The sequence below is a fragment of the Capricornis sumatraensis genome, chromosome 4 (assembly GCF_032405125.1).
Source record: "Capricornis sumatraensis isolate serow.1 chromosome 4, serow.2, whole genome shotgun sequence".
NCBI classification, from domain to species: Eukaryota; Metazoa; Chordata; class Mammalia; order Artiodactyla; family Bovidae; genus Capricornis; species Capricornis sumatraensis.
The window spans coordinates 65,678,400-65,750,488 of NC_091072.1; the positions used below are offsets into that span (position 1 = coordinate 65,678,400).

Sequence of the window (72,089 nt, forward strand, 5' to 3'; positions counted from 1 at the left end):
AATTTATTGTGTATGTGTATAAACTTTTTGTATGTATCTACTATATATCTCTGTATAGTAAACATATGTACCCAATGATAATAATAAACACTTATTTATCACTTTCCATGTGACATGCACTGTTCAAGGCGCTTTACCTTTTCTAACTCATTTAATTCCCACCATTAGGTAGATACTATTATTTGTCCTCATTTTATTGATTAGAAGAAACTTTAAAAATTCTGCCCAGGACCACAGAACAGTGAAGCCGGAATTTTAACTCAGCAATTTTAGCTTCGGTATTAATATTCCTTACCACTGCACGATATTACCTCAATGGACAACAGAGGATGAGATGGTTGGCGTCACTGACTCGATGGACATGAGTCTGAATAAGCTCCAGGAGTTGATGATGGACCGGGAAGCCTGGCAGGCTGCAGTCCAGTGGGACTGCAAAGAGTCAGACATGACTGAGTGACTGAACTGAACTGAACATAGTCACTTATGACTTAAAACTCTTCAATTACGCCCAAATTGTCACTTCAACTTGACTACAGACTCTAATGTTGCGTGGAATTTTCTTCCTTTTTACCCTGTGTTTAAATACTTGTCACCTTTTATGTGTTTTCTTAACCATTATTTCTTCAGGGAATCCTCCTTTCAAATTCCTTCGTACCATGCAGCTCTCCATTACTATCTTTTATCACAGATGAAATGTTACATATTTTTATGATTATTCGGCTAACTTGTGTCTCACCCACTATAGTATACACCGTGGCCACTGTTACAGTCCCGGTGTACACACACTAGTTCCTGTGTACGTCTATTTATGGCACTCAATATATATTTTATGAAATAAAAAAGATAGGAAGGAAGGAAACATGGGATGGATAACATTTCTTAGAGTTGAAAAAGTCTAAAAGGAACATTTTACAACTTTTCTTTCAGATCAGAAATTCTTTTCATATCCTTTCTCCCATTTTTAAAATAGAAGTATAGTTGATTTTACAACATTGTATGAGTTTCAGGTGTACAGCATAGTGATTTGCACGTTATATTCCATTATAGATTATTTCAAGATAGTGGGTATAATTCCCTGTGCTGCATCTCTTGAATCATCTATCTATTTGAACAATTTCAAATAGGTAACACTACCTCAGGAAAAGCTGCTTCCATCCCTGGATGACTCTGATCAAACATTAGAAGGTTCTTCCTTGGCTAATGGTGAAATACAGCACCTTATAAATTTCACTCATATGTTCTACTTTTCATTTTGGAGCTTCCTGGAAAATGTGTTATCCTCTTTTTCACATGGCAGATTTTCAAATATTTAAAGTTATTATGTTTCTCTCGACAAATTCTTTTTCCCCAGCCTAATGAGATCTGATTTCCTGTATTTTTATGACATAATTTATATGACATAATTTTCTTTATGTGCTTTGAAGCTTTGTAAAATTATTCTTTCTTAATGTCTTACCTTCAGCCAGCATTAAAAACTGTTCAATGTATGTTCATTGTTCTTTCCTCCCACTCCTAAATAAATTTTGGTATGAAAATAGAGGGGCAATACTGCACCTTTTATTTTCTTCTTGGGAATTCACATAACAAAATAACATATTAAGTTTCTGAGAAACCTTGGATTAAAGTTACACATTGAACTTTCATTAATGTAGTGGTTCACAAATGTATATGATCCTTTTTCTAAGGAAATACATCATATTTATAGGTTTTTTCAGAATAATACCTGGAAAATTATATATAAATAAATGTATTAATCTATATGGGATGCTTATCGTTAATAACATGTATTTAACATAGTCGGAAATATAAGAAAACTATACTTTGTTACTTAATGAAATCTTGTTTTGTTTTTTGACACATGAGAAACAGGTATGTCTAGTGATCAGAATATAACTTTTTTCTTATGTTCATTGATTAAAAAAAGGAAAATAGGAAATTTATATTTTAATATATTCATGCTAGAAAAGTGGAAATAATTGTTATCATAAGACTTTTTATTAAAAATATATTCTTTATAAAACTTGTGAATAAGCCTCCTAAAATAAATATTTTACTTCTGTTTTGTTAGAAAGCATTCATTTATTTTATTTAAAAAAATCCAAAAAAACACTGGCAAATAAAAGAACTGAAGGATTTGCAATTAAGTGGATTTCAAGTGTTAAAACACTAAAATTCTCTCAGAAATGCATTAAAATAAATGTAGGACTTTAACTTCAAGAGTATGCTATACTATACCTAAGCACAGCAGGTATAAGAAATAATAACGAACTAAAAATTCCTATTGCTTCGTTATTTAGTATTAAATAGCTAAAATCTTCTTGCTATAAAGTATTTGATGCATTTCATAACAATTCTTGAGCTAAATATAAAAATGATACTTACAAAAGCTACTTAACAATATGAATCTATTTCTTTATAATTATGATAAAGAAATATCTCATTTTTTTTCTTTCTCTAGAAATTTCTACCTCTTGTTAGATTGTTGTGTTGTATCATGATTATAGTATCTGCATAAGCAATTTTGAACATTTGCAAACAAATACATCATTTCTATTGCATAACAATGTATTTGCATTAATTGGCATTAGTAAGCTGTGAGAGAGACAAAAAGGAACTATCTTTGAGTTGATAAACTATCATGACTCTGTGTCTTGTTTTATTAAAGAAAAGCAGGCAGTGCTATATACGGGGAAAAGCAATTTCGATTAGAAAAAATAAGTTGTACAAATAAAAATAGTGGCCAGGTAAGCAGTTAGAAAAGTGATTTTTATCTTATACCTATGAATGGTAACCAAATTTCATGTCAGAAATCTGTACTTATTAAATGAATTTAAGATTATTGAAGACACATTTAAATAATGACAGCCTGAAGGAGCCTGAAGCAGGTCATTAAATCCATAGGGATTGGTGGTTTGATTTCATTTCCATCCAGACGGAGGTAGCGAAGATGAGGTCCATAACTGAAGGAATCTTCCACAGGCAGTGTGGTAGGAGTTGAAGGACATATTACAGAAACGTTCACATCTATGGAGACAAAGATAGTATGAATGAATGAAGCAGAATGCAAGAGACTAAGGATGGGAAGACCAAGATGCTATTAAACAGTCCTATGGAGGGCATGGTGGCTTGATCTATGAAGGTGGCAGAGAGACATTCTTCTTGTCTAAGTTGGAAGTTATGCACAGAAAAAAATGTGCAATGTACATATACTAATGTCAGTCCATATTTTGCTATACTTAATACACAACAGTAGAAAGAACATATAGTTAAGAGCTGTGATGGAAACAAAGATATGTCACTTGTCTTCTTCCTTTGACAGGCGAGAAAAGGTGTGATTAGATTACTGTAGAGTGAGAAACGTAGTATTTGGGCATCAGAGGTAGAAACAGTGGTTCAGAGCTAGTACTAAATTAATGGGTAGGTATGGGGGCAGATGGATGAATAGATGGATGTGAAGGCAGAGAGTCAGTCTATTATTAGAGAAAATGCTTGAAAGCTACATTTAAAATGCAAACACAAACTAATCATACATGATGACGTTTTTTCTTTTAAAGTACAATTAAAATAACTTTGTATACATGATACTTGCCGAAAACAACCTTGAATCTCCATACTTAAGTGTATTTAACTGGGAAAAAACATTTGCCAAGAATTGAATTACAAAAATTCAAGCCAGGAAATATCCCGTCAGCCTTTTCACATCGTTAGGATGTGAGAAATCGCGCACCTGCCTTGGATCAGAGCCCTTGGCAGCAGCATCTTTACTGAGATTTAGGAGCATTTAGCAGAGAAAGGTGTGTTAAACCAGCAAAATTCTGATGGGTGTGCTTAATAACTGATCTCAAATGAATCCTTATACTCCCTTTATCCCATTTTGCAATTGTGTTGAGCAAGAGATCTTCCCTTAGAAGGTAAGACCCGCCTAACTTTGGCAATGACCTCCTTTTGTGTCCTGCGGTGCACACTGACTCATACTGTATTGAAGGGTTTTATGCTTACTGCAAAGGTGCTTCGCTCTGATTGTACACCATTTTGTAAATTTAACTTGCTAAAAGTAATGACTTGCATTTTATAGCAGATTTGTGTTCCTCAGGGTATTTTTCTTCACATATATTATCACCTTATCGTGATGCAACTTTTATTGGGCAACATTCCCTACCTGGGTATAGCTTAAATAGTGACTCAGGTGGGTAAGGTCTTGTGCACCAGGTATTTCATTAAGTAAGTAGCTGAGTCCCACCCTTTTCCAATTGTGCAGGGTCACTTGCCTACTGGGGAGATTATATCCTTTCTGATATGTTCTCTCTTGTCTTTATTACCCTTATTACCCATAATCCATGCATGTCTGAATAACTAGAATGTAAAAAACAAGTGTTCTAAATGTAATTATATTTTCATGAAATAATTTTAATGTTTCTGAGAGAGTACCAAGAAGCAACTTGTTTGAATAGGTAACATTATTGCCACATTTAAAGTCCCCTAAAGTATTCAGAAGAAATAAACCTTTCTATCATTTTGGATAAATGTTTGCTGTCCTATAAACTCTTCATATAAAAGTTATGTCTCTGGGAAACCAATTTATTAACAACTAGAGTAGATTATGTGGTAAGAAGAACTAAGTACTTTAGCAGTCACTATAACGCAGTGTGATATAATCATGAGCCAAGAACTCTTGCCAGGGAAATTCTTCTTTTCCATTTATTTTCTTGGAATATAGAAATGACTGTGCTTGATATCTACATTAAGAAACAAGTAAATCAATTTCTCTATGTAGACTTTGCAGCTGTGAAAATGATTTTTACCTCTTTTGCTAGAAATTTGTCTTAAATCTTATACTCTAGAGATTGAAGAAAATGTCCTATGATTATACTGCTGGACTGAGAAAGATCACCTAAGGGAAACCTTGGATTCAGGTCCTGTCTATTATACTTACCCTTTGTCCTTGGCAAAATACCCTCAACTAGTTGAGCCTCAGTTTTTCTATCTTCAGAAATTCGTAATAGCACACAAGATTCCTTTGAGGGCTCATTTGTGCTTCTCAAAGTGTGGACCAGCAATATCCGTACTACCTGAGAACTAAATCCTTATACCCCACCCAGACTTACTGGGTCAGAAACACAGAGACTGGAGCCCGGAAATCTTTTATAAGCCTTCCAGGTGATTCTGATGCATATTAAGATGGAATGTGGGAAAACAGAGACATGAGACAACTTCGATGAAAAAAACACTCAGAGTAGAAGAACAGAGTCCTTCTCTTCTTTGGGTAACCTTGTATAGCTATGTAATTACCTTGCATGGGTGCCCAACCATGTGTTGGATTTTACTACCTCACTCCTGAACACTCTCATGCTCATAGTCCCAGTTCAGGGGAATCCTCAATTCACAAACAGGGATCTATGAGGAATCCCTTTATAAATTGACTTCCTACCTCAAATGTCTATGGGACTTTTGTTGTCAGGTAAGGAATGCACCTGTAGAAGCATAGTACTTTCGTCAGGAAAAATTACATTTATTTAGGTTGATATTGGGCTTTCCGGGTGGGTCACATGGTAAAGAATCTGCCTGCAGTGCGGGAGATCAGGGATCAATCCCTGGGTCAGGAAGATCCCCTCGGGAAGGGCATGGCAACCCACTCCAGTATTCTTTCCTGGAGAGTACCATAGATGGGGAACTTGGTGGGCTACAGTCCATGGGGTCACAAAGAGTTGACATGACTGAGCAACTAACACACACACACACACACACACACACACACACACACATACACAGGTTGATATTGGCTGTCGTACTATTTGGTTCAGTACAACAGATTCAGCTATTAAGATATTTTCCTGTTGCATCTTTTGCTTTAACTACAAGATTAAACAATGTGTCTCATCACCAGGGCAAAAAGAAATCACTGCTGTGGCAGCAGCCTGCTCATTAGTTCCTGGATTTTATGCTGAAGTGTGCTGTTAGGAAAAAAATATATATATCAAATAAATGAAGAATTCATAGTGCAAAAATGGTCTGTTCTTACAAGTGGGATATATATGTAATTATTTGCTTAAATAAAAGTTTAGTGAGTGATAAGCAGGCAGCGCAACCTTCTGAAAATTATCTGTGTTACTTTCCTACAAACCATCCAACTGATTCTCACTTTAAGAATGTATTTTATAAAGTTGTTCAGAAGCCCCCCTCAAGATTATCTTCCTTAAGGGCCTGTTCGAGGATAGAGCATTCCTGGATACTTGACAGGCTGATAGCATAGCCTGTAGCTGGACCAAGACGTTGTCCACTTCTACACCAGAGTCAGCCTCGTCTCAGGCATAATTGTGAGGATGCCAAGTTTGCCTTTAATGTCTCCAGCTTCTTCCCTTCACAGCATCTCTGCCTCCAAGGCACACTGCACTTATCTCTTTCTCTTATCAAAGCTATTTTCAGGAAAGGAGTGAGTATTCTACCTTGTTGATTGCCATTAGTCTTAAGGAATTGCCACCTTCCAGGGACAATTGTTTTAATTTCAATTGAGCAAAACCTTAAGGCAAAATATTGGTTCCCAATGGATGGTCCCTGAAACAGTAATCTCAGCATCTCTAGCATACTCGCTAGCTATGAAAAGTCTCAGGACAGAAACTCTGGAATGAGGCCACCCATCTACATACTCCAAAGTTTGAGAAGCCCACTGATCTAAAGCAGAAACTCTAATTAGAGTGACTGTAGGCATCAGCTCTCTGCAGTCTTTAAGACTGGGGTCCCTTCTTGATACCTCCTAAATCATATTCTGTCTCTTACTATCCATGAGATTGTTTGCACCTGGTACACTTTCTTCAGTAAGTCTGCCCACTGAGGCAGGAATATCAGAATCTACCCAGTAAAATAAGATAGAGACATTTAGTTTATCCAACAGATAATATACCTCTGTAGATTACTAAAATCAACTTTTCAATCTAAGATTTCAACCTCTTGGATCATTGACACTATGAATAGACAATACTTGAAAATATGCTTTAAAAAAATCTAAAAGTACAAGAGTTGGAATAAAACACCCACATTATTGAAACAACAACAACCACAAAAGAAGATATAGAGTTAACTTAATGAGTATCTTAGTCAATGACACACCCTGATGGTTACTTACTTCTAATCTTGTTGTGATCGAGATGAAGGTGCTGCAGATGAGCACTGATTTTGGGGACCTTTGTGAGTCGATTGTGAGACAGTTGAAGATCTAGAATTGATGATACATTAAAACCACTAGAAGGAAGGCCAGCATCAGATAATTTGTTGTGGTTGAGTCTCAGGAAGGCCACTTTAGGAATCACATTAAAATAATTTTCTGGTATTCCTTCAATGGAATTGTTGTCTAAGAACAGCTGCATTGTATTGGCTGGTAATCTTGGTGGCATATTCCTCAGGGCATTCTTAGCCATGTTTAGCTGCATGAGGTTCTTGAGTCCCTTAAAGGTGTCTCTTTGAAAGGCATTGTCTAATAGCTTATTGTGCTGCAGGTCAAGAAGGGTCAGGTTCTCCAGATTGCTGAAAGTCCCTTGAGGAATTCTGGACACCTTGTTTCTAGCTAATTGTAATTGTTCTAAGCTTCTTGGCAATGGAGAAGGTACCTCCTCTAGCTCATTATCTTCCAGAAACAAGAAAAGCAGCTTCTTCAGTTGGCTCAGGGCTCCCTTTTCAATTCCATAGTTGGTTATTTTGTTCTTGTTTAGGTTTATCCATCTCAGCTGGGTGGCATTCTCAAATGGCTTCTCAGGAATGGTTTCTATCAGGTTGTTTTCAAGATAAAGGTACCGGATCCTTGATGGTATAGCAGGGATTTCTTTGAGACCTCGGTTTTCACAGTACAGAGCAGTGGGGAAACTGGGGGGACAGAAACATTCTCTGGGACAATCGAAATCATGCATTGTCCAGTCCTCTGGATCACTTGCCTCATAGACCTGTCTCACACTTCGAGTCCACACCGTATCTGTTACGAATAACACCCAGATGATGAAGCAGATTGTGGTTGCCATTATAGTATCTAGAGTAAGAGATTTAAAGAGTTTGACCTTTAGGTAACTGCGTGCACCAAAATGATCGGTAAACATAGCTTCTTTGGTGAGTGGGGAGGGAGGGAGGGAAAGACTTGACAGCATTTGATGCATACTTATCAATCATTACCCATCTATTTAGTGAGCACTATCTGCAAAGCATTTTCCAAAAGTGAAACTGACTCACCAACTTGTAACTTTCCAGTTTTAACACAATCACGATGGAAACTGAGTAACAAAAAGCAAATTTTAGGAACTCTAAGTGCTCTTCCATTTCAAGCTATTTAATACAAGGAAGTTAACTGAAACCCAGAGTTGAACACACACATACAAAAAAGTGACCTTTTAATAACTCAAATTTAGAGTCTACATTGTTCCTAAGAAATAGGCATATGCTTTTACTTTTGCTCCTAAATGAGCAGAACATCTGGGTGAGATTTCCCAGGCTCTTTGGCCCTTGAACCAAAGAAACAGCGAGATCAAAGAACATTTCAGCAGTTTTGTGTGTGTGTGAAGAAGGTTTTAGGATTTGAAGAAAAGTATGTGATTAATCGCTTGCTCTGTTGCCCAGCTTCTCAGGTAAGTTTTATTTGGGGGGTTTAGGAAAATATTTCTAATATTTTAATACAAGATCAGGCTGTTTAGCCAAGAAATCTGGATTATGAAACTCTCTCTAGATAGCTATAGGTATAGACATAGATACAGATATAATCACACTTATATAAGTGGCATTGCTATGGTCAGCAAGAAAGAAAACAAAAGAACATGCTTAGGGCACAGGTGATCTCCATAGTTTCAGTATGGCTGCTAACAAGCATAAGTTAACACTTACTGATATGTGAGACATTTAAAAGACGGAAATCCTCCCAGCTGAGTATCAGCAAGGCTATGGGAACAAAGAACTATCCTAACGTGAAAAAAATGTATATATGTGTGTGTGTGTATGTGTGTGTGTATATCTATATAACAGTAACATTCTGACCAAGGTACATTTAGTTCAAACCCTTGGTAATGAAGACCAAATAAATTTTACTGCTTTCTTAGGAAAAGACAAAATGAGCATCATTTAGAAATGCTAATCTTTTGATTTTGCCACTAAATCAAGGCAAGCGCAGAGCTGCTTCCTCGAGCTGTCAAATTTCTTGTGATTGCAGAATGCTCCTCTGGTCATCCTCCAGAAACATTAAAATATTATTTTTTTTTTTCAGAATAGGGATTTGCTTTAGTTACTGACGCTGTAACCCTGCCTCAGATGAATCATAACTTTGAATTCTTAACTTTAAGAGTTACGAAAATTTTAAAAAATAATTTACCTTGCTGTCCAGGAATGTATCGCTTGAGTCCTGTGTCTGGAGCTGAAGTTTGCTAAAATCAGTTAAGGAAAAAAAAGAAAACTTTGACTAAGGGAATTTGTTTTTATTTTATGCTGTCAAGCCTCCCGTGAGGAAAAAATACAACCTCCTCTGACCGGCCACCATGAACACCTTTGATCTATTGTTTCCACTTTGACAGAGCCTCAGAACACCGCTTACCTCAGCTCTTGGATCTTCTTCTTCCCTTTCTATTGGTCACTGCTCACTCATAGTAATGGACTGACCCAGGCTCCACGCTGGTGTTTTTATAAATCCTCCCTAATATATATGCATCCATGGCTCCAGCTTTAACCCCTCCAACAACCACAGCACTTCCGTACCCAGGCAGCCCAGCACAGAAAATTCTGACTTTAATCTCAAGAACCCATAACAAAAATTCAGTGTCATTTTCAAACTCTGAGCTCACAGTCCCAAAGATATCATAATGCGGTGATCTGGAGTAACAGCAAGAAACTAAAAGCAGTTTTAATTTCAAGTACAACAAAAAAGAGATTTTAAAGCATTTTTCTTTTTTTAATTGGATACAAAGAAATAAGGGCCAATGTCTTCTTTATATGGAAACCTTTTACTCATTTTTTTCTTGTATAAAACAGTTGCTGAAATTCTATTTAGATATATTGATTTTGATAAGGGAAAAAGAGATAGAAAATATATTTGAGAAATTTAAAAATGAAATCTGGAAAACTCTACCTGATTTTGGCACTAAATATGCTGTTATGCTTTGTTTTATAGAAGTAATTCTTCTGTCTCTCTTTCATATTGGGAGCTTTATTCCAAATAGCTATTAAAATAAGATTTTTTTTCTCTTTATAACAGATGTTTTGCATTTAGGGCATTATAGGACCTTATGCTGCACTCTTTTGTTTCTTTAGCATATAAGTTTAGGATAATGTTTCTTCTAGTTCTTGTATTTGAGGGGAAAAAAAAGTTATGCCTCTTAAGGAAAGACAAAAATTTTTGAGAATCTCATTTTCAGATGTTATCCTGTTGATTGATTACAATCATTGTGTTTTCTAAATCTATCTCATTCTGAGAAAAGAAACGTGTACTGATATGACTTATTTGACACTACTCAGGCAAGTATTATCAGAGAGGGAACACAGTGAAGAGCAGAGAGCACTGGACTCACAAAACTTCTTCTGAACCACTTACTTCCTTTCTCTTAAACACAGTCTTGTCAGCTACAACACAGGGCTGGACCCCCTTACAAGTCTGTTGTAAAGGATAGGAAACGTTAGCCTTTATGTAGCATAAACTCTACACTCTCAAATGGAAAATACCCTTCAATTTAAGGGCTTTATAGCCCAAGATCTAAATCAGATGATCTCTTAGTAGCCCAACAGGCACATTTATATCTTAAAAAAAAAAAAAAAATAAGGGTTATTTGCTTTTCTCACAGGGCTTCCCTTGAGACTTAGCTGATAAAGAATCCACCTGCAATGCGGGAGACCTGGGTGCTATCCCTGGGTTGGGAAGATCCCCTCGAAAGGGGAAAGGCTACCCACTCCAGTATTCTGGCCTGGAGAATTCCATGGACTGTATAGTCCATGGGTTCACAAAGAGTCCAACACAACTTTTTCTCACAACAATGATCTCCTCTCTTTACTGCATTTTTCCTTTTCTTTTTCTTCTTTTTCTAAACTCTCATGACATAGACAACAGATAATGTCTAAACTGCATGACCCCCTTCAGCTACTCTCTTATTTAATTTTCTTTTTTAGCCTACCTTATTTCAGTCACTTCTTAATTCTATTACAGAAATGTCGCTACATATGTGTCCATTGTAGGAAAATTAGAGTCGTACATTGGCTAACTCTAATCTCCATTTCTAGCCACCATCCCATCCACGATTCAGCCACCAAAATAGAGTTTCTAACCCCTCCATTTCCCTCACATTTCTCTGACCAAAAAAAAAGCAAAAAAAAAAAAAAAAAACCCAGCAATAATCTTCATGTTTACTAATCTACTGACGTCTTTTAGTTTTAGCCTACTTGACTTGTGACTTCTAGCAGTACCGACCCACCCCTTTAATGAAATGTTTCTGTCCTGGTTATTCCTCCTCTTTCCTTGTGACTTCTCTTTATCTGTATACTGAAGCTCTGTGTTTCCTGTATCATTAAAAAAAAAAAAAATGTTTCTATCATTTAAAGCTCTTTAGAGTCTAAGATCTCAAAATTTTTAAACAATTCCAAAGTTTTAATCATTCTCAACTCTTCCTTCTTATTTTGTGAGCATATGATAACATTTTAAGGACGCTGGGAGATGTGATATAAATAAAAAGGATCATCGGCAACGCTTGCCAGGTTTGGTATCATTGTTTCCAGACCAAAACATAGGGTGTTTGCCACCATTACTGTAATCTCTCTCTGCGTATGTCTTGGTTTTTCCCATAACAATTCAATCTACCCTTCTTGGATTGCTGATTCTTAGATGATTCTAACTCTTCATTAGAACTACTTATGTGGAAGTTCAGTAAATTAAATGAAAATAATGGTAAGAATATCTGAATCAAGCTACTTGATACAAGAATTAATGAAAGGCTGCTGAGTCATACCTCATTCTGGTAAAAGGAGAGAAGAACTCTAGTATTTAATGATGAAGCTTTGGAATTGTCTTTCTAATGAGAGACTCAGTTCAGTTCAGTTCAGTTCAGTCCCTTTCATGTCCAACTCTTTGCTACCCCGTGGACTGCGGCACGCAAGGCTTCCCTGTTTAACACTAACTCTCGGTTTACTCATGTCCACCGAGTCAGTGACACCATCCAACCATCTCATCCTCTGTTGTCACTTTCTCCTCCCACCTTCAATCTTTCCCAGCATCAGGGTCTTTTCCAATTAGTTGGTTCTTCGCATCAGGTGGCCAAAGTATTGGAGTTTCAGCTTCAGCATCAGTCCTTCCAGTGAAAATTCAGGACTGATTTCCTTTAGGATGGACTGGTTGGATCTCTTTGCTTGTCCAAGAGACTCTCAAGAGTCTTCTCCAACACCACAGTTCAAAAGCATCAATTCTTTGGCACTCAGCTTTCTTTATAGTGCAACTCTCACATCCATACATGACTACTGGAAAAACCATAGCTTTGACTAGACAGACCTTTGTTGGCAAAGTAATGTCTCTGCTTTTTAATAATCTGTCTAGGCTGGTCATAACTTTTCTTCCAAGGAGCAAGCATCTTTTAATTTCATGGCTTCAGTCACCATCTGCAGTGATTTTGGAACCCAAGATAATAAAGTCTGTTGCTGTTTTCACTGTTTCCCCATCTATTTGCCATGAATTGATGGGACCCAATGCCATGATCTTCGTTTTCTGAATGTTGAGTTTTGAGCCAACTTTTTCACTCTCCTCTTTCACTTTCATCAAGAGGTTCTTTAGTTCTTCTTCGCATTCTGCCATAAGTGTGGTGTCATCTGCATATCTGAGGTTATTAATATTTCTCCCAGCAATCTTGATTCCAGCTTGTGCTTCATTCAGTCCAGGATTTCTCATGATGTACTCTACAACAAAGGTCCGTCTAGTCAAGGCTATGGTTTTTCCAGTGGTCATGTATGGATGTGAGAGTTGGACTATAAAGAAAGCTGAGCACTGAAGAATTGATGCTTTTTAACTGTGATGTTGGATAAGACTCTTGAGAGTCCCTTGGACTGCAAGGAGATCCAACCAGTCCATTCTAAAGGAGATCAGTCCTGGGTGTTCATTGGAAGGACTGATGTTGAAGCTGAAACTCCAATATTTTGGCCACCTGATGCGAAGAGCTGACTCATTTGAAAAGACCCTGATGCTGGGAAAGATTGAAGGCAGGAGGAGAAGGGGACGACAGAGGATGAGATGGTTGGATGGCATCACCAACTCGACGGACATGGGTTTGGGTGGACTCTGGGAGTTGGTGATGGACAGGGAGGCCTGGCATGCTGCGGTTCATGGGGTCGCAAAGAGTAGGACATGACTGAGCAACTGAACTGAACTGAACTGAACTCTGCATATAAGTTAAATAAGCAGGGTGACAATATACAGCCTTGACATACTCCTTCCCTGATTTGGAACCAGTCTGTTGTTCCATGTCCAGTTCTAATTGTTGCTTCTTGACCTGCATACAGATTTCTCAGGAGGCAGGTCAGGTGGTCTGGTATTCCCATCTCTTTCAGAATTTTCCACAGTTTGTTATGAGCCACACAGTCAAAGGCTTTGGCATAGTCAATAAAGCAGAAGTAAATGTTTTTTTGAAACTCTCTTGATCCAACAGATGTTGGCAATTTGATCTCTGGTTCCTCTGCCTTTTCTAAATCCAGCTTGAACATCTGGAGGTTCACGGTTCATGTGCTATTGAAGTCTGGCTTGGAGAATTTTTAGCATTACTTTGCTAGAGCATGAGATGAGTGCAATTGTGCAGTAGTTTGAGCATTTGGGGCATTGCTTTTCTTTTGGATTGGAATGAAAACTGATCTTTTCCAGTCCTGTAGTAACTGCTGAGATTTCCAAATTTGTTGGCATATTGAGTGCAGCACTTTCATAGCATCATCTTTTAGGATTTGAAATAGCTCAACTGGAATTCCATCACCTCCACTAGCTTTGTTTGTAGTGATGCTTCCAAAGGCCCACTTGACTTCGCATTCCAGGATGTCTGGCTCTAGGTGAGTGATCACATCATCATACTATTATTGTCCAAAGTCCATGGAACTTGGGACATTGTAGGTTTCCAATAACTATTTACCAAATTATTAAATGAACAAACAAATGCATAAGGCACATGTGTCATTTTGATAACTGATTTTTTAAATCAATATAGCTATGTATATTGAAACATAGTGAAGAGCCTTTGAAATATAGTAAAAAAAAAAACAGTGACAGAGTTTTCCTGTTGCATCTTACTAGTTATTAAGCTGGCATAGGCTATTTAACCATCATAAGCCTAAGTCTACTCTTAAAGTACCTGCTCTGATTACTATAAAGGGTCAATTGAAAACCAAAGAAAACAATGAAGGTGAACATATCAGTTGGCCCAGAAATTTCTTTCAGCAGAGTGTATGATGGCTGGCATATACTCTTGACTACCTAGGTTGGCATGCACTGTTGTCTAGGACTTAACCTACCTGAGAGAAGTCCTAGAAACTTGAGATGGAGTTAAAGTCTTGTTGGTTTACTGCTCTTCCTTTTGTTAGCACATTTCAATGCTTTCTATTTGCTTCTCTTGCTTCTCCTCCTCATTAATAAATAACAATAATAATGATGATAAAAACATACTTTGCTAAACTGTCTTAGGCCAGGAAATTAGTCTTGTTGCATTCCTAAAGATCATTGACATTTAAATAGAGAAGGCAGGGACTTCCCTGGTGAGCCAGTGGTTAAGACTTCATCTTCAGCACAGGGATGTGGGTTTGATCCCTAGTCAGGAAGCCAAAATCCCACATACCTCAGGGCCAAAAAAAACAACCAAAGCATGAAACAGAAACAACGTTGTATTAAATTCAATAAAGACTTGGTCCACATGAAAAAACAAATTGATAAAAACAAAGGCAATACATGAGGATATAAAACACAGAAAACTCTAGTAGAATTTCAAATTTGTTGGTATACATATCTGATGTGTCTATTTTAGCAAAAGTTGAACTATTAGGTACTCTTAGGACCTATGTTTAAGTCCAGTTGATGGTATGTTTGGTAAGAGACATAATTTTCTCTTCATTGATCAATTTTAGGCTATTAAACTAAATTCTGTAAAATAATTTTAAAATATAAAAGGGATCTGCTGACATATATAGCTGACACACACATATATACATGTATATTTTTTTCCAATAATACATTTAAAATATAGTAACAACACATTTAAAAGGTCAAAACTACTACAAAGCTGATCATGAACCAAGCAATCCCCTACTCCACACTTCAGTCTAAGTCCCTCTCCCAAGAGGCCATTATTTTCAACTTTACTATGGATTTCTTTTAATATTTACTTTAATATTCTTGCTTGTACTTTTTGTTTAACTTATCCATTTTAAACATCAATTATTTTCTTATTAGATAAACATTTAGTACATTTGCTTAGACCTACCCTTACCCCACCTGAAATCATGATTCCTTTCAATAATTCCTAATGTATGCATAGCACAAACTTAGATTAAATATTTGCTACATATGTTATTACACAATATAAATATTGTTACTGCTGAAAAAATAATGCAAAATTATTTTAATTTCTTTATTGCACTGCACTTATTTGCCATGCATCCATGCATACATACTAAGTCAGTTCAGTTATGTCCAGCTCTGCGCCGACCCCATGGACTGTAGCCCACCAGGCTCCTCTGTCCATGGAATTGTCCAGCCAATTGGAGTGGGTTGCCATTTCCTTCTCCAGAGGATCTTCTCCATGCAGGGATCCTCTCTTAAGTCTCCTACATTGGCAGGCAGGTTCTTTACCACTAGCACCACCTGGGAAGTCCTTATTTTTTATTTGCCATATATGTATGTATATTTATAGTGTTCTCTATACATTCAAAGGGCTTTCCTGGTGGTCAGTGGTAAAGAACCCACCTGCCAATGCAGGAGACATGGGTTCAAGCCTTAGGTCAAGGAGATCTCTTGGAGAAGGAAATGGTAATCCACTTCAGTATTCTTGCCAGGGAAATCCCAGGACAGAGAAGCTGGAGGGCTGCAGTCCACGGGGCTGCAAAAGAGTCATATACGACTTAGAGACTAAACAATAATACATATAAAACTGTTTCAATAATACTTTCCAAAACCAAATTATAAAACCACTTTGGAAGTTTTCTGCACCCAAGGGGTGGGGGTAACATAGTGTGCTGGTTAAATCAGATCTACTTGGATTTAAATGAATCTCTCTTGTTTACTAGTTATGAAAAATTGAGCAACTATTTGTCTTTGCCTTGGTCTTCTCATCTGTAAATTTTGTTTAATAATAATAATGTAAATAATCAGAGTACAAATACCCCCTCATAGGGTTACTATGAAAATTGAAAGAGCTACTGTTTTTAAAGCATTTAGAACATGGTAAATGTATTCATAAATAAAATCAGAAATACTAAGTTCACTTTTTTCCTGCTGGGAGATATTTCTCCTAGAATACCATATCTTCCTATTTTAATCTAGTTTGCTTGCTGTTGTAAACCAACCTAAGCAAATTTGGCAGATACTATTTTTTAGGTTATTTATGGCACATTTCAGTGGTCTCATGGTTAATGAGGGCTATAGGAGTCTTCCACTACAACCTACAAGAGGTATTCAGTTTAATGAAAAGAAGTTCAGTTCAATTGTGTCTTACATAAAGGCTTTTATTTTGCACCAAACATTTTTAAAATTCATGAAATGAGTCTCCATTATAAGATATCTTCAAATGTTAACTAAGTTAACCTGTGTCAAAACTAACGCCCATCAGGCTCCTCAGTCTATGGAATTCTCCAGACAAGAATACTGGAGTAGGTAGTCATTCCCTTCTCCAGGAGATCTGACCAACCCAGGGATCAAACCTGGGTCTCCTGCATTCCAGGCAGATTCTTTTTACTCTTAGCCACCAGAGAAGTCCAAGCTAACCTGTGTCAAATTAATGCAAATTCAATATCTTGTAATAACCTATAGTGATAACCTATAATGGGAAATAATCTGAAAAAGAATAGATACATGTATATATGTATAACTGAATCACTTTGCTATACTTCTGAAAGTAATACAACACTGTAAATAAAAAATATTGAAAAAAGAAAGAAAGAAAACTAACACCAAAATCAGCTGTCTCTGCCAAAGTGCAGTCTTTTAAAGTACATTTATGAATAAGAAATAGATCGAACCCACGTCTTATGTCTCCTGATTGGCAGGCAGGTTCTTTACCACTAGCGTCACCTGGGAAGCTCTTTTGAATAATAGAACTCTTTTTTCTGAGATAGTGAGATTGTTGTGGTCCTGGAATTCCTTCACCCATCTCTTGGGTTAGATCTCTTGTTACTTTCTGAATCGTGTGTTCTGTTCTTTTCATGGTTAACTCCAGAACATTGAGGGAACATAGCCTCTGATCGCTTTTTTGTGCACCTGAGTTATTTCTCTCTCACTCTCTTTTTGTGTGTGTGTGTGAACTCACATTTATAAATGTATTTACTCAGTCCCCCACCTTCCCACACCCCACCCCACTTAACTGGTTTTTTGACTAGATGCAATTTTAATTTGAAATAATGTTCCTTACAAATTTTGAGGATACTCAAGAAAACAATTTTCTTGTTGCTTCTGGAGTTGAGATGGAAGAGGCTGATAAAATTGTAATTTTCAGTCTTCAGAATGTGACTCTTTTTTTTTTTTTTGCTTTCAACTTTTGAGATTTTCCTTTCGTCTTCAGTTTCTGAACTTTTACAACTTTACAGCAATATGTCTTGAGAGAGTGTATTTCACTCATTCACTGTTACTCAGGGAGCCCTTTCAATCTGGAAATTCACATTCATATGGTCCATCAATTTTTTTCTTATTTTCTCTTTGTGAGTCTTAGATAGTGCATTCCTGGTTACATTGTCTAAATCTTTTATTTTTGTTGTTGTTGTTCAGTTGCTCAATCATGTCTGACTCTTTGTGACCCCATGGACTGCAGCACTCCAGACTTCCCTGTCCTTCACTATCTCTGAGAGTTTTTTCAAGTTCATGTCCACTGAGTTGCTGATGCCATCCAACCATCTCATCCTCTGTTGCCCTCTTCTCCTTTTGCCTTCCGTCTTTCCCCACATCAGGGTCTTTTCGTAATGAACTGGCCCTTTGTATAAGCTGGCCAGAGTACTGGAGCTTCAAATGCAATAATCTTATTAGAAGATCGATGAAAATCAACAGCATTTGTCAGCTAATGCTCAGGTATTTTGTCTGTCTCTCTTTTACTATCTTTGATCTCTTCTATTAATATTTCCATTTTCTAAAAGTTTTTATGCTTTCTAACAGAGTTTTGGCTTCTTTAAAATTTCTGTATCATATGCCATGTATTTACTTTGGAAATTTTTTATCTGGTTGTTCCCCTCCTAAAGCATTCTTTTCTCTTCTGTGCTTAACTATCTTCTCTTATCTTGTTCAAAACGAAATTTAAAACTACAAGGTTTTGATATTTGATAGCATTGTGAATTTTTGTTGCTGTTCACTCCAAGAACTTTATTTCCCTTCATATCTTTTTCTTTCTTATCTTGACCTATAGCAGTATTTCATATTGGAAACGTCCCTGACATATTTGATGGTGCTTTGCTGAACTGATACTTAAGAGGAGGCACTAATAATCTTATTAGAATATCTGTGAGAATCAATAACATTGTTAGCTAATGCTCAGGTATTCTGTCTCTCTCTCACTTTTATATATACCACACACACACGTTGGGAACAAATTGAAAAAGTCAATGCTTATTTTTAGTGTACTTTTCATAACTTTGATTTTTATTAATACTGCTAATATGCATTTTTTCAGTTGTGGCTAGATAGCAAATAACCTTCCATGTATAGTTTAGCCTTTGTATACGACGCATCCTGAGGCTATGCTATCCAAAGTTTATCTGAAACTAGTAGCAAACTCTGTCACTTATAAGCTATTTATGTTGTGATTCAACTTTGAGATTTATGACTCTCTCTGGTGCTGGTTCTTCCAAGACTCTACAGGAAGACTTTAAAAAACCCAATTTAAAAAATAAAAATAAAAGTATCTCTGTGATTCTTGGGTGAGCTCTGTTACCAACTATCCAGAACCACTCGGTTCTAGAATTGTCCTCCTCCAGCTGCTCTGTTTCTACAGTGTTCCACCTTAGCACTATCGACCTTCAGAGAATACTAAGATAACAGGAAGTGAGCAACTTGAAAGACAATTCATTTAAAGCTCACCTCCAAAGCATTTTGGAAGAAATCTCTTACAAGAAAGCATTGCATCAGAATAGTGAGAGCTATACTCATTAATGTCTCCAGCATGTTGAGGAGATAAATTGAGTCATATGTATTCTTGTTCTCTTCAGCTTCTTATCAAACTGCCCTTTCAGGGCATCCCAATCAGACCTATACTGTTGCAGCATCATACTCTTAATTGGTTCCTGCATGTCATATGATGTCAATTACAATTATATTTATACCCTTCTCAGACAGCCGGTCATAGAGAAAGCCCCTGTGAGGTCATAAGCGGGACTGACAGGAAGAGACGGCAAGATCCTGCCACAAGATTAGGACCTATTTGGCCCCATTTTCATTTATATCATGTATTTGCTGAATCAGCATTACAGAGCAATTCAGCTTAGGCTAGAGAGATAGAATAATACTAGATTTATGAGTAGTTAACATCAAATTATTGTTTTCCCTTCCCTTCAGAAGAGACTATTGCTCTTAAAAGATTAATAGTGAAAGTGAAAGTGAAGTCACTCAGTCGTGTCCAACTCAGCGACCCCATGGACTGCAGCCTACCAGGCTTCTCCATTCATGGGATTTTCCAGGCAAGAGTACTGGAGTGGGTTGCCATTGCCTTCTCCAAAAGATTAATAATTACTTGCTAAATATAAGCATATCCTTGCTTTGGAAATCTAAGAGGTTAATTTTCTTTTTAAGCCTTACTACACACTACATATAGCAACCTGACCTGCTGTACACCATTTAAACATCATTTAATTTGATGAGTGATAGTAAGCAGGATCACTGTGACCTCAATTGTCTGGAGAGTCTTCTCTTGTCATGGGACAAACTCAAATCTTACAGGTTTTCAGCACCAGACTCACATGCAGTAACATGTGGCCTCCAGAATTTAAAGAGACTCTTCATGTTCCTAGTGCTCACCGAGGACACAGTGCAAACTGTCCTCCCTCTAGAGAGATAGCTCAACATTCCTTAGACCTCTTCACCTTTATAATAAATCAGTGACTTGACAACTCTCTTCTCTTCCATTATATTTGTCTCTAATGCTCTGGCATTCACATGTCTAATTAATGTATCTAGCTAATAAAGTTTACCCTCTAGGTTGTATCACATAATGTTCTGTGAGATGGTATTTCTGCAGGCTATAATGTGGTACAAAGCTAAGGAGTTAACATAATCCAGAAACAGTATGGCAAAATTATATTACTGTTCCTGCTTGGTGAAAGAAAACAGACTGCTTCTAGTAATTTTGTTTATCGGAAAAGAGGAGAAAGACATGATTCAGATCAGTTGCTTTACACAAAGTACTAAGAACTATAATGATTTGGGCCCCATATGGAACAGCAGTTGCAACAGAAGTTGCCATCTAATTAAACTTTGGAAAATCCATTTTTATCTTCTCAAACTATCCTTCCACTACTAAACACAAATGAAAATCTGCTGAGAATCATTAACCCTGCACTTTTAAGTCATTAAAGATGGCACTGATATTTCTGATTTTCACTGAAGCATCAGTTATTAACTCAATGTTTTTGTAGAAGTAGAAGACTCTGCAGTTTTCAACTTGGTATTTCCAATCAGAATGCTCCTTTTTTATGGGTTACAGACGAATGTGAGAAATCCTTCACTTTTTGAGTTCATCTATTCCAGCTCTATAAGAACTGGGGAAAAAAATATGGGGAGCATATGGGCTGGATGAGGGTAGATTTTCCATTTGTCATTTTAACATCAAAAAACCCTCCCTAGTGGATTGCAAAAGTGTCCTGTGTCCCTGGGGATTAGCTGTGTTTCAAAACCATGGTGTCTTCCACAGGGCATGTGTGTGTGTGCATACCCAGTTGTTAACTGGGTTTGACTCTTTGACTCTTTGAGATACCATGGACTATAGCCTGCAAGGCCCCTCTGACCAGAAGATTCTCCAGGTGAGAATACTGGAGTGGGTTTCCATTTCCTCCTCCAGAGGATCTTCCCGACCCAGGGGTTAAACCTGAGTATCCTGCATATCCTGCATTGGCAGGCGGATTCTTTACACTGAGCTAACTGAGACGTGCTCCGTGGGGCACAGTTACATTGTCATAACCTCTGGTTCTTTAAGGGGAATACTAGGTTTAAAAAAAAATAGTTGTGATCTTCCCTGGTGGTCCAGTGGTTAAGACCCTGCACATGCATTGCAGGGGGCCTGGGTTCGCTCCCTAGTTGGGGTACTAGATGCTAAGTGCCACATCTGAGAATTCACATGCTGGAACTAAAGATCTTGTGTGCTGCAACTAAGACCTGGTGCAGACAAATCAATAAATAAAAAGAAATATTTAAAAAAAACAGGAGCACACACTTGCGATATCGGTGCAAAGTACTTATAGTATTTATTTAAGACGCTTTCTCATGAGACTTCCCTGGTAGCTCAGATGATAAAGAACCCATCTGTAATGCAGAAGACTCCAGTGTGATCCCTTGGTGGAGAAATCCCATGTAGAAGGGAAAGGATTCTGGTAGCTCTAGATCCATGATTTAACTAAACTTTAAAAATTCAATGGAGGGCAGAAATTCCATATTATATGTCATAATGGCTTACCCCAGCCTCTGAATAACGGTTCTGTGGGGTTTTCTTTTATCTTTTTATTTTTTAACCCCAAAAATGTTTTGTATTGAGATGTTGTGTGTTAGTCGCTCAGTCATGCCCATCTCTTTGTGACCCCAGGTACTGTAGCCCACCAGGCTCCTTTATCCCTGGGATTTCCCAGGCAAGAGTACTGGAGTGGCTTGCCATTTCCTTCTCCACTGTATTGGGGTATAGCCAATTAAAAACATTGTTATAATTTCAGGTGAACAGTGAAGGGACTCAGCCATACATTACATTTCACAAATCAAATAGCTCCCCAGAGGACATCATACCTCTTTCATTTCTGAAAATCTAAATTTCAACTGACTATTAAGTTCTTTTGGGCTCAGACATTCTGACTTTGTACTTTGTATTTCTGATCCTGATATTTATTAATGAAAAATGTATTTATTTTACTCATTGGTAGTTAAATGACAGTACGTTATCTCTTCCACACCAAATTTACCCGTCCTCACTAATATCATGCCATCAATTTTCATTGCTATGCTTTCCACCATCAACCCATGGGTATCACTAAAATCTTCTAAAGACCTTGGTATTTCCATCTCTAATATATGTCTTGATGAAAATGAATGGGTGGATTATTCATGATGAAAATCCATTTTAACATATAAGAATTCCACTTTGTGAAAATTTTGATTTTGTGCTTCTACACTATACCAAGGAATCAATTTCATTCAATATATGCTTCCATTGAGTTCCACTTTGTGGTAAATATTTCAGCAAACTAACAGACCCCCCAGGTGCTTAAACTATGTTAATGAATCCAGGCTCTGAAAGTATACTCTTATTGCTAAATTCAGCTTGATCTAATATTATCATTCTCCTTGGTTGAATACCCTCAGAATCTATTCATCTTTTCTAATATTTAGTCAATATTAGGCAATTCCTGTGGTTCTTTTAGAATAGTATTTCCATCCCAAGATTACACTTTCTGATTGATACCCTGTTGCTCTCCCTTATTAGAGGTGGGAATCATATACAGGCCAAGGGGAATGGGGCATGAAAAGAATGAAATCCCTCTTAAAAGTTATTCCTTTGAGTTGAGCAGGAAGTAGCGTCTTCTAAAAGGAATGAGTTGCTTTACAAATCAAGGAGTGTGGGCTTCTTTCAGCAAACAAAGGAAGTTCAGTGGGGCTGGGAATCCCAAGCAGTCATTTTCATCCATATCTCATTGTCTAATCCCCATGCCAATTCTTGGGCAGCCTTGTTTCCAGATCAGTGTTCTAACTCTTTATAAAGAGGCAAGATGAACAGTGCATTAAAATATATGAGTCCTCTCATCCTCCAATGGAAAGAAATAATTAAAAAGTAATTTTATAAAGCCCCTGTATTTCAAGCCCCAAACTTGAACTGAGAATTTTGGGAGTTGAGCTTGCAATTTGTCTCTTGTCCAGTGATTTCATGGGTCTTTAGAAGCAGCCATTTTGCCCTTCCTGTTTCATGTCCTTCATACCTTCCTATGACAATAACTATATGTGTTTTTTTTTCATTGAAGTATAATTGCTTTACAATTGTGTTAGTTTCTGCTGGACAAGGAAGTGAATCAGCTGTATGTATACATATATCCCCTCTCTCTTGGGCCTTCCTTCCCACCATCCCATCCATCTAGGTCATCACAGAACACCAAGCTCCCGGCACTATACAGCAGGTTCCCACTGGCCATCTGTTTTGCAGATGGTAATGTATATATGTCAACGTCAGTCTCCCAATTCACCCCACCGCCTCCCCTCCCCTGCCCTGCCATGTCCACGTCTGTTCTCTGCATCCGTTTTTGCATAGCAAAAAAACCATAAATGGAATGAACAGACAGCCTTCAGAATGGGAGCAAATAGTTACAAATGAAGCAACTGACAATGGATTAATCTCCAAAATATAAAAGCAGTTCATGCAGCTCAATATCAAAAAACAAAACCACATCAAAAAATGGACAGAAGACCTAAACAGATATTTCTCCAAAGCTATGTGTTTTTTCAAATCCTTACCCTCAGGTGCAGAGAAGGCAATGGCACCCCACTCCAGTACTCTTGCCTGGAAAATCCCATGGACGGAAGAGCCTGGTAGGTCGCTAAGAGTCGGACACGACTGAGCAACTTCACTTTCATGCATTGAAGGACATGGCAACCCACTCCAGTGTTCTTGCCTGGAGAATCCCAGGGACGGAGGAGCCTGGTGGGCTGCCATCTATGGGGTCACACAGAGCCGGACACGACTGATACAACTTAGCAGCAGCAGCAGCAGCAGCAGCAGTAGTACCCTCAGGTGATGTGTCATTTTCAGTAACTATACAGGGGATATGTCCCATTTTTGCAGGTCACTGTCTTCCAGATTAAAAAGTAACTATCTTTTAGCCAGGAATATAATTGCAGGATTAAAAGTACATACAATACTAGACATTTTTCTGCACAGGAACCTTCTCCATTGATTGTCCCTTGCTTACTCTAGGACTCTATCTTCATGGGTTCCCCAAACCTGCATCCACAAGCTCTCTGCTGTAGTCTTATCCAGATTTTTGCAGTTTTCTCAATTTACTATTACATCTTCTCTCCAAGCTTTGCTCATGATACTTCCTGAACCAGAAATCCCCATACCACCCATCTATATGTAGAACACACACTCAAACACAGCATCACTTCCTCTATGAAGGCAACAGTATTTCCTATACCACACCTTTAGAAATAAGTACATGTTCCTGTGAGAAACTAATTACCCACTGTAGACTCAATCCCAGTCAAAACAGTTAGTGGTTGTTTCTCTCCCTGTCTTTTAGCCTCCACCTTACTTGATGACAGGCAATTCCTTTCCCACCTTTTTCCCCCATTGACTAACTTCATTGTGCTGATATATCATAGGTGTTCCATGGATGCTTATGTGATGAGGAAGAGAAATTAAATTTGGCCAATAGTTCTCATAGCCTTTATAGTCTAATTTTCACTCCCTAATAGAATAATTTTCAGCTACTGGTCCCCTTGATATTTAAGCATTTAATTCTTAACTTTTCTCTCCATTGAGAGACTTGGTTAAAAATATTTAATAATATAAATAATTAGCATATTTATCATTTATCTCAGTAGGAATTTTCAGTTCTACTGAGTATAACTACTCTCTGGGATTGAATATTCCAATTAATTTCTCCCCATGTATAGACTTTTCCTTTTTTTTTGTCTAAATGCTTTCAGTTCAGTTCAGTCGCTCAGTTGTGTCTGACTCTTTGCGACTCCATGAACTGCAGCGCGCCAGGCCTCCCTGTCCATCACCAACTCCTGGAGTTCACTCAAACTCATGTCCATCCAGTCGGTGATATCATCCAGCCATCTCATCCTCTGTCGTCCCCTTTTACTCCTGCCCCCAATCCCTCCCAGCATCAGGGTCTTTTCCAATGAGTCAACTCTTCTCATGAGGTGGCCAAAGTATTGGAGTTTCAGCTTTAGCATCAGTCCTTCCAAAGAACACCCAGGACTGATCTCTAGAATGGACTGGTTGGATCTCCTTGCAGTCCAAGGGACTCTCAAGAGTCTTCTCCAACACCATAGTTCAAAAGCATCAATTCTATGGCACTCAGCTTTCTTCACAGTCCAACTCTCACATGCATACATGACCACTGGAAAAACCATGGCCTCGACTAAACGGACCTTTGTTGGCAAAGTAATGTCTCTGCTTTTCAATATACTATCTAGGTTGGTCATAACTTTCCTTCCCTGGAGGAAGTATCTTTTAATTTCAAGGCTGCAGTCACCATCTGCAGTGATTTTGGAGCCCCCAAAAATAAAGTCTGACACTGTTTCCACTGTTTCCCCATTTCCCATGAAGCGATGGGACCAGATGCCATAATCTTCATTTTCTGAATGTTGAGCTTTAAGCCAACTTTTTCACTCCCCTCTTTCACTTTCATCAAGAGGCTTTTTAGTTCCTCTTCACTTTCTGCCATAAGGGTGGTGTCATCTGCATATCTGAGGTTATTGATATTTCTCCTGGCAATCTTGATTCCAGCTTGTGTTTCTTCCAGCCCAGAGTTTCTCATGATGTACTCTGCATATAAGTTCAATAAGCAGGGTGACAATATACAGCCTTGACGTACTCCTTCCCCTATTTGGAACCAGTCTGTTGTTCCATGTCCAGTTCTAACTGTTGCTTCCTGACCTGCATATAGGTTTCTCAAGAGGCAAGTCAGGTGGTCTGGTATTCCCATCTCTTTCAGAATTTTCCACAGTTTATTGTGATCCACACAGTCAAAGGCTTTGGCATAGTCAGCATATAGTAAAATTTTTAGGACAAAAATTACCTATGAAAATTAACTTTTTGTATTTTCCTCAAATTTTAAAATATATTAAAGTAAAATAGTTTCAAATAAAAACATTGCTGTAGTAATTTCCTCACTGGGAGGTAAATTATATTTGTGCGTGCCTGCCAAGTAACTTCAGTCACGCCCAACTCTTTTGCAACCCCATGGACTGTGGCCTGCCAGGCTCCTTTGTCCATGGGATTCTCCAGGCAAGAACACTGGAGTGGGTTGTCTTGCCCTCCTCTAGGGATCTTCCCAATCCAGGGATTGGACTCAAGTCTTTTATGTCTCCTGGATTGGCAGGCAGATTCTTTACCACTAGCACCACCAGGGAAGGCCAAATTACATTTGTAAAAGATAGAATATAACTATTAGATCCTAAACACTGATTTCAACCTTACCCAAGATTCCAGTGACAACTGGAGCGTAATGACTAAGCCAGGCTCCAGACTCAGATGCCTAACTAGTTCTGACTTTGGGTCATTCACTTGGCCCTTCCCATTAGTAAAACAGAGGCAATGACGCACTTACTTTTTACGCAGCAATTTCTTTTAATGATTCAGCCTTAAAATGTGTGTACATTTTGTCCACAACCAACATTTGAAAGCCTGACTTTTTCTTTGGCAGATCTTCTTTTCAAAGCAACTAGGATGTTGTATAACAATGTTCTTTTCGTGTTCTTTTTGGAATAATCATTCGTGTTCCTGGCTAGAAACCACATTCACATTTTCCATATTCATAATTTTGGATAAAATGCTTTTCCTACTAAAAGGATGCCACTCCTAATTACAGCATCAAAAAAGAAATTATCTAAGATTTTCAAAAGAAAAAAAAAAAGTTTGGTGCTATTGTATGACCGCCATAGTTGGAGTACTGAAGAAGTGTAACACAAACCTACTTTTCTTGAATTAAACCAAATAAAATATGTGTTTGTTATTCTATGTTTGGGGCCAGTGTATAGTAATGGAGATTCCAGAAACCACTGTGAATTTAATTTATCGAATCTGAAGAAATAAACTGTGTTGATGGTAATACACCCAACCTTTCTTCATCCTCTATCTGCTAAATTAAGGAAGCAGAAATAAAGTGATTGCAACTGGGCGGTGAAAGGTTGAAACAGATACCTTTTGTTCTTCGTCCAATTTTTTTAAAGGTACTTGCTAGTAGTCTAAATGAAAAGTTATTAACTATCTTTTTTGCGTTAAAAAATCTCATCACTAATCTTGTACCCCTTTTTACAATTTTTATGTAGTGTAATTTTGTTTCTTTTCAGGGTGAGAATACAAATGAAGTAGCATTTAAATGAACTAAAGAGAAAGCAGGAAAAATAACGTGTAAAATAAAAAGAATAAAAAGAAAGATTTTTCATGTATTTAAATTTTATTACAAATTCCATCAATGTTCAATGCCACAGAAAGTTCAAGGAGAACAAAGATTTTTAAATGATCATCGTCTTTAGCCACTTTTCTTGTAAATAATTTAGAATTTCTTGGCAGTATCTAATGACCTTAATGTAAGCTGTGTTTTATGTATTTAAAAAAAAAGTGCAAAAGTTATGAATAGAAAGTAATATTGGGGACAGTTTTTGACTCCGTGGCCACTAAATCATGTTTTTAAGCCAAAAATGTCACAGTACTTCAGATTTAGATCAGTATCAACTCAGGTTAACATTTACGTTGCTAAAGGTTATAAAGGATATAAATAATAGAGAAGAGATAGTCTACTCCATATTTCATAAGAACTGAGATGTCAAACTACATCCCCATCCATTTATTTGCTATTTATTCAGTCTCCCAAAGACTAATTTGTTATAATCCCATTCAAAATCACTGTGCCATAATTTGTGTTTAAGGCTATTATGAAATAATTATATGTAGTAAGTACAAACTGTGTGCTAGGGTATTAGAGAAGCTTGGAATAAATCCTCTCTGAGATAGTTCTTACCTTTTATAATGGAAATGTCACAACATACAAACTTTTCCTCAAATCTAATCAAATAGCTATCTTTCCTCAGTTTGGCTTTATGAAGATTCTAGGGAATGATATATCCCATGTCATTTTAATTGTGTCTGTTGAATTTGACTGCTTCCCAGGTGGTTCAGTGGTAAAGAATTTTTCTACCAATGAAGGAAACACCGGAGACCCAAGTTAGATCCCTGGGTCAGGGAGATCCCCTAGAGAAGGAAAATGGCAACCCACTAGTATTCTTGCCTGGGAAATCCCATGGACAGAGGAGCCTAAGCTATAGTCCATGGGGTCTCAGAGAGTCAGACACGACTGAGTGGCTGAGCACATGAGCACAGCTGATTCTGAAGACCTTATTTCTTGCATAAGGTCTTTTTGTGCATGTGAGAGAGAGTTTGGGTGTGAGTTTGCTGTTAATGAAGATGGGTTTACATTACTAAACCAGTAAGGAAAGACCATTATCCAATTAAAATTTTGTAAAAACTTATCTTTCTAATTATACCTGGGAAAACATAATCAACTGGGCCACCTGAGATAGCACAGGTTCTGATGACAGTCTGAAGCCTTCAGAAATGTCTGTGCAGTCTTTCCATACTGAAATTGGACTTAGCACCTCAGCAAGAGGACTGATAGACTTCAGATTTTTTTTTAATATGAATCCTTTTAAAAGTCTTTATTGAATTTGTTACAATATTACTTCTGTTTTATGCTTTGGAATTTTGGCCAAGAGGTATGTGGGATATTAGCTTCCTGATCAGGGATCAAACTCACATCTCCTTCATTGGAAGGTGAAGTTTTAACCACTGGACCACCAGGGAAGTCCCTCAACATTGAGTTTCAAAATATATTTTTCCTTGCCACCTGAAACTACAAAATAGTTTCTTCACATTCACTTGAAAGTTTATAGTGAGCTCAAGCATTGTTTTGTTTATAGAGAGATCTGTATACAATAAAGTTTTAAAAAAGTAAAAATGAACAGATTGTAACTCAACCATACTTCAAAAATTTTTTTTTTAATCTGTACCCAAATGACATGATTGTTATTATTCTCAGCTCTGTATATTTTCCATCATAGTCAAAGTTGTTCTTACATCTGCTTGGGATTTGGCTAAAGAGAATTGTTAGAGAAAAAGAAAAATCCAAGGGAAAATTGAACAAGCATACACATTTTATAAAAAAAAGAATTCTTGTAAAGTAAAGCAGTTATTGGAATCTAATGTGACTTGGCTAGGAGTACTTGCCACTAAGCATTTTTCCCCTCAGGTAGGGTATTGCAGATTTTATTTGAAATATTATAAATCTAAAAAAGAACTGGCTACATAATTCACTATACATTTCACAAATTTCTCCCAAGCCAAACAAATTAATTTCAGATAATATTTTCAGCCAAAGGACAATAAATATTTTCACTGTTAAATTCATTTTCAACTACTCAAAAAGCCTCCAAGCTTCATAAGTTGACAACCTACTCCCTACAATCATTTCTAGGACTTTAACTCAAATCCATAAACTTTATGCAAGTATGTTTGATTTTTTTTGGCTTTTTAAGTCCTTGAAAGACCACCTAATTGCAATGGTTTTAACTTATTCACTCTATGAGTATTAGGGAATGTATCTCAAAGTAATTTTAAATTCACACTTTACCCTTCTCTAAATTCTTAGAACTATGATTTAAATTCAATTTTTAATAATAATATCCTCTATAAAGCATCTAAAAATTTAAAAGGAAGCATATCTTTAAATGAAGATTTTTTTTCTAGAAACTTTCAATATTCTTTCCACACCCTTACCTAAAAATTTTAGAATCATCCAGGGAACTTGTCCAATTTTCACGTCCCAAAGCTTCCATTTCAGAGACTGTGACTTAATAAATTTGAAATGGAGCCTAGAAATCTGTACTTTTATCATAATGTCATGGTGACACTGATTCACACTGTTCAAGCAAAACACTCTGCAAATTTTTGTTCTATATTTTTTAAAATTAAAATGTGCTCCCTGATATCAACCACCCTTTTTTCCCTTTATGCTTCCAGAAAGACCAGGGCCTGTGGCAGAAGTAGTCAAAGCTGAGGGCTTTTCTTTAGCTATAGAATAATCAGTTGTTAAAGAGTTACTTAAGCTTGAGGTAGAGAGAACAGCGTAGAATTTCACTCTGTCACCTCTGAAATATAGCCTTGTTGTCCTTTAAAATTTAGAACTTTCCATAGCTTATGAGAAGGGAGAGAAAAATGAGAAACCTTGAATGTGCCCTCTGCCAATTGGCTGCTATGCCAATGTGGGGACTGTAATGAAAAACCTGCATGGTTTTCTTTCCATTTTCACCAGATGGAATCTATCATGACAATCCATTTTAAAAGCCCCTCGGGCTGGGAGGGTCCGCTGTAGGCAAACTGTCAGCTCCAGCGTTGACAGAATCCCTGTTTCTAGGCAATGCATCTGTCTCCTGGGAAACTTACAAACATCTTTGCAAAAGATATTAATTGGTCTTTAGTGTTAATTCATTTTGCTGGCTTCTTTGTTATCATGAGCTTGTTCCCTGGGTGTAGAGAAAGGAAACTTTCCTCTTTTCCCACCATCCAGCACAACAGATGCTTTGGCACTTTTAGCAGATATCAGTTGCAGGTGTGAAGCCACCTTGTATCTGCCCACAAGCCAAGAACACTTTTTGGTAACAGTGTTACCTTCAGTAATCATCTGAATAGATGGAGATAAACACCTCTCCCATAGAACTCATCTTCCAAAGAGGTGGAGAAGAGATAAATAAACAAACTTAATGCAAAATTCTAAAGGGTATGTGGCATGAGATTGTGGGGAATGTCATAGGACTCAGATTAAGAACAGAAAAGAAGAAAGAAAGCAATGGCAGTGTAGGGAGAGGGACAGCTGGAAGGAAATAATTTCAGGGAAAGAGAATATGATTTGATTTCATGATGGTAGACAATAAAGACTTTATAGAAAAAGTGGTATTTAAATCCCCCCCAACCTCCACCAAAGCATTTGGACATGGGCTTGAGAAAGTATAGTAAATTAAGAGTATTGAGGGGTCAAACTAGGTCTTTAAAGAAGCATTAGAATTATTGCTGATAACACCCACTGGATACTACATTCAGTCAATCAGTATTAAGCCAGGGAGCTTCTCCAGGGCATGAAATATGGGTTAGAGGTAGCACGAAAATGATTTGCATTAAGCACTTCAGAACTTCTCTTTCTCCTTTAACATTTTAGAGTAGATGATGATAAGAACTCAAATTTCTTAGCCATGGTAGGATTCTTTTCGTGAGATATTAATAATGTTGGTTTTTATTAAAAACATGTAATCTTTATAATATTTGATAATGTCTAGACCACATCACATTTTACAACTTAAGTTGATAATTTCATATGCTTTTATTTTTTTCAGATGTCTTTAAGTGATGATATTTTGTCCCTTCTAGGAAGATTCTACAAGGATCCATTCCTCAGAGACTAGGGAGAGAGCTGGGGTAGAGAATGGAGAGGTGGTGCTAAGGAATCAAAGATTTCAGTCCAGAAGGAGTAAACTAATAAAAAGAAATGCCCTTTTGATTGGAAAGAACTCATAAGAAACTATGGGCCCTTGGTAACACCTAAATATATTTCTGATACTTCTCTTAACTAATCATTAGGATGCAAGATCACAAAATTTTCTTTACTCTCTAGTGAAAAACATAAAAAGCAAGGCCAGTTAATCTCTGAAAAGGTTTTTTAAAGAGATTTTGCAGATGTTCCATTTTTCTCCTATAATCAGTAAAACTGATTTAAATGTCACAATTTACTGATCCTATTGTGGCTCCTGACAGAAAGGATAAAAAGCACTATAAAGGATCTCCCAGAACAAAAGAAAAAAGTTTTGTGTCATCTAGAATTTGTGCATGTTTATTTTAAACTAACAATGAACTTACTTCTTTGAATGGAATGTCTTGGTGCATTTTAAAAATACTGTGAGAAAATCTGATGAATTACAGGTGGAATAAGGAATCTTCATCAAGTTGTTTCTGTTTGTTATATTTTCTTAGCATTGATCTTTTCTCTTAACTTTTCAATTTCCTGTATCCAAGGAGAAAAAGACATTAAACGATGGCCAAGACCAAGGGCTCGCCCTGTCTGTATGGGTCCTGCATTCCACTGCTCTTCTCCACCTCAGGCATCTGGAGAATAAATGCACAGAAGTCAAGGTCTTACGAATGCAAATTTCTTTGAAATGGGTTTTTAAGCCCAACATTACATTACTGCATGACAATGTTGGCCCAAGTGGAAGACACCTTTTTTCTTGATGAGGATCAGACAACAGTGACTAACAACACTGAAGACAGCCTGAGTTTTCTCCAAGCCCACACCTAAATCTTATTTTTCTATTCTGTATTGTTAGATAGGTGAGAATGGTAAGCCCTAGATACATGTATAGCAGGGAAAATGTTCGTCCGTATCATCTTAAAAATCTGTCAGTTTGCAAAGGCAAACTAACGAGCAGTTTGGCCTTGTGGAAAAAAGGAGAGAGAGATAAAGAAGAGAAAAGAAGAGAAAGACGAACAGCATATTATTAGGAGATTCAATGTCCTAAGTAAGGGATATAAATGATACCCCAGTATTTTGGTGCCATAAATGTCTGTGTATCCAACAAATATTTACAAAGTGGCTTATATGTGCCAGGAGTATTGTAGGCCCTGGAGATAGAGCACTAGAAGTAAAAGACGGAAATATCTGCCTCTGTGAAACATGTATCCTGTTAAGGACATAACAGTAAGAAGAAAATGCAAATAAATTAAATAATATATATTAGAGCCAAAGAAATGATACTTTTGAACTGTGGTGTTGGAGAAGACTCTTGAGAGTCCCTTGGACTGCAAGGAGATCCAACCAGTCCATCCTAAAGGAAATCAGCTCTGAATATTCATTGGAAGGCCTGATGCTAAAGCTGAAGCTCCAATACTTTGGCCACCTGATGCGAAGAGCGGACACACTGGAAAAGTCCCCGATGCTGGGAAAGATTGAGGGCAAAAAAACGGGCAACAGAGGATGAGATGGTTGGATGGAACACCGGCTCAAAGGACATGAGTTTGAGCAAAGCAGGAGATGGTGAAGGACAGGGAAGCCTGGCGTGCTGCAGTCCATGGGATTCCAATGAGTCAGACAGGATTTAGTGACTGAACAACAATGACAATACAGATTAGCTGATGACAAGTGTGGAAGAACAAGATAAGATGTGTGGAGAGATTTCATAAATTAGTTAAGGGAATCTGAGCAAGGATACATTTTATAAAGATGTGAAGAAGTACACTATCCTGAATCAATTTAGCTTCTTTGAGTTATTACCAAACTCAATTCTGGCTAATTTAAACATAGAAGGAGATTCTTTAGAAGGATACCAGAGTTATTTGCATAGGAAAGGAAGAGAAAACAAATAAGCAAATATGTAATAAACAAACAAAACTTTGGAAGTTTTGTATTTAAAAGAAAGAATATTACAGACTCATCTCAGGGCATAGTAAAATCAGGAATCACCATAGAAGGCAGAGGATGCTAATTACATGGGTGAGAAAGTTCTGTAGGGGTGAGGTCATTGGAAAAGAGTAAGTACAATAGTATGGACTGGTCATTTGAATTAAGGAAAGAGTGAGGCAGGAGATAGATGGGCCCTGGGCCGAACAGTTCCTCCCCGTGGACAGAAATTCCTTAAGAGCAGAAACTCTATTAAAGCAGGATGATGGGGGGAGGCTGGGCCCTGCCCAGGTAAGAGATAAAAGACCACACATTCCTCATTCTCAGGGTTAAGGAGACCTCCCTGACTACGCATGCACAGAAAGTCTCCTTGGAGGTCAAGAAGAGTCGCGGCGTCACCTCATGATAAGTCCTGTGCACTACCCATAGGCCTCTTTACTAGAATCCGTTTTGGCTAAGAGACAAACACGCTCACATGGGAGGTTCCTGAGAAATACTAAACATGGACTCAGGACAAGGCAAATAAAAATAGTTTGTCAAAGGAAAACCCGGAAGAAATGCCCCATAAAAGTGATTCAAACTGCCAGGAGGGTAACTCAGTGACTCTGAGCCTGCCCATGTATCTATCCACACACACTGTACTCTTTTCCTCCTAGTAAACGCTTTGTTTCACTGCTTTCTGACTTTGTGGGCATTCATTCCTACAGAGTCGAAGAACCAGGGGCTGGTTGCTGAGCTCTGGGCTAGTGGCTCTGCCTTGGTGTTCTCACCATCCCAGCCTGACTTCACTACCAGGAACCGAAGCCCTGCTTCAGGCTGCAGCAGGGGCCATGCGAGATCTAGAGGAACTGATTTGTTTGCATCTACAAAACTGAGTAACCCGTTTCTTCTCAAGAGTATAAGAACTGAGACAAGCCTATGGGTTACTTTCTATCTGCGTTTTCCTTCTCAGTTCCTCTGAGCAGCCTTCAGGGAGGATAAGACTCCTGGAGACTGAATGGACAGTCTGGAAACCATAAGCTGTAGAGAGACAGCAAAAGGGATAACGACCCAGGATGAGCCAGAGTCTACATTTACCTCCTTCGCAGGCTGGCACACGTCTAGCCCTGCTTCCTGCAATTACCTGGGTTGCCTGTGTCTCTGGTTCCTTCTCATCAAGGGGAACAATAAATGGGAAGAATACTGAGATAGTCTAGTTACCTGGAAATCCCAAAGTCTAGCTCTGTGGCCTTGAATCAGTTAAAAATTACAAAATCTTCGAGCTCCAAAGAACGCAGTGTCATTTACTCCAGTCTTCTTGATTTAGGTATGAAGATAACAAAGATCAAAGAAGTAATCACCCAACCAGATACTTAGTGGCATAACCATGACTATAACCCATTCCCACTGAGTGTTTTTTCTGCTGTATTAAACCACCTACTTAGCCAGGAAACTTTGCTTCATTTTCTTCCTTTCAAAAATGGGTGTGAATATCTACCGAATAGTTCATAGTCTTTTGGATGAGACTGATCTGTGTTTAAACCTCAGCTGCAGATTTCACCATCTGTATGAAACTTGGCTAGTTAATATAAATTTCCTGAGCCTCCAATTCCTGGTGTGTAAAATAAGGACAAGATTTACGTCATGGAAATCTTACGATATTTAAAGAAGGAAATTATATGAGGGTTTTAAGTAACACTATTAATGATTTTTTAAAATAGCCTATTTGGGTTGAAAATAAATTGAATCATGTATTTTATCAATGCTGTTTATGTTTGTTGCCATAGCTTATATTCTTACATTATATTGTTTTTGGTGAAGAAAAGTAGAAGGAGGAGAAGGGGAGCAGGAAGAGGAAGGAAGGAGGAGTGAGGATGGAGAAAGGAGGAAGGAGAGGAAGAAGAAGAAAAAGACTTTCCTGGTGGCACAGTGGATGAGAATCTGCCTGGCAGTGCAGAAGACACGGTTTCGATCCCTGGTCTGGAAGATTCCACACGCCATGGAGCAACTAAGCTCATGTACCACAAATACTGAGCCTGTGCTCTAGGGCCTGTGAGCTGCAATTACTGAGTTTTTGTGCTGCAGCTCCTGAAACCCACCCACCCTAGAGTCTGCACATGGAAACTACTGAAGTACATGGGCCTGGAGTCTGTGCTCTGCAACAGGGGAAGTCACCGTGATAAGAAGCCCTTGCACCTTAACGTAGAGTAGCTTCCACACCGTGCAACTAGAGAAAGCCTTCCTATAGCACAGCCAAAAACTTTAAATAAGTAAATAATAATAACAAAGGAAAGAAAAAGAAGAAGAGGAGGGGCAAGAGAGAGAGGAGAGAGCATCACAGCTTTCATTCCAAGAGAATAATCAAACCTTCCGGCTTTGTCCTCACTCTAAACTTGAGGTGGAAAAGGTACAAGTGAGAGAGGATTCTTTTATCAGAAGTTAAACATTCTCATTCTCTCAAAGAGGGAGATCTTGGACTCATGCTATTGGAATTTGTGCATTTAATACTTCAGTTCAGCAGTTGCTAGATGGGTTTACTTGAGAAACAAAGAAAGCATTTTACTTTTGCAGTAAAAGAATTATTTGGAACCTGGCTGACTGCTGCCTGATACTTCATCTCTGAAGAGAGAATTAGAAACCCTTTGGGGAAAAGTACAAAAATGAAAGACTTCTCTGGTACTGAGTGTTGTGACATCTATCATGGTTACAAAAAAAGACTGAAGTCTGTCTCCAGTTGCTTTACCAAGGTCTAAGTGAAATCGAATTCCACTTGTTTCTCATGTCTGGGGAAGGATAAAGAAAGACTAGAGATTAAGGTGAACTTAGAGTGGTCGCCCTGTTTGAAACTGAGAATATTTAAAAATATTCCTATTACAAAAAGATAAGCTAAAATTGCTGTAGAGTTACTTTCTGGCATTCGTTTGGCTTACTTTTAAGGTTTTGGTTTTTTGCTTGTTTGTTTGTTTACAGCATTACCTTTTTAGCTATTATAAAATTGTGGAATAAGATAGAGGGAAAATGCAACCCTAGAACAGCTAAAACAATGCTAGTAATAGTCAAGGAAACCCCAGTCTTAGCAATAGCTGAAAGAGCAATGCAATGGTGCTAACTAGGAGTTAGAGGTAGTTCTCAAGATTATAGTAGTCAAGAAACTCTCCCCCAAGGGTTTTTCAAAGTACGTATCTGGAAAATAATTTAAGTGGGCACATCAGCTTCTGAGTGTGGTGATTTATTTGCATTGATGGCAATCTTTCCTGCTAAAATTTGGATGTTTATTCGCCAGGCAATATTTCTCACTGAAATGATCTAAATTGTGATTATCTAAGCCATGATCAAAAAGTTTGGCAAATGACATTCGATTTCCAGTTCTTTTAATTTTAAAATAATCTTTTTTAAAGCAAGTCTTGGTTAAGAGTTTGGACCATGTGTTGACATTTTCAAAGCTAAGACATTTGAACACCTATTCATACATCCAAATAGCCATGAAGTCAGAGTACTTTTAATTTCCATCTTAGACAAATAAAAGTCATTATTTTCTTAGACCAATGAATTTTTAGTAATAAACCTAGAATGAAGATGATTGTACTCAGGATTAAAGGCCATTAAAATAATCTGAAATGGAATCTTCGTCCTAGAATTTTCTGGGAAAATGCCAAAAACTAGAAAAAAGAAGTCAGATGGAATTTTTTTTTTTTTTTTTTTTGGCCAGTGAGTTCACAAAATGAAAAAGTGATTGCAAAATCTTGGAAAGCTTTAGTCTTACTAACTAAAGAGAAGAAAAGCCATGTTCCTATCAACAAAATGCTCAGGCCCCATAAAAATGGTCCCAATTTTCAGACTGTGTATTTGTCTGGGGAATAGAATTACTTTAAAAGAATTAACACTGGCCAAGTGTAATTAGCAGAACAAATGGTCTCTCCAGTCCTCTCCTTCATCTTTTAACAGCAATATTTTAAACTGAATTGATGTAGAATGAGAATCTATATAATACCCAAAGGAGAAAAAAATACCAGGTAATCTCTGAATAGGTTATTTTAAGCCAAGGAATCTACTAGTTTATGAGGGACTTTAGAATGAAAGTTTCTTTGGGTATTACCCAGCCCAAATCTTTCAGCAATGTTTTGACCCTTGAAGCAAAGAAACTCACACTAGAACTAACTCTGGAAACCTGATAGGAACAGTGCTAGAAGTGGTTGAAAATATAGGCTCTGGGCTTCCAAATATGGTTATTCTGAGGTACTAAGGATTAGTATTTCACCATATGAATATTTGGAGGGACCCAAAGTGAAGAGGAACTAAAAAGCCTCTTGATGAAAGTGAAAGAGAGTGAAAAAGTTGGCTTAAAGCTCAACATTCAGAAAACTAAGATCATGGCATCTGGTCCCATCACTTCATGGGAAAAAGATGGGGAAATAGTGGAAATAGTGTCAGACTTTTATTTTGGGGGGCTCCAAAATCACTGCAGGTGGTGATTGCAGCCATGAAATTAAAAGATGCTTCCTCCTTGGGAGGAAAGTTATGACCAACCTAGATAGCATATTGAAAAGCAGAGACCTTAGTCAACAAAGGTCCGTCTAGTAAAGGCTATGGTTTTTCCAGTGGTCATATATGGATGTGAGAGTTGGACTATGAAGAAAGCTGAGCACCGAAGAATTGATGCTTTTGAACTGTGGTGTTGGAGAAGACTCTTGAGAGTCCCTTGGACTGCAAGAAGATCCAACCATTCTAAAGGAGATCAGCCCTGAGTGTTCATTGGAAGGACTGATGCTGAAGCTGAAACTCCAATACTTTGGCCACCTCATGAGAAGAGCTGACTCATTGGAAAAGACCCTGATGCTGGGAGGGATTGGGGGCAGGAGGAGAAGGGGGCGACAGAAGATGAGATGGCTGGATGGCATCACCGACTCGACGGACATGGGTTTGGGTGGACTCTGGGAGTTGGTGATGGACAGGGAGGCCTGGTGTGCTGCAATTCATGGGGTCGCAAAGAGTCGGACACAACTGAGCGACTGAGCTGAACTGAACTGAACTGAATTCAACCTATAGCAGAAGAGAGGGAGCTGAAAGATTAGTTAGAAACACTGCAGTTGTTCAGGCCAGATCAACTGAAGCTTGCATTGTGTTCTTAGTCACTCAGCCATGTCTGACTCTTTGAAACCCTATGGACTGTAGCCCACCAGGCTCCTCTGTCCGTGGGGATTCTCCAGGCAAGAATACTGGAGTGGGTTGCCATGCCCTCCTCCAAGGGATCTTCCCGACCCAGGGATCAAACCCAGGTCTCCCGCATTGTGGACAGATTCTTTTATTGACTGAGCCACCAGGAAAGCTTGCAGTAGGGAGGTAGACGTGGAGGTGGGAAGAAATGGAGAGATTTGGTATGTACTTTGGTGGCTTATTCATTAGAAATTTCTGATGAACTGAATGTGAAGTATAAGAGTAAGAGAAGAAGAAAGGACGCTCTCTAGTTTGCAGTCTTGAGAAATCTCTAGATATCGTTTATTATCCTAGCAAATTAGTTTAACTCTTTGTTCTTCAGTTTCTTCACTGTAATTTTATGATATATCAAATATGTAGGAATGTTGAGAGGATAAAATCTAAGATATAAAATATGTATTAGGTTCAGTTCAGTCAGTTCAGTCACTCAGTCATGTCCAACTCTTTGTGACCCCATGGAATGCAAAGCACGCCAGGCCTCCCTGTCCATCACCATCTCCCAGAGTTTACTCAAACTCGTGTCCATTGAGTTGGTGATGCCATCCAACCATCTCATCCTCTGTTGTCCCCTTCTCCTTCCGCCTTCAATCTTTCCCAGCATCAGGGTCTTTTCAAATTGTCTTTCATACAATACTATCTAATGGTATATATTAGATATATTTGGTATATATAATGGTATATATTAGATATATAATGGTATATATAATATATACCATTAAATATTATTGTATGAAGAACCTCCATAGTTTTTTCCATAGTAGCTTTACCAATTTACATTCCCACTGCACAAGTATTCCAACTTCTCAGCATCCTCAATGACTTTTTTTTCTGTTGTTTTGAAAATGACCATCCTAATACTGAAGTAGTATCTCATTGAGGTTTTCTTTTGTATTTCTCTACTGACTAGAGATGTTGAGCATCTTTTAGTGTGATTATTGGTTATTTGCATGTCTTCATTGATGAAAGGTCTATTCTTTCAACCATTATTTTAATTAGACTATTTGGAGATTTGTTGTTGTCACTGTTGAGTTGTAGAAGTTCCTATTGTATTCTGGATATTAACTTCTAATCAAATACGTGATTGGCAGTTATTTTCTTCCATTCCATAGGTTGTCTTTTCACTCTGCTGCTTGTTTCTTTAGACATTCAAAAGCTTTTAAGTTAGATGTAGTCCTTTTGATCTATGTTTTAATTTTGATGTCTGCAATTTTTTTTCATAATCAAAAATCATTGCCAAACCTAATTGCCTTGAAACTTTCCCCCTGTTTTTCCTAGGAGTTTAACAGTTCTATATTTTATATTTAGATCTTTAATCCATTTTGAGTAAACTCTTATGTATGGTATAAGATACGAGTACAGCTTCATTCTTTAGCATGTTAATGTTCAGTTATTATTTTTTTTTTTTTTCCTAGCAAACTTTTCTGAAGGGGTTGTTTCTTCCCCCCATTGTACAGTCTTGGCACTCTTGTCAAAAACCATTTAGCCTTTAGTGCCAGGGTTTACTTCTGGGCTGTCCATTCTGTTCAGTTGGGCTGTGCATCTGCTTTTATGCTAGTGCCGTGTAGTTTTAACTACACCTACACAGTAGAAGTGGAAAGCAGGGATTAACAAAGTGAAATAAAGATACATGGGACCTCACTCACTTTATATTGTCTAAATTTCTACTTTTCCTTCCATGTGTTGCAGTTCAGTTTTTTTATACCTTTTTAGGAAACACAATCTACTGAATGCATGAGTGAGTGAACAAATATATCCAGCAAGATATTTAAAAAAAATCATTTCTGTCTATTTCATGTACTTATAGCATGTCTCGGAGAAGGCAATGACACCCCACTCCAGTACTCTTGCCTGGAAAATCCCATGGACGGAGGAGCCTGATAGGCTGCAGTCCATGGGATCGCTAAGAGTCGGACACGACTGAGCAACTTCATTTTCACTTTTCACTTTCATGCATTGGAGAAGGAAATGGCAACCCACTCCAGTGTTCTTGCCTGGAGAATCCCAGGGATGGGGGAGCCTGGTGGGCTGCCGTCTATGGAGTCGCACAGAGTCGGACACGACTGAAGCGACTTAGCAGCAGCAGCAGCAGAGCATGTCTGGGTTTCCCAGGTGGAGCTAATGATAAAGCCAGTGCAAGAGACTTAAGAGATGCCGGTTTGATCTCTGGGTTGGGAAGGTCCCCTAAAGGAAGCCATGGCAACCCACTCCAGTATTCTTGCCTGGAGAATCGCATGGACAGAGGAGGCTTGTGGGCTACAGTTCACAGAGACTCAAAGAGTCAGATGCAACTTTAGTAACTGAGCCTGCATGCATAGCATGTCTACCTTAAATTTGATAACATTGTTATTTTATATACATATTTAGTTCCTGGTAGTAAAGTTCCTTCAGAGTTCACTTTAACTCAAATGAGCATTTACTTTTACTTGTGAGAACAATGTTAAAAAAGTTTACATGATTGTTGCAAAATTCAACCAAAGAAAAAAATCTAAGGCCATCATTATGATAAAATTATAGCTCTACAAAAAACCGGAACCCAAACCTTAAAAGATCACAAGGAAAAATATTCATAGTCCTTTATAAAACCAGTCTTTTAAACTCTCCAGTATTTCTGAAAACAGCTATTACCAGTAGAAGAACTTTTAACTAAGAAATCAACATTCCTCTGGCTCATTTAGTGGTCTATCTTCCATCTGTATTTTTGTACTTATTAGGGCACGATAATTCCTCACAAACCTCAAAACCCCAGTACATCATAGTTCTCTTTCACCATAAAGGCACGACTTAGCATTGATTTTCAAATGGAGATGTTGAAGGACTTTTCTCATTTTCCTTACCCCCAGTCCCCTCGTACCTGCCCTATTTACAGTCTATCATTAATTCTCCAACGAATCAGTCTTAGTAAAAAATAATAATTCACATGCATAATTGCTTTAATCCACGCATAGGGTTGTTTATCCAGAAGGAGACAAAATCAGAATCACTTTTGTTAGTGAGATAGTCAAGGAAGTTCTTGTTTTAAATTCACCCTGTTTTGACCATTTCCCCTAAGTACTTTCTTCCTCTAGGCACTTCCTGAACATTTAATCAAACTAAATTCTAAGCCGTCTCTCTTGATAAATTCCTTTGCTTAGAGAGAAAGGAGCACAGGCAGGAAAGAAATATCTATGAAGCCACTCGAGTTAGTTTTGAGTCAGAAGTGATGTACATTATGTTCATGAAATTACAATTTTTATTCCTTGCTCACAGATGAGGGCTTAAATAAATTAAAATACAGAAAAAATAATATGTTACTCATGTATGTATGCTGCAAATGACATGCTTTCTTCTATTTTGCTTCCCTAGAGAGGATGTTTCTTCTTTTCAACTGTTTTGGATTTCAATGACTGGATCACAGTAACTCAGTGTTTTTAAAGATGTGTATTGCTGACCACTAGTATAAGAATCCTTATGCTCCTTAAAGATGTGGAATCCTATGTTGCATGACTTACCAGGTCTGCATATCTGGGGCATTGTGCTGGTAATCTGCATTTAGAAAAGCATCTGAACATGCTGATTATACACTTGAGATGTTGGAAAGCATTACAGAAACTGGTGTGGGAGCTGAGGAAGGGAAGAGAGAAGAGCAAATGAAGAGTCTCCAATATCTTTTCCTCTCTAAGGCTGTCACAATGCATGAAAGAGCAAACAAATCTGCCCTGGAGAGATGGGGTTTGGCCTCTAGAAAGGGGAGGCGCCTGTCCCCAAACAGGATCTAACTAGTCCTCAGATGCTTCTACCAGAAATGTCACTTCATGTTTAATTTGTCCTTGTCAACCACTTTAAGAATTACATAATATATCTGTCTCTGGGTTGGGAAGATACCCTGGAGAAGGAAATGGCAACCCACTCTGGTATTCTTGCTTGGAGAATTCCATGGACAGAGGAGCCTGGTGGGCTACAGTCCATGGGGCTGCAAAGAATCGTCCAGGACTTAGCTACTAAACAACAAAACAATATTCATGTCATACATCATTCTGCCAGATAATGACAGTTGATAACGGTCCTTTGATGATAAGCCATTTTACCAGAAGATAGAGTTCTCTAAAAATGTTCTGTTCAAACGTATTAATACTTTAGAGAAAAGTTGCCTTTGTTTTAGACTCCTTTGAGACTATGTATGTGCTTCTCCATGGATGAGTGATCTTTGACTGCACATTTGGCTCCAAACATATGCTTTATTGTTAACTAGGTAAGGTAGAAGTTATAAGTTATACGCCTTATGGTTCCCCATTGTATAGAAACATGGATATCCTTTTCCGCATTATAAACTCTTAACTTTATGTTACAAATATATTGGTTTCAAGATAAATTGATCTATTAAATCTCATATTCATAAACATTTATATATATTCAACATTTTCAGTCCTGGGAGTGATTGGCCATTTTTGCTTACAACCAATGAGTGATTGCTGAGATCTTATAGCTGCTTTTTATTTAATAAAGTATTACTGTGTATAAATCAGTAAAACCAGCAGGAATGGAAATAATGACAAATATCTAAGGAAGTTGTGAGATTTAAATATTGTAATAATGTGATTAACAAGAAATATACTTTGGTCATTCGTATATATTTGGTTCTTACCCCCAAGGTTTCTGACTCACAACTCTTAAAGACTTTGGAATTTCCTGAATAAGAGCAATAAAGTTATCTTTTGTTATGTTAATAAGTGATTTGGAAAGCACTTGGGTAACCTAAGCGGGGGGGAAGGGGGAACTGGTTGCTAAGAGACCCAAAAACATCCAGAGAGAGTCTGAACTTTCAGTCCCTCCCCCTCACCTCCTGGGAGGGCAGAGGTGCTAGAGACTGAGTTCAACTGCCAATGCCCAGTGACTATGAAATGAAGCCTGCCTAAAAACCCAAAAGGACAAAATAGGGACAGCTTTCTGATTGGTGAACCTGTGGAAATTTGGGGAGAGCGGCCTATGCTTGGAGAAGGCGTGAAAGCTTAGCACCCTGTCCCCATACCTTGCCTTGCACCTCTTCTATCTGGCTGTTCCTGAATTGTACCATTTTATATTAAATGAATAATCTAGTGAGTAAAGAGCTTTCCTGTTCTGTGAGCCACTCTAGCATATGCCTCAAGTCTAGAAGGGGGTCTTGGGAACCTCTGATTTATAGCCAGTTGGTCAGAAGAAGATGTAACAACTTGGGCTTTCAATTGGCATATGAGTGGGGAGGGAAGGCAGTCCTGTAGGACTGAACCTTTAGCCTGGACAATCTGACCCCATCTTTAGGCACATGGTGTCAGAACTGAGTTGTATTATAGGACACACCTGGGATTTGCACACTTTCAAGTACATATTGTAAGATGTATTTAAAGACTCTTTACAAGTGGATGCTCTAAGCAGATAATCTAATTAATGAAAAATTCTATTTAACATAAGCAAAATATTTCAGGCTAGAGATTTTTTAAATTCTAATCTATTATTTTATCTATTTTTACTGGAGAGATATGAATTTCACAAGAAATCAAACACAGTGATGCCATTTGCTATGTTTTATTTTGCTATTGGCTTGTTAAACATAACATGCAAATAATCAAAAAGAAACATACACATGACTTAGGGTGAAACATAATTCTAGAAAAGAAAAGTTTCATTAGGTAAGTATATATATATTCTTAACACTAAAAATACTGCTGTAAGTATATGTAGTTTCACAAATTTTGTCTAGTATTTTGCAGAATCATTGGTCTCAAAATTTACCATCTATTTTTCAGCTAAACAAATTTGAACATTGAAATGTGAATATTTGAGCATTGAGGTAATTTACTTCAGGACTGTAGACATCCATATGCATCTAATCCATGCTTTTTGGCACATTAAGTTAAGATTTAGAAATTTTAAAACTTGACTGACTTTCATGAAACCAGTAAAAAGCTTTTCACATCATTTGACAGTAGAGATGTAAAAAACACTAAATTTACAAATAAAGCATTAATTTTCTTGTCAAGGTGTATGTGTGTGTGTGTGTGTCTGTGCTTCTGATGAAATAGGCCTGCCTTTCATCTTCTCTTTTAAAAAAGTAGTAAAATGTTTACAAAACATTTTCCCTTAGAATTAGAAATTTATGAAAGTAATAAACAGCAACAAAAAATGAATACTATAAAAACTGACACACAAATAAACATAACCATAAACTGCTGTTCCAGGCTACACCTCAATGTAATTGGACTCAGTAGACATTAATTAACAGTGATCTCATTCGCGACACGTAGACATTCATACATATCAGGTGGCAGACTAGTTTGAGTGATGTGATTGCCATCCAAACGCAAATGTTTGATCTTGGAGTAGGATAGAGGTCCCAGGATCTTACAGAAGCTCTTCACATCAAACTCTGGAAAATTAGAGTGAAACATTTCAATCATTTCTTTCAATACATGAGCTTGAAACCATCATTTAAAAAAAAGGGAAAATCTTTAAGACTATAATAATATCCAATAGCACTTCTTCCACTTATTTGATGTATCTTTGAATTTAGAACTATTAAAGGAATATTTCAGACTTCCAAAGCCCAATAATATTTAGTAAAGAATACCTATGGTTAAGTCAGAAGATTCAATTAATGTTTGAAGGAACAGAACTTAAGTTCTTAATGAAACATCTTTTTTAGTATTATTTGAGTTCTTGATTTAGAAATACTTTATTATAGAAAGGCATGCAGTGAGCCTATCATGTTATCTAAGCATTATTTTGAAATATTAAGTCGAGCCTGAGGAAATCTAAGATGGGGTGCTGTAACATGAACAGTCTCAGCAGAGTAAGGATTTTGAGTTTTTGCATCTTAAAAAGAGTTAAATAGATGAACTCTAGAGAGTTTTCCAACAACCATACTTCATGACAAAGATTCAAAACTCCAAAGCAAAAACCAAATCATGGAATATCCACCATCTCAGTCGATGTCCTTTTCTGCTGGGGTCAAAAAGTTGCTACAAATGAACATCTGATTTAGTCTTTAATGGACACCAAGATGGTTGCTAGATAGCGTGACCCGTGTATGTACATTGAAACTGCCTATGGCGGCACAAATCTATTTCAGAGTAACCTTATGCTGGTCCTTTATCTTGTTATTTTTCTTTCATTTTTCAACTCTAGCTAACAAGGACTTCAGTTGAACTCCAAACACACTGCAGTCTTTCCCTCTAAGATGTTGTCTTAAATTACTCATCTGTCAAATGCCAGGGATTTTGCTTTCAGTACTGCCTCTGAGAAAGTATGGAACAATGTAAAAAACAAGGGTCTAGGCCTATATTAGTTTTCTGTTTCTGCCATTTACCTTCTGAAACATTTATCCCATTCTAAGTATAGCATATCTATCACACTGTGTGTCATGAAGGTTTCATCAACTACGGTATGTAGAGCACTTCACACAGTGCTAGCACATTACTATGTACTGAAGTTACTGGTGTCCTTTTTCCCCCTCTTTTCTAAATTGCTTTATACTAGGAGGATCTGTGACTAGTCTAATGCTTAAAGTTGCAAGTTTGAAAAATAAGAAATCATTTTTTACTGTATATTTCCTAATATAAGAAAAGCATTAAGGAACTCACTTTATCTTACAATGTGGGCAACTGGTATGTGTAAATATTATGCAGCAAGATAAACTAAGTTGAAGACACACAGGCAAAATCACATGACAAGAATCCCTGAAATGTGTATACCTAAGTGTCAAAGATAAGGAAGGGAGAAAACGTAACTATTCACTTGCAAATGACTAAACGTGCTGGGCACTGGAATTTCAGTCTCAGCTTGGCACTGAGAGGCTGCTGGCATTTCTCTCTTGGTCCATCTGTCGCATCTCCTACACTGGCTCTTTGTTTTTTACTCATACAATGAAAACTAATTTTTCCGCCTTCGAATGCCCTTGCATTTATATCTTTCTCCTTTCTTGTCTCAGAGTAGGAAGTAGTCTTTCTCCTGCTAACCTCCACCCACCAAATCTAATGGGTTTCTTCAGCCCTCAACCATCTTAAATTCCATTAGCATTTTGGCTTGTCTGAGTATCCTTTTTCCTGACCACAAAAGTTTATAATGTGGGACCATATATTGCCACATAGTGAATTTTCCCCTGGAAACAACTCTAAGGGTTTAGCTCTAATAGCTTGACTGTATTGCATGACAGGCAAGCTTTCCAGATGCAAGAAAGAAGATGTGGCATTGCAGAGCTGGCAGTCACGATTTCCTTCATGAGAACACCCCAACTCTACTAGGAGTTACATGAAACTGTTGCAGAATTATAAAGTAGCATATTAATAAGGCACAATGCAATTTTTTCTGATAGGAGTGTCAATATCCTTAGCCAGTAGGACAAGGGGACCAAGTTTTATAATATACACATGTTCAATTTCAATAGATTATTTTGCACATAGAATTATTTGCTGTGTGAATCAGTGTTTCCCACCTGAGTTTTCATTTTAAAAATTTCATCTGTGAATTACAGGTTTTTTCTTCTGCCAACTTCCATTAAAAAATAAGGTTAATATTGGTGAATAGTCAATTTACGATCTAAATCTTTATAGCTTACATTGAAATATGTGCCAGGAGGTCAGGAGAGTACATAAACAGCCCGAGTGGATCAGGTCAAACTCCTACCCAGCAGATAAATGAAAAACAAACTACAGAAGTAAGAGAAAGGAAGGAGAAATGATGGGAAAATCAAATGAGGTGAAGCGTTGTATATAAGAAAAAGGGGCTCTGTAATTCTAGTAAACTATATTCCAAACACTTACCATAGTCCTCCTTAAACTTTCTCACAGTCCTCCTAAGAACACTGTGAAGACTACACACCCCAACCACACCAGGGAAAACAGAGATAGATGGTGGTCATGAAAGTACAGCAACATTTTGAGCCCCAAGTAAAGATGTCAGAGGAGACCATGAATGTACGCAGGCTGCTCTGGAGACAAGCAGGAGAGAGATGTCAAAGTCTCTGATGACTGTGTTCCCTCTGGTCTTGGTTTCCCCCTTAGCTACGTCTTGTCAAGAAACGAACGCACACACAAATTGAAGTCATGAAGGAGGCAAACAATAACAGATGAAAATCAAGGGTTAACACAGCAGAAATAATTAGCCCAGAATATTAAATCTGAAGAAATGAGTGTTTAAATGCTATATGACCTTAATGATTTCTTATCTGGACACTCCAAAGAAAAGCCAGATAATGGATAAACAGCTAAGCTAGAATTCTATATTGTAGAGAAATATTTTGTTGGCATTTTTTTTTTAAACTGGAGCCAACTTAATATTTGTGTCACACAACTTAGGCATCTAAAACCTTGAGGAAGTATTAATCAATCATGGGCACAGTTTTCTACTTACTTTCAAGTTCATTGACCTCCAGGTAATAGTTTTCAAGGTTTTCATTGACCGTCGGTATGCTTTTCAGCTTATTATAGGAGAGATCCAGCTCCAACAAAGATGATACATTAAAAGAATTTCCAGGGACTCCACTATCAGCCAGTTCATTATGAGACAAACGCAGATACTGCAATGCACTGAAACGCTTGAAATACTCGTCAGGGATGTTGCTAATCTTGTTGTTGTCTAAGTAAAGAGTTAGAAGAGATACTGGGAGACCAGAAGGTAGTTTGGTCATCTGATTGAAGCTCAAGTCGAGGTATTCGAGTGACTTCAGACCTCTCAAAGCAGCTGAAACGGCATCCTCTTTCAGCTGATTGTGCTGAAGGTGGATAAAGGTCAGGTTAACCAGTCCATCAAAGGAGCCAAGCTTAGAGATCTTGTTGTGAGTGAGCTGCAGGTCCACCAGGGACTTGGGAAGTGGGCCCACAGATTCTGTCAGATTGTTGTAATTTATGTGCAGCTTCTTCAGTTGCTTCAGTTTAGAGAAAACCCTTCCTTTGATCTTGGAATTTTCTAGAAGGTTGTGGTCGAGAATGAGCCACTGCAGATCAGTTACGTTTTCAAAGGCCTTCTCATCAATGTGGTCAATCTGGTTATTCCTAAGGTAAAGGTACTTGATTCCAGGAGGCACCATTGGCACGCTCTTCAGTTTCAGCTCATCGCAGTACATGGCTGTGGGATAGCTTTCAGGGCAGTTACATTCTGGTGCACAGTTTGGTGATGACCTCCCATATATTGATTGGGGGAAATCGTAATAATCATAGTAATCAGGATAGGTGCTGCTGGCACTGCCAATTAATGCCAAGAGGAGAGGAAACACACCTAGATTCATTTTGGCAAATGCTTTGAATCCTAAATAAAGTGAAAATATGTATTATAAAATAGTATTCTTTCAGGGAAAGTATACTGAGAAGAAAATGCATTCGAAAATGCAAATTTCATTATTTTAGAGTACTTTTTTACTGCACTAATGATGTCTGTTAATTTGCTTTGAAGGATTAGGATAAGTATGTAGATTTACAATGTGTGGGGAAGGGAACAGATTCCAGGACAGATTGCATACACTGGCGCCCCCTTCTGGGCGAGCTAGGCCTAATTGTTCCAGTCAACCTCTCTCCAGGTCCTTTTCTTAATTACATGGATTCCTGCAAGAGGTCCTGGGAGGGTCCCTTTAACCACCATGTTAGAACGCAGCTTCAGAACACCTTCAAAACCAGAATAAACAAAAGGAAGAAGACAGTTGTAAACTGGACCCTCTACCCCACCATCCAACATCATTAAAATATCTCATTAAAAAGATCCTTCCTGAGAACATGGGCAATCTGTGATTTTGTCTGGAAGAACATTGCTCTTATGTGTGTCTGCTGGGGGTGGTTGGGGGGCGGTGATGGTGGTAGTAGTGGTAGGGTGCTGGGGAGGGTGGAAAATTCTTTTAGAACTATCTTTATTGTTGACTCTGAAGAGAGGAAACAGACTTCTTAAGTGGGGGTGTGTGCATATTCTGTCAACTTTTATCTAACATTCTATACTTTTAATCACATTACAAAACTCTGTTTGAAAATTAGTATTTAGTATATTCGTTTCAGTAAAATTATTGTTAGTTAATCAAGGAAATGTCACGAAATCTAAACAGCTTTAAACCTAGAAAGAGATCTAACTGGTAGAGAATGATATTCTTTTCCAAGTTTTGAATGAAAGCTTTTCTTTCTCTCAGTCACTCACAATTTGTCTGCCTTCTTCTTGTTAAAATTTGAGAAGGTGGGGTTTGCTTATCTGGGTTTTAGCACTCGCACTGAATGAAGATGGAAGAGAGTGGGAACTAAGGAAGGTCTGCATTAAACACTGAGCATTAAGAGCCATGTACGAAAGGATCAATTTGGGAATATACACTGAAAACAATTTGTATCAGTGATCTTCACATGTACCTGTTGCTAAGGATCAGGGAAGCACATTTCAATTGCTTGGGAAGTAAAGGGTCAGCAATGTAGGTAAAGGAAAATAGGATATAAGAGCTGGGCTTCTGTAGAATGAAGAGTTATAGCTGAGCAATTGGTCACTCTGGGAGGGAAATCGTTTCTGTGAGGCAGCATCCACATTCCAATGGATACCATAAAATAAAATCTCTTCCTGTGAGAAACAAGGTACAAGCTTTTGGATCTATGTAGTTTAGGACAAGCAGGATTTTCTGCTCTCAGGAATTTTAAACATCTTTGCTTTAACTTGGAATTATAAAATACTTAATTTTAGCAGATGAAACACTCGAAAAGATTGTTAGGATCACTCTCATAACAGACATAATGTAACATGTAGCCAGACTCTTAGTAAATTATTCCCTAAGATTGTGACGGAGTCATTAAATTTAGTTGACAGGACTTGGCCATGAGAACAATTACATAGTGCTAATGTAATTGTAGGATTCTTTATAAATTACAGTATATTAATGTTGTAAAGATTTGTCTTACTTTATTAATAAGTCCAAATTATTTTAATTCAGTATACACTAAAATAGACAGGGGAACTATAATGTGAGTATTGAATAGTAATGAAAAATGCTTCCATATTTTTTGGCAGAGTCAAAACAAGGGCTCTGAATTCAAAGAGAGTTTGTAACCATATAATGACTCCATTATGAAGCAAAAACACACTTTACTTTCCCCTAGTTTTTTTCAAATACCTGTGGCTATGAAGAAAAGGCTCTTTTCCAAAGAGTAAATCATGTTTCCCAGAATTTCTCTAAAACATGTTCCTGTTTCTTAAGACATACATCCACAACCCAAATCTTTAAAATTAACAAAATAGAATTAAGTAATCCTTTTGTTCAGGTTTTATAACAGCATGAAGTGTTTACAGCAAATCATAACAAATTATAACAACATACCAGTTGCAAAATATTTTGAATATTGATTGAAATGGCTTCCTTTGTTCCAAATTAAGTTCTAACAAAACTAACATATAGAACTATTTCGCATAAAATAGCAAACATTTTAAATGCCATACTGTTTCACTGTGTCTACTTTCTAGTAAAATCTTGAAACTTTTTATAACATCCTTTGCTAAGTAAGGCATCATAGACTGTATAAAATGTATCTCAAATTCATAAATCATGGAAAGTATATTCTGCAAGATGTGAAAGTAAATGCTCAAAACTGGATTTGCTGTTGAATAGCAATTGGCAAAGTTGCTCTGGAATTTTTTTTTCTGTTCTCATTACAATAAACACTGTCCCAAACCATCAGCATCCCCAGTGCTATAGTTAAAACAGCACTTACCTTACTGTCTCGACCCTGCTTTCGTTAATTCTTAAAGCAGATGCACTATGGACAAGAATCCACCAATATATGCTGTAAACTCTGTCAGACGGAACTGGCTGCCAGATTCTTAGTGATACAAGAGCTGAGGTGGGGGGGGGGGGGGGAAACCCAGCCCAGTCACGCCAGTCTCTGAATGGAGTTATGTCATTGTGGGGATCTTGTGGTGTGGCATGCAAACACTCTCTAACGAGGTGCAGGTGGACTCGGTGAGCAAGGCCAGCCCAGCTCACTCCCTATGGAGTGAGAGAGATGCGTGCTAAACCCGCCCAAATAACCTAGCTTTTAACCCCAAATGGAGTCCTGCTGCAAATGAGGCATCTACAGTGAGAATGTTTCTCTTACAAAGCCCTTTGCTTCTATAGCTGTGACAACAATTAAATGCAGTTCTCTCAGCCAGCTATCATGTTCCTCTAAAGGTCACGTAAATCATCAACTGAATAAACCATTTCAGGAAAATGTAAATGAGAAGACTCAGAAGAATTGAATCCTTTTTGCTCATTACTCTTGGAATTTATACTTACTTGGATCAACTTAATTTTTGGCCAAAAGAGAAACTTACATTAGTTTCTAAAATATTAAAATGCTTCATTTATACTTTGATACAAGTGATAAGTATCAACATTTCCAGTTTGCTTATGTTAAGCAGACTCATTTTATGCTCTTCAGGTCTGGAACCAATCAGTAATATTCTGCCTGTTTCTTATTTTGTGGATTTAATTTAGGAATTCATCCAAAACCTTACTTGGGAATAGTATTCTATAGCTTATTGCCAAAAAACATAAAAGAACATGAAAAAAATAAATGTATACTAAAGATATCACAAAGTAATCATTTTTCACTGTCATTGCATGCTAGCAATTTTTTTTTTTCCAAAACTGAAAGTTATGCTAAGTTGCATTCTCCCAAAGGCCTGGTTTGACATATGTTTCCTTATCATTTCCTGATGCAGGCTTCTAGAAAATAAGGATCTACTCAATTCCTTGTCTATTTCAATTTGTGATTGTATCAGCTTTGTAGCTTTTTTATATGATTTTTTCCATCCAAATTTTTCATTTTCTCACGTTTATAGGAATTCTTAGAATCAGATACTTTAAGTTGCCACATTGTAAGATTTTCCCTTTTAAGATAAATATGTGACTTTTTGAAAATTATGAGACTTTTGAAAATTAATTTAATCTCCATGATCACATTAGTGTAAATGCCTCATTTTTGTCGGAGAACGGTTTAAAAACACAACAATCTTCTTTGAAGTAACTAATACAATTGTAAAGTAATTCGTAGCATAATGTTTTAAGAAAATTTTAGAAAGACCTCTGTTTTACATTGGTCTTCACCAGTAGTTCAGGGGTAAAGAATCTGTCTGCAGTGCAGGAAATGCTGGTTGATCCCAGGGTCAGAAAGATCCCCTGGAGAAAGAAATGGCAACCCACTCCAGTATTCCTGCCTTGGAAATTCCATGGACTGTGGCGCTCTTGGTGGGCTTGGGTCTGTCCATGGGGTCAGACAGGACTAAGCCCCTAAACAACACCAACAAACCCAGTGTTACAATAGAGGACATAAATAAACTTAGATGAACTCAAGAAAAAAAAAAAAGGTTATATTGATCAGTCATATATCATTAAATGTCTCATTGTAAGAAGATAGCTAAAACAATTCTAAGCATTAATTTTTAGTGTGTCAACTTCTATAACCTGCAATTTTGTTTGAAAAATTCCAGCTATATATTCCAAGGATTTTTCTTTTGAGCAATAATGTATTGTCTGTAACAGAGTTCAAGTGCATTAAGTTGAATTTAGCTTATTGTGAAGCTGATATTGTCTATATACCTTTTCTATAACATTAGTTCTGTGAGGCCAATAATTGGATACTATTGCACATTTTAAAGCATATTTCTTAGGCTTATTAGAAAGAAATGAAATTAATATTTGTGGTGTATCTAATTTATTCCATGCTTTATTTTCAAAATGTTCACATATTTCTAAAGTTTAAATTTCATGCTTTAAAATCCATATAAATATTATTATCAAGTTTTCAGAGAAGTAAAAATGGAACTCAGAGGGTCTAAATAATTCACTGAAAGTCACCTAACAAGTAAGTGGAAAAACAAAATCAAGAGCACCTTCACGCTCTGGAAAGAGGGTGGACAGGATGGAGCTAGGAAAAGGTATTTAATCAGTTTAAAATATTTTCTAGGCAACATTATTAACAGTTGAGAAAATGCATAAATATTAGCCAGGCAAAAGTTTTTAAAAGGCACAAGGTTAGCTAAGCAATACTTTCTTTCTTTGTACTTGACATACTCACATTCTCCCATATGCACACGTTAGACCTCCTGGGTGAGGTTTGAGCTTTCCAACTCGGTGAATGGAGATTAGGTCCTTTGTGGTAATGGATGTGGGAGATTTCATCAGAATCTCTGTTAAAACGATTGAGTCGCCACGTCAGCCTATCAGCTGGACTCTCTCTGTTACTTGAGACCAGCAAGGAGGGTGAAGAACATCATTATTGTTTCACCCATCTGATTCCGAATGAGCTCCGACGGAGGCCCAGATGGTAAAGTGTCTGCCTGCAATGCGGGAGACCTGGGTTAGATCCCTGGGTTGGGAAGATCCCCTGGAGAAGGAAATGGAGACCCACTCCAGTACTCTTGCCTGGAAAATTCCATGGATGGAGGAGCCTGGCAGGCTACAGTCCATGGGGTTGCAAAGATCAGACACTCCTGAGCAACTAACACATGGCTGTTCATAGAGTCATAGAACCACAGATTTGGAATGAATCTCAGATATCCTTTAAAGGATGAGGTCTATGAAACCAGTTCCCCAAATTCTGCAGCTGGATCTTTTTCTTCTCATGTGAAGAGAACTAACATGTTACCAGTATTCCACCCAAAGAACTGCAACATTGTTTTCCCTTTGTGTAGGATGGATGGCCTGACTTCCCTGGTAGCTCAGTTAAAGAATCCGCCTGCAATGAGGGAGACCTGGGTTCGATTCCTGGGTTGAGAAGATATCCTGGAGAAGGGAATGGCTACCCACTCCCGTATTCCTGCCTGAAGAGTCCCACAGAAAGAGGAACCTGGTGGACTACAGTCCATGGGGTCGCAAAGAATCGCACAGGACGGAGCGACTAAGCACAGCACAGGATGAATGGCATCTTATGTTTCCCAGTGCTCCATCTAGGCAATAAGATATGACTGTGCATCAGTGTTGTGAGGTCATCTCAGAGCATAGAAGAGGATGAAATCCAATGACAACTCCCTGCTAATAGAGGAGAAAGTTCTATTTTTACCATTTTATACACTGAGATTTCAAACTCAGCTCTCTTCTTATCTCTCATAAAAGTTGTTTGTTTTAGCATGTTTAGAAAATGCAGAGGAAAATAAGAATTTTAACATGGTTAGAGAATAGTTTTAAGGGAAAAAAGTAAAAATATATATTCTAGCCCAGAGATTACTATATTATTTTGGTGTTTTTTCTTAAGGTGTGAGTGTGTACACACACAAACCAACAGACATTGATTTTCACAAAAATATTTCAACATTACACTTATAGTTTTGCAGTGTTTTCCACATGAAAGTAAGTTGTGGGTATTTTTGTATATTATTAAATATTATTATCTAATGTCATTTTAACTAACTGCATTAAATTTTATTATATAAATGTATCATAATGTAGTTGTTATTTTTTAATATTACAATGAACACTTGTTTTCTCTTATAATTTGTAAAGCACTGTCTCCTGCATTGAAATTTCTTTCACCAAATTGGTTGTACCTAATCTGTCTATTCTGCTTATCTCGACAGACATTTTAAATGAAAATGCCATTTTAGTAGGTAATGTTTTCAAATCAGAAAATAAAGGAATGGATTTCAGTTTTTTTCTCCCCTCAGGTCAATCTTTTCACCGTTCTTAACTTTAGCATTTCTTATGAGCCACAGATGGAGAAGCGAATGGCAACCCACTCCAGGATTCCTGGAGAATCCCGTGGACAGAGAAGCCTGACAGACTATAGTCCATGAGGTCACAAAGAGTTGGACACGCCTGAGCAACTTACACACATGCGAGCCATGGAACTATCTTCATTTTCAGAGTCCTTACACATGGGTGTGTATTTTTAAACTCATTCTACAACTGCTTCCATTTCTCTTGCATCTTACATGAAAAATATTTTTAGAATTATCAATAATAAGGATTATTGTATTTTTGCATTAAATAGTTTGCATTGTAAAAATAATATACATGAATGGTATAACATGCTGAAACATTTAATAACATACCAGGATATAATATAAGGTTAAATGTAAAATAACCTCTTACCCAACTGACTTTCCAATTGCACTCCCCAGAAGTAATCATTGTTTTCAATCTTTATTACTTGAGGTATTTCAGACATGTTCTATATACCCAACAGAATTTCATTTCTCTATTTCTTTCTCTTTCCCTTTTATCCCTTGTGCTTTGCACTTTTCATCTAGATTACTTATTTTATCTAACTAATATATATATCTCTGCCTCATGTTATATATAGTTACAGAACACACTATTGTATCAAATATTACTTGTGTTTTTGTTCAATGGTGAGTTTTTCAGTGCTTTCAATGTTTGCTGTTTGTTGTTTGCACAGTTTAATCATTATGACACAATATGTGGATCAAATTTTGTGCATTAGTGCGATTTAGCTTTAGGAAAATTCCAAAAGTGAAATTTCTGACGAGAAGTGTGTGCACATTTTAACACTTTACAGCTATCATTTAGTTATTGGTCTGATTATCACTGCCATCAATGGTATATGAGAATGTATTTTCACCAATCATTCATGAAGTTTGGATATAATCAAGTGTAACATTTCTGTAATCTCACTGTTCAAGCATTATTTATTAAATAATATTTGGTAGTTAGAGTCTCCTCTCTTTATTCCTTAAGATAATAATAGTGAATTCATTATGTAACATAAATAATATTTTAATTAAAACCCCATATTTTCCAAAATATACATATTATTTTTGTAAAATGTTTAATAAATGGGTTGATAGGCAAGAGCTGGGCTCTTATAGCTCCTTCTTTATTCAATCTGTTGTGATATGTTGCTCTGCTTAATGCATATGAAGGAAATCTTGTCTCAGATATTAACCTAAGAAAATAAGTATATTAATAGTTTAATAGTTTTTTAAAGATAATATCAAATATTCATCTTTAATAGACATCAAACCTCAAAAATGTTTGAAAGGTTTTTAAAACCTTAAAGCCTTAAAAACTTTTACCCTTTTATTTTTTTTTATTTATTTTTTACTTTATTTTTTTTAAATTTTAAAATCTTTAATTCTTACATGTGTTCCCAAACATGAACCCCCCTCCCACCTCCCTCCCCATAACATCTCTGTGGGTCATCCCCATGCACCAACCCCAAGCATGCTGTATCCTGCATCAGACATAGACTGGCGATTCAATTCTTACATGATAGCATACGTGATAGAATGCCATTCTCCCAAATCATCCCACCCTCTCCCTCTCCCTCTGAGTCCAAAAGTCTGTTATACACAGCTGTGTCTTTTTTCCTGTCTTGCATACAGGGTCGTCATTGCCATCTTTCTAAATTCCATATATATGTGTTAGTATACTGTATTGGTGTTTTTCTTTCTGGCTTACTTCACTCTGTATAATCGGCTCCAGTTTCATCCATCTCATCAGAACTGATTCAAATGAATTCTTTTTAACGGCTGAGTAATACTCCATTGTGTATATTTACCACTGCTTTCTTATCCATTCATCTGCTGATGGACATCTAGGTTGTTTCCATGTCCTGGCTATTATAAACAGTGCTGCGATGAACATTGGGGTACATGTGTCTCTTTCAATTCTGGTTTCCTCGGTGTGTATGCCCAGCAGTGGGATTGCTGGCTCATAAGGCAGTTCTATTTGCAATTTTTTAAGGAATCTCCACACTGTTCTCCATAGTGGCTGAACTAGTTTGCATTCCCACCAACAGTGTAGGAGGGTTCCCTTTTCTCCACACCCTCTCCAGGATTTATTGCTTGCAGATTTTTGGATCGCAGCCATTCTAACTGGTGTGAAGTGGTATCTCATTGTGGTTTTGATTTGCATTTCTCTGATAATGAGTGATGTTGAGCATCTTTTCATGTGTTTGTTAGCCATCCGTATGTCTTCTTTGGAGAAATGTCTATTTAGTTCTTTGGCCCATTTTTTGATTGGGTTGTTTATTTTTCTGGAATTGAGCTGCATAAGTTGCTTGTATATTTTTGAGATTAGTTGTTTGTCAGTTGCTTCATTTGCTACTATTTTCTCCCATTCAGAAGGCTGTCTTTTCACCTTGCTTATATTTTCCTTTGTTGTGCAGAAGCTTTTAATTTTAATTAGATCCCATTTGTTTATTTTTGCTTTTATTTCCAGAATTCTGGGAGGTGGATCATAGAGGATCCTGCTGTGATTTATGTCTGAGAGTGTTTTGCCTATGTTCTCCTCTAGGAGTTTTATAGTTTCTGGTCTTACATTTAGATCTTTAATCCATTTTGAGTTTATTTTTACTTTTACCCTTTTAAAAAGGTTCATTGTAATGTAAAACCTGAAATCATATCAAAGAACATTTTTTTACACTGGTTTCTAAAATTCAAGGCTTTAGTCTCCAAATTTAGAAATAGCAGATGATGCTTAACAGCATCAAAACAAACAACCCAATCAAAAAATGAACAGTAGATTTAAATAGATATTTCTTCAAAGAAGACACACAGATGTCCAAGAGGCAGCTGAAAGATGGTCAGCATCACTAATCATTAGAGAAATGCAAATCAAAACTACAATGAGATAATACCTAACAACAGAGGTTAGCCATCATCAAAAAGTCTACAAACAATAAATGCTAGAAAGAGTGTAGAGAAAAGAAAACCCTCCTACACTGTTGGTTGGAATGTAAATTGATACAGCCACTATGGAGAACAGTATGGAGGTTCCTTAAGAAACTAAAAATAGAGCAATCCCATTCCTGGACATATATTCAGAGAAAAATATGGTTCAAAAGGACAATTCACCCCAGTGCTCACTGCAGTGCAGTTTACAGTAACCAAGACATGGAAGCAACTTAAATGTCCATTGACGTAGGAATAGACAAGGAAGATGTGATATGTGTGTACACATATATACACACACACATATGTATATATACACTCACAGTGAAATATTACTCAGCCATTGCATGGAATTGGAGAAGGAAATGGCAGCCTACTCCAGTATTCTTCCCTGGAAAATTCCATGGATAGAGGAGCCTGGTGGGCTACAGTCTTTGGAATGGCAAAGAGTTGGCCATGACTGAGCGACTGAGCATGTTAAAAAGAATGAAATAATGCCATTTCCAGCAACACAGATGGACCTGGAGATTATCACACTAAAAGTGAAGTAAGTCAGACAGAGAAAGACAAATATTATATAATATCACTTACATTCAAAAACCTTAAAAAAATGATACAAACTTGTTTACAAAATACAAATAGACTCATAGATTTAGAGAACAAATTTATGGTTCCAGGAAATGGGGAGGAGGCGGAAGAGACAGATTGGGAGTTTGGGATTGACATGTGCACACTGCTGTATTTAAAATAGATAACCAACAGAGACCAACTGTATAGCACAGGGAATTCTGCTCAATACTCTGTAATAACCTAAATGAGAAAAAATCTTGAAAAAGAGTAGGTACACGTGTACGTATAATTGAATCACTTTGTGGTACACATGAAACTAACACATTTTTAGCCAACTCCACTCCAATATAAAATATAAATTAAGAATAAATAAATACAATTCAATTTTTTTGCTTGACAGTCTGAATTCTCTCAATTATTTTTTTTTCCTTAACATGAATGATATGTTTTGCTTTTTGAGAGTATACTTGTGAAATACTCTAATCTGATAAGCTATAGTTCATCTATCAGTCACATTTTTTAATTAAAAATAGTACTCCATAAACTCTGCTCAATGTTATGTGCCAGTCTGGAAGGGAGAGGGGATTTGGGGGAGAATGGGTAAATGTGTATGTATGGTGAGTCCCTTCACTGTTTACCTGAAACTACCGCATCATTGTTAATTGGCTATACCCCAATACAAAATGGTTTTGGTGTTAAAAAAAATTAAAAAGAATAGTACTCCATAAAAAAGTAGCTGGTTCAGCCACAGTCATTTATAGATTTGTCCATTTTTAAAGCAAAAGTACAATTATACAGATGTGATGACTCAGTCTTCATGTTTTGGCTAAATCTTTATCTGAGTGATTTACTGTGACTTCTTTCACTGACGTTTCATCCAGCAAGCATTCACCAATGTCACATTAGTCTCTTAGCTTTTGTGCATACTTTTCAGCCTACGCAGTATATTTTTCCCAGTAAAATGCTCAGTGGCTTTTTATTTCTAGTTTGAAAAGACATAACAAACAACTTTTGACGTTTAGAGTCTCTCACATCTTAAGTTAAATACTTAGTTCATTTTTCTTTCAACTTTGAACGATTGCTCTTAAAATGATCTCACAACACAACTGACATCATAAAATGATCTAACATATTCTGTAGCATAAGACAAAATAAGTTATTAATGTCTATAAGGCCAAGAGATAATATGATTTTCATCATATTTCTGATGCTCATTCCCATTTTCACTCACCATATTTAGAGGTCTTTAGATTGGATTCCTTATTCTCTTGATTTAAAGAGCTCTTTGATATGCTAATTTTGTGCAGTGCAGCTCGAGTTTGAGAAAGTCTTAATCTCCCTTGTTAATGACAATAAAGTCCTGAAATACAAGAATATATTGATTTTTTTATTTCATCATAGAATAAAACATTTCAAAATTCTAATAATTTTAGACAAAATTTTAAAATTTAGAAATATTTTTGAAATAAAAGTTACAACAAAGTATAATTATTTTCTTTTTGTTCACTTTTATAGTCACAGACAATTTGAGGATTTAAAAATAATTATTTATTGAATAACAGCTACATAGAGAAATGATAGTAGGTATAAACAAAGATAGATAACAAGAACACAGTATTGTTGATGAGAACGTTGATGATTAATTGAGTGAGTACATTTACATTAACTGAGTACATTACTTAGAACACTGTAAGCATACAGTGATTTATTTCAATAAGCTGACATATAAAAGGCATAAATGACTAATATTTATACTAATATTGACATTAAACAACATGGAAAAACAAATTAAAAATACATCTTATCTTAGTATTATAAGATAAATTGGTAAGATGTAATGAAAGAGAATATAAGCATTGAAAGCAGAGAAAGGCTGCTTGTTGAGTAAACAAATATTTAAACAAGGTAGGAAAAGGTAAAGGGGTGGAGCAAAGAGTATTCAGTGCAGAAGTTTCAGAATTTTTGAATGAGAGGTTGATGATAAAAGCTGGATGGTTAAGTAGTATGGAAATTGCAGTTGAACATGTAAGGATGACCAGGTTACACAGATCATCACAGTGAGTGGGACACATTTTAAATTTTCATTCAGGTGCTTTGGGATGCTAATGACTGTAGCTAACTGAATGACAAGAGGAAGCAGAAAGGCAAAATGGAGCACAGCAGCATTAGTCCAGGCCAGAATTAAAGATGGTGACTTGAACTAGAGAGATGGCAATGGACATGGATAGAACATGGTACATATGTCAGTATAATCAAAGAATGAGTTAACAGCATAAAAATATTTCCTTCTGATGTCTGTAGCTGGAGCTTAATTAAGAACCTTAAAGACTATAAGCCCTGAAAAAAATACTATGGAGCTACTCTCAAATATGCAATTCAAATTAAAGTAAGTACAAACCATGGAACTTCCTTGGCTGTCCAGTGGTTGAGACTTGTCTTCCAGTGCAGGCGGTGAGGTTTCAATCCTTGGTCAGGGCAATAAGATCCCACATACATCCGTGCATGCTAAGTTGCTTCAGTCATGTCCAACCCTTTGCAACCCTATGGACTATAGCTGGCCAGGCTCCTCTATCCATGGTATGCTCCAAGCAAGAATACTGGCATGGATTGCCATGCTCTCCTCCAGGGGATCTTCCTGACCCAGGGATCAAACCTGCATCTCTTATGTCTCCTGCTTTGGCTGGTGGGTTCTTTACCACTAGCACCACCTGAAAGATCCCATATGCCTTGCAAAAAAATAAAAACCTAAAACAGAAGCAATATTGTAACAGACATTACAATATTGAATCAGACATGACTGAGCAACTCAACTGAACGGAAGGGCAGAATTCTTCCTGAAGAATCCCATGGACAGAGGAGTCTGGGTGGGCTACAGTCTACAGAGTTGCAAAGAATCAAACACAGCTGAAGCAACCGAGTACAAGGGCAGAATAGTTCGTTCACACCATTTGAGGCAGAGTGAAAGATTTTGAAAGAGGCAAAGGATGGATAAACCTATTTTTTTAGGAATTAATTGTTTTCCCATGACTGAATTCAAGAATAGAAGGTCTGTATACACATTAAAAGTTAAAAAATAAATCTCTTTTTCTTCTGATTAACTCTATGATGGTTCAGAACATATTGTTTTCAAAGGAGCTAAATTAATCAAGGCTTTATGCACAAATAGAAAAAAAAATTTAAAATATTTTGGTTTCAACCTAGGAGTCCAGCAGCCATATCATGAAACTAAATAAAGTTTATAAAAACTGAAATAATCCTAAAGTGTTTAGTTAGTACCAAAGTCATATTAATATTTTGAAAATGACATAATATAGACTCATTATAAGACAAGTTCCACTAAAAACAAATAAATTCCTAACAGCAAGTGGTGTAAGTACTCATTATTTTAGTGTTTAAAACTTTGGTCCTGAAATTTAATATCTACCCTTCATTCTAAATATCCCCCCTCTATTACATGTGCAAGAAAATGATTGACCTATAAGATTAAGTCGTTAGTACACTTTCTAATGATACACATTTTCCGGGGCTATATGGTTTCCCCTAAGTTTCAGAAGAGAATTTTAGAAAATAGCTCTGGGGTTTTAAAATGCAAGTTGTAGTTAACTTATTCATAAACCACAGAGGTTTTTTTATGATAATTATTTCAATATTGAAGACTCTAGTGTTCTAGAGTTCCCCTCTGCAGAATATATATTTTTGGATACTCACCCAGACCTATTATATTCTAACCCATACTCAATTTCTTCCTTTGTACAACAATACAATTGCCATGTCAATAAAAGTTCTTCTAAAGTTTCCAACGAGAAAATGGGACAGATCCGTTATAATAATCTTGGCAATGATTTGTTGATTTAAATATTTCTGTATTAAAAAGAAACTGTGAAAAATTAAATTAAATTTAAATTAAATTAAAATTAAAATGAAGATGTGCGTCTAAGAAGCCACTATCGTGCTTATAACTGTTTCAAAACATTTTACAAACCCATGAGTTCATTTAAATAAAATCTCCAAAGATGTTTGATTAGAAGATACTCTTCTCTGCAGATCTATGGCTTCCGATATGTTTGATAGAGTTTTTAAAAAATCAATTATAGCCACATCATATACTATCTCTTAATTTATCCTTTAACATTAGAGAACATTAGAGAACTAGGCTTTCTATTTTTAGCATTTATTATTCAGTATTAGGATAATTAGGGCCTCCCAGGCAGCACAGTGGTAAAGAACCTGCCTGCCAGTGCAGGAGGTACAAGAGACACAGGTTTGGTTCCTAAGTCAGGAAGATCCCACGGAGGAGAAATTGCAACCCACTCCCGTGTTCTTGACTGGAAAATCCCATGGATTGTCCTGGCTACAGTCCACAGGGTTGCAAAGTGTTGGGCACGACTGAGCACACACACACCACTCCATCCAGTTAGGAAGGTGAGCTGAGCTATGAGCTTTAGTAGCATTATTCAGCTGTTATACATTGCCAAATCTGTGTATTTAATATTCCTTTGGGATCAAGGAAAAATAAAGTCATAATAAATTTGTTCCTGGTCTGGTTAATGTCCATTCTGGGAATAGACTTGGGAGTAACTTAGGAAGTACACTGAGACATTTGCTTGTGGGCATGTGGGTTGTTCTTCCCAGAAGTGATGTTGTACACTAGACTTGGCCACCAGTCACAGGAAGGAGGGCGCGAGTGCTCCCAAGTCTGCGTTTATTTCTCTGATCACCGTGGTCATGACTCAGAGTGGAATCCCTAAATGAGTCATATCTCACTTTGCTGCTTTGAGAAAAAAGAATAGAATGAATATCTAAGAGAAAAATGGGTAGGTGGTTGTACTGGATCATGGCTCACAAGCACTGAAAATACAAATCCCACATTTCTAAATCTCAAAATGCTAATCATTTTGTCCATAAATATTATTAAGATCCTTCTTAACACTGACTCCCTTCCTCCCCCCTTTCCTGCTTGCTTTCCAATTATATTTCCCTGTACTGCTGTTATGATTACTTTGTGATAAATGCAATACCTATTATTATTTTATATATAATGTGAATACATATAATGTGAATGTATTAATACATAGCTACATATTTTATAATTATGTAATTTTATGTATATAAATATAAAATGTAATGTAAGTGCATATATAAAACATGTATATACATTTAATATATATATACACATATATATGCATTAAGTGTATATATATATATACACACACACACACCTTATGTATATATGTTTTATATATACATTTAGTACATATGTTTTCCACACAGAAGAAAACTAAATAGAACAGGAAAGCAAACAAAAGAAGGGGTATATCACTACTTTTAGATTCACTACAATTTTTTAGCTTTTATATATGGCTCGTACTTAAGGAATACTGTTGTAGTATACATTTGGGGGGCATTCCTTAGAAAAAGTAAACAAGATAAAGTGAGTATTTTTCAGATACAGTAAACCCGTGGTAAAATTTGAGCCCTCTGTCTCCCTTCCTCAATTCCAAATGTCACTTTCTTCTTAAATGAAATTCCAAGGTTTCCCTCTTTCTCTAATGCAGAAGTCTTACCAATTGAAGTGGTGAAATATGTTCAAGACATTATTACATGTTTGCAGATGGTCACTCTAAAGCACCAACTCTCTGTAAACACATCTTACTGTATATGCAGAGCTCCTTAAGCAGTTTATTTTTTAAAATGTAATGCTATTTATTTTAATTGGAGGCTAATTACTTTACAATATTGTATTGGCTCTGCCACACATCAACATGAATCTGCCACGGGTATACACGTGTTCCCCATCCTGAACCCTCCTCCCACCTCCCTCCCTGTACCATCCCTCTGGGTCATCCCAGTGCACCAGCCCCAAGGATCCTATATCGAACCTGGACTGGCGATTCGTTTCTTATATGATATTATACATGTTTTCATGCCATTCCCCCAAATCATCCCACCCTCTCCCTCTCCCACAGAGTCCAAAAGACTGTTCTATACCTCTGTGTCTCTTTTGCTGTCTCACATACAGGGTTATTGTTGCCATCTTTCTAAATTCCTTATATATGCGTTAGTATATTGTATTGGTGTTTTTCTTTCTGGCTTACTTCACTCTGTATAATAGGCTCCAGTTTCATCCACCTCATTAGAACTGATTCAAATGTATTCTTTTTAATGGCTGAGTAATATTCCATTGTGTATACATACCACAGCTTTCTTACCCATTCATCTAAGCAGTTTATTTTAATGCCTTATTTCTTAAGAGTCTTTTGTGGTAATGATATCTAGAGAAATTCACCAGTTTACCGTTCTCGACAAAGCTAATCAAGACCACTAATGTCTTAGTGATTTGCAATTTAGAGAGCCCTTTCTGTATGTTATTTGCACTGATCCTTATTAAAACAGTGAAATACAAATTACTAAGTCTATGTTAAAGATGAAGAAAATCAGACCTCATATACATGAGGGTCCAAATTCCTTGACTTCTCATCCCTGAGAGAGGAGATACTCTCTCATGTTTTCCATTTCCCATTGGATACTCATTCTCTCACCAATCCTTGCCACCACTTCCAGCTCAATTCTTCCAACGTACGTGCTTTTTATCCTGTTGTTTTCACTGTAATACCTCCAGCATCTATCACAATGTTCTGCACAAAGTAGGAATTTAAATATTTGTTGACTGAGTGAACAAGTAGATGAAGATAGTGGTTTAATCTACTCACAACTAAAATATTATATATGCTGAAGAAGTCTGAATTTGATTCAGAGTCTGATGAATATCTTTTAGGAATTAAACCATAACGTAGGTAGTTAGTCCTGGGATTATGTAAAGTTTTCCAAAAGACTCTGTGTTAATCCAAAATTCCCCACACTTCTTAGGCTGTGTAATGAAAGCATTTAAGTTGGGTCCTTTTGCCTCACAGTACATGGAAGCCCTGTGGCTCTACTCTCTGCAGGCTGTCTGTCTCAGTTACTCTTTAGCTTTTGTCATAATGTTATCAGAAGTGGGGTCTGGCTGCTTGCTGCTCTAAAGCCAATAAACAGGCAAGGTTAGTGGAAAGAAAAGGTTGATTCTTTCAGAGGCCAGCTATGATGGGGCAGGGGCAGACTCCCATCCAAAGGCCAACTCTCCCCACCCCACTAACCTCACCCCCTAACAATCAGTGGGCAAGAGTGTTTATAGGCAGAGGGAGGGTCTACTTGTAGAAACAGCACGGTCAGCTCTGACAGTCATCTTGAAATTGGTCACGTAGTGATCAGATCAGCGTCATCTTGACTGTTAAGTGCAGTTAATCTTCAGTCTCAGGGTTGATTTGTTCCGCTTTCTTAGAGGCCAGCTCTCGGAACTGTGGCAACTTATGTTATGGCTACAGTCTGGTCATCACGTAGTTAACTTCTTCTACCTGATGGGGTTTCAGAATTTGTGAAAAAGCTCAAGGGATATAACTCAGAATATTATCGATAGCCCTTGAGGAGGCACTAAGGGTTCTTGACTGCTTAATGACTAAGCTATCGTTATTTGGTCTTATTTGACTGCTTTCCTTTGCTTCTGCATTTTGTCACTTCTCTGATTAGACTTATTAAAGTTTTTCTACAGACAAAAGGCGGGCGGAGGACATGGAGGGACTGACTATAGGGTGCTGCTCCATTTCAATAGCACCTATTACAATTTGCCTTTTATTTATTTCTCCGCTTACTCTGGGAGAAGGAAGTGGCAACCCACTCCAGTGTTCTTGCCTGGAGAATCCCGGGGACGGGGGAGCCTGGTGGGCTGCCTTCTATGGGGTCGCACAGAGTCGGACACAACTGAAGCGACTTAGCAGAAGCAGCAGCCGCTTACTCTGTGTGTGTGTGTGTGTGTGTGTGTGTGTGTGTGTGTATTCCTAACGGAATGTGATCCTACTTGCTTTTTATGTCGTCATTTTCACTGTAATACCTCCAGCGTCTATCACAATGTTCTGCACAGAGTAGGAGTTTAAATATTTGTTGAATGAATGAACAAGTCCATGAACATCATGGTTTAACCCACTCACAGCTAAAATATTATATATGCCAAAGGATTCTGAATTTAATTCTGAATCTGATGAATATCTTTTAAAAATTAAACCATAATGGAGGTAATTAGTCCTGGGATTATGTGAGGTTTTCCAAAAGGCTCTGTGATAATCCGAATTTCCCCATACTTCTTAGGCTCTGTCATGAAAGCATTTAAGTTGGGTTCTTTTGCCTCACAGCAGTATTAAACTTCTACTTCTCAACCAATTTGTGTTTCAAAAATATTCTTACTACGAATCTCACAGATTTAAGTTTCTTATTGCCAGTTTAAAATATGATATTACCATAAATTTGCATGTAAATGATAAAGAATACAAGACTTGAAGACTAGTGGCAGGATTATTTCCTTCATTAATTTGCTGGTTTTTCCCTCTTTTCTAGCAGTTTTTTTTTTTTTAGCTTCTTTGAATTTTATCATCTTTATCATTATAATGAAGTCAGTAAAGTGTAACTAGCTTAAAAAAAAAGAAAAAACAACAAAAGTAATAGTAAGCAGAAAAAAGAAGTTACCACTTTAGACCTATGAAATACCATTAAAAAAAAAATCTTTTCTTTGGCAAAATGTAGTGGAATGTTCAAAGCCTTTGATATAGTGATCTCCATGTCTAGATATCAAAATAAGTGATTTATAATCAGGACAATAAATTTTTATACAATATATAATTTTTAAACATTATATATTATTTTATGATAATAGAAAGTTGGAAGAGCGTGTGAGCCAATTCAAAGGAAGAATATTTTTAAAATTTTGTGAGCAAAACTAAAAATTGAAAAGTTCTTCCATAAAAAAATAAAAGAAAGTTAGAAGAAATTCTAATTTAAAGGAAAAAAAACACGTTTAAGTGACTATGGTAAATAAGCTCATATAATGGAATATAACCTATTGCTAAAATTATACCCATACCCCAATACAAAATGTTTTCAGTGTTAATTTAAAAGGTTAAAAATTAATAAATAATTTTTTTAAAAAACAAAGAAAAAAGAAGAAACATTTTTATTCAGTAAAAGTGCAATATAAAAATTCATAATCTCTCTTTGCAATGATATAACTGTATGCTCTTGTGTCAGAATACATACCTAACAACGACATGTTAAAGTGAAGTCACTGACACAATTATCTCCTTGAACTAAAGATTTCTTTATCTCTAGTCATGTAATTTTACATAACCTAATATCAAAATAATCATCTAAGAAAATTCTTAATAATGGCAAATTCCTAAATACAAACACAGAATCCATTATTCTATGGGTTCTTTTTGTACTTTTGATCTAATTCTCTATCTTATTTATGTATTTTTATTCCAACCAGAAATAAAATGCAAAGTGTGCCTGTTAAAGTTATGTGGGCATTTTGGATAAAACCTTGTGTGTGTTCTCAGTCACTCAGTTGTGTCCAACTCTTTGCAGCCCCATAGATTGCAGCCTGCCTGGCTCCTCTGCCTGTGGAATTTTCCAAGCAAGAATACTGGAGTGGGTTGCCTTTTCCTTCTCCAGGGGATCTTCCTGACCAAGGGATCAAACCTGTGCCTCCTGCATTGGCAAGCGGATTCTTTACCATTAGTGCCACATGGGGAGCCCAAAACTTTCAAACTTCTCATTTAATTTTCATACTTTGACAATCATAGTAGTTTCTAAAAATGAATTTATACTTTCAAATTTGAGAAAAGATAAATAATTAAAATTTTTAATGCTATGAATTTCTTCATATCCCATTTTCAAATAATATGATAAATATTATGATACATTTTGTCAAGAATATCTTCCCTTATTTTCAGGCCCATGTTTATTTTGAAGAAAGTACTCTGGGTGCTCAGCATTTCCTCACCTCAAAAAAATGCTGTTTTAAATAGATGTACCATCTGATGACCAAAGGAAGCTTTTCAGACATTATGCCTCATGTAAACAGAAGCCAACCTCAAACAAATCCTGGCTCAGTTTGCAAAATGGAATCTTTTAGGTGACTGTTTTTAAACTTCATTAACTCTAATTTTCCATTTCATCAGTTAATGATCAGAATTCCTGAGCACTGTTCCCTAAGGTATCTGGCTGTCTAACCCACCAACATTTATAGACCCCAGGACAACAGATGTGATTTCCCCTCATTTTGCTTGCTGAAAATAATGTGGTGTTTCACCACAACTGCAGCTTTCTAGTTTCAGAACCCAACCCAGAGAATTTCATTTGGTTTTCTAATTTAATCCAGCTGTTGAAATGGAGACTTCTTTTCTTTCTTCTTTGTCTCTTCTCCTTCCTTCCTCCTTTCCTTTCCTTTCTTCGTCTCTTCCTCTTCCCTGTCCTTCTACTACTACTATTTTTCCTCTCCTCCTCCTCCTCCTCCTTCTTCCTCTCTCACTCTTTCCCCTACCCCTCTCTTCAGTCAATTATTCTTTGGAAACTTATGGCTAAATGGAAGTAATCTTGTTAAAAAATAAAAGTGAATTATCAGTATCACAAATCCTACCAGGACACACTTGTTTCATACAGCAGATACAAGAAGTGATGAAAGCTTTATTAAATGCTAATCTTGTGTCACCTTGAACCTATATTCCTTACCCTGCCTTCTAGAATCTTGGCTACTCCCTCAGATTCTTCTGGAAGATGGTTAAAAAATATCTCTATTAACTGTTCCACTCTGAAGACCAAATTAAGGAAAAGAAGGTGAATAAAAACAACGAGTTTGCACAGTTTTGAATAATAATTTCAAACTTTCTGAGTACCTAGTTGTGAGTGAGAGTATATCATTTAACCAAATGATCTTTGCTCTGGGATTCATTCATTAATTTAATTTTTCATTCATTTGCTCAAGATATAGGTAATGTCCAGTTGTGTGTTTACAATTAGCCCTTGTTCTTGGCATACAGCAACGAACAAGATGGACAAGGTCCCTGCCCTCAAGGAGCTTGTTTTGGGGAAAAAGATAGTAAACAAGGAAACAGGACAATGTCAGAAGACAGCGTAAGTACTATGAAAAATAAAATAAGGTAAACAGATGGAAATTGATGAAAATATATCCTGTTTTATAGATGATGGGCATGAAAACAGCATTTGAGCACGGATAAAAGTGTCCTAGGCAGAGGAAAGAGCATATATAAATGCCCTGAGGTAGGACCAGCTTGGCATGTTACTAGTGAGAGTTAAGTGAAGAAGTTTGGACAAGAAAGTATTCATGTAAAGCCTTATAGATCGTGTAGAAGTGGGATGGGGGGGAAAGTAGAAGCATGAAGATCACTCAGAATATGCCACATCTCAGGCTGGTATTGAACTGGTTGGTAGCAGAGTTGATGAAAAGGGGGCTTACTGAGAGGTACTTCGGATGTTATGTTTGTGACTTTCCTGGTGGCTCAGACGGTAAAAGCGTCTGCCTGCAATGTGGGAGACCTGGGTTTAGTCCCTGGGTCAGGAAGATCCCCTGGAGAAGAAAATGGCAACCTACTCCTGGATTCTTGCCTGGAAAATCCCATGGACAGAGGAGCCTGGTAGGCTACAGTCCACGGGGTCCCAAAGAGTCGGACATGGGACTGAGCAACTTCACTACTATTGATGGATTATCATAAAAGCTTCCCAGACTTTGGGTGAACTAATCGATGACTCTCTATCATATTGACAAGAAATGTTTAATTATCTCAATAATGTGGAAGGAATGAAAATCATATTTCATTCTTTTGGACAACAAGAAGCTAAGAATATTAATAATGATTAGTTGGAAAACAGGTACACTAATTCCTACTTAATAAATAAAACTGATAGTCCTTGTTTAAAATTCTGTGGGTTTATTACAGTACACTACTGTGTTCCCTAGTGATTTTAGAAGGCTTTCTCTACTCGTATTTTTATCTATTCCTTCTGAATGCAGTTAACAATATTTATCAATTGCCAAGCCTCAGGGAAATAACACAAAAGAGTACATAGGCATAGTCAGAAAATTTTCAAAATACTAAAAATTTTGCTCCATGTTCTTCTGGAGTCTGGTGCTGTAGAGAAATCCAAGGCACATGTAATAGTTTTCCACCTATGGAAAGACTCTTATTTGTTGTTTGTCCCACATTATACCTGTGTGATGTTTTTGTGGTTGGTGTTATGTTCATTTTTGATATCCAAGTACATTACCAGGTTTCTTAAAAAGTCTTAAAAAATTTAATATTTTTTTCCATTCATATTTCATGCCCTGGTAAGCTTCAGATTCCAGTCTTCAACTCAGAAGATGTTTCTCCTATTCTGCCTTTATTTATTTTGGACTATTTGACTTAGTTCATTTTTAAAGAACAGCACTTACCTATGGGATAGTTTCCTCTTTCGGTTTTTCTTTGCCATCCCATTGATCTATTCACATCTTTGTCTTTTTCCTTTATTTCTGCAGTGTTGATTTACATCTTTACTGTTTCTAAAAATATCTTATTTTTCTCATCATGTCTTTTCATTTTTTAAGCTCTGTCCACCACCCAGTTCTCTCTTTCTCTTTGTCTTAGCACTGAAGAATTGATGCTTTCAACTGAGAAGACTCTTGAGAGTCCCTTGGACTGGCAAGGAGATCAAACCAGTCAATCCTGAAGGAAATCAACCCTGAATATTCATGGAAGGACTGATGCTGAAGCTGAAGTTCCAATACTTTAGCCCCCTAATGTGAAGCGCCAACTCACTGGAAAAGACGCTGATGCTGGGAATGTTTGCGGGCAAGAGTAAGAAGGGGATGGCAGAGGATAAGATGATTGGATGGTATTACCAACTCAATGGATATGAGTTTGAGCGAAGTCCAGGAGATAGTGAAGGACAGGGAAGCCTGGAGTGCTGCAGTCCATGGGGTTTCAAAGAGTCAGACGTGACTTAGCGACTGAACAGCAACAATATCTCCAGTTTCATACATGCTTTTTCAATATCTATTTAGAAGTTTTCAGTTTCTATTTTCTTGATAAATGATTTTCAAAGCAATGATCCCCCATGCCAATTCAGTTCTCCTTTTCATTGTATATTGCAGAATATTTTCCTAAAGTTCTAGCTATTTTTACAATGCTTTTTCATCCTTGAGTATCCTCCATTCAGACTGGCATTTTGCCCATCAACAAACACTTCATATTCTTCTTCTTGTCTTTTTCTTTCTTTTGGCTTTTTAAAAAATAATCCTTTTATATATTGAGCATGGA

The 72,089-nt window shown here is 37.1% G+C and overlaps 2 protein-coding genes across 2 annotated transcripts; both read right to left on the reverse strand.

Moving 5' to 3' along the window:
* Positions 1–2,851: 2,851 nt before the first annotated feature.
* On the reverse strand, positions 2,852–8,006 carry KERA (keratocan). Its single transcript, XM_068972064.1, has 2 exons — positions 7,121–8,006; positions 2,852–3,024 (listed from the first exon to the last, which is right to left on the reverse strand). Exons 1-2 carry the CDS (start codon positions 8,004–8,006, stop codon positions 2,852–2,854), a joined length of 1,059 nt encoding a protein of 352 aa, XP_068828165.1.
* A 36,332-nt stretch (positions 8,007–44,338) lies between these two features.
* Positions 44,339–51,562, reverse strand: LUM (lumican). Its single transcript, XM_068970995.1, has 3 exons — positions 51,438–51,562; positions 48,127–49,020; positions 44,339–45,145 (listed from the first exon to the last, which is right to left on the reverse strand). The coding sequence occupies exons 2-3, from the start codon at positions 48,998–49,000 to the stop codon at positions 44,991–44,993; spliced, it is 1,029 nt and encodes a 342-aa protein (XP_068827096.1). The 5' UTR covers positions 49,001–49,020; positions 51,438–51,562; the 3' UTR covers positions 44,339–44,990.
* Positions 51,563–72,089: the final 20,527 nt, after the last annotated feature.

Coding starts and splice junctions, on each gene's coding strand:
- KERA (XM_068972064.1), bottom strand. CDS start 8,006: ATGGCAACCACAATCTGCTTCATCATCTGGGTGTTATTCGTAACAGAT. Junction 3,025..7,120: donor CGATCACAACAAGATTAGAA/GTAAGTAACCAT, acceptor TTGTCTCCATAG/ATGTGAACGTTTCTGTAATA.
- LUM (XM_068970995.1), bottom strand. CDS start 49,000: ATGAATCTAGGTGTGTTTCCTCTCCTCTTGGCATTAATTGGCAGTGCC. Junction 45,146..48,126: donor GGAGGTCAATGAACTTGAAA/GTAAGTAGAAAA, acceptor CTAATTTTCCAG/AGTTTGATGTGAAGAGCTTC.